General features: G+C 42.4%; 5 protein-coding genes across 5 annotated transcripts in view; 2 read left to right on the top strand and 3 right to left on the bottom strand.

Moving 5' to 3' along the window:
• Nucleotides 1-39, bottom strand: part of KVR01_001842 (uncharacterized protein) — a 1907-nt gene extending 1868 nt beyond the window's left edge. The window contains exon 1 of the mRNA XM_044793701.1: nt 1-39. This exon is cut by the window's left edge and continues 1868 nt beyond it. The gene's annotated coding sequence lies outside the window, so the exon portion shown is untranslated.
• Nucleotides 40-8985: 8946 nt separating this feature from the next.
• Nucleotides 8986-13407, bottom strand: KVR01_001954 (uncharacterized protein). Its single transcript, XM_044790540.1, has 6 exons — nt 11851-13407; nt 11561-11789; nt 11084-11501; nt 10831-11035; nt 10074-10772; nt 8986-10020 (listed from the first exon to the last, which is right to left on the bottom strand). Exons 3-6 carry the CDS (start codon nt 11141-11143, stop codon nt 9071-9073), a joined length of 1914 nt encoding a protein of 637 aa, XP_044649909.1. The 5' UTR covers nt 11144-11501; nt 11561-11789; nt 11851-13407; the 3' UTR covers nt 8986-9070.
• Nucleotides 13408-27198: 13791 nt separating this feature from the next.
• On the bottom strand, nt 27199-28649 carry KVR01_001939 (uncharacterized protein; the record flags this gene model as incomplete). The annotated part of the gene is made up of 2 exons (XM_044791215.1): nt 27199-28334; nt 28391-28649. The coding sequence occupies 2 exons, from the start codon at nt 28647-28649 to the stop codon at nt 27199-27201; spliced, it is 1395 nt and encodes a 464-aa protein (XP_044649894.1).
• Nucleotides 28650-36229: 7580 nt separating this feature from the next.
• On the top strand, nt 36230-37109 carry KVR01_001533 (uncharacterized protein; the record flags this gene model as incomplete). The annotated part of the gene is made up of 3 exons (XM_044785289.1): nt 36230-36374; nt 36461-36687; nt 36750-37109. The coding sequence occupies 3 exons, from the start codon at nt 36230-36232 to the stop codon at nt 37107-37109; spliced, it is 732 nt and encodes a 243-aa protein (XP_044649488.1).
• Nucleotides 37110-40839: 3730 nt separating this feature from the next.
• On the top strand, nt 40840-43312 carry KVR01_001230 (uncharacterized protein). Its single transcript, XM_044792807.1, has 3 exons — nt 40840-41172; nt 41241-41351; nt 41418-43312. The coding sequence occupies exons 1-3, from the start codon at nt 40947-40949 to the stop codon at nt 41594-41596; spliced, it is 516 nt and encodes a 171-aa protein (XP_044649185.1). The 5' UTR covers nt 40840-40946; the 3' UTR covers nt 41597-43312.
• The last annotated feature ends 14949 nt before the right edge of the window (nt 43313-58261 follow it).

Raw genomic sequence — 58261 nt, forward strand, 5'->3', positions numbered from 1 at the left:
CGGGGGATGCCAGGATACCCGAAATCAGCCGTTTAATTTCTGCAAGTCCAAGAGATTAGCCCAAAGGCGATTAGTCTATGCTACATGTGGCTCACTGTCTACACACAGTTCAAGCCACAGGTGGCGCATGAGGTTTAGCGCTTACTCTTTCTTTTACAAACAAGCATAGGCGGACGCTCATTTCGGCCTGTCCTGTATGCGGGATAGAAATCAACAAACTTTACGAGGCAGAAATATAAACGGGTCATGCATTCGATTTGTGTTCTGAATTTGTCGACGTCCGTGCGGGGCTGGAGATCGAATGAGTGGCGCCGGCAGCGTGTTCTTCTAGGAAAGAACGCACATTCAGTTCCCATGATCGCCATTCGTCGAGATTCGAATCGTTCATTTCATCTGGAGTCCTACATGTGCGCTGACTCGACAAATATCATTTTCTCATTCGTCACGACGCGCTCGGATGGACTGAAAAGAGCAGCGTACCAGCTTTTATGATCGGGCGCACTCAAGATCGCAAGGAGCACACGAAACACTTCTGGGCCGAGGGCTGTCTCGATCACAGAAGCGTAGACTAACTCCCGGTCAGTGGTGAATGCCTTTAAGGCCGACGGACTGGCTCGAATTGTTGACAGGATGTCGTACGGCGACGACAGGAGGATGAGCACGTTGAACCGCAACTTTTCATTTATAGATTCGAAGAAACTGATCTGTTGTGGAGCCATGGTGAGAGAAATGAGGTGAAGAGTCGCGAAGTCTCTGAAGACGTCGACGATGCTGATGTCGCGGGAACGAGGACGTTGGTTGGCGTCGCGCGAAGTACTTCGGGCGGTCGTGAATTGCAGACGTGTCAGGGTTTCGTACAAGATGAGTATAATTTGGTATTAATTCCTCGTGTTGATTGGGCAAAATTTCAAATGATTGATTGCCCGTGAATCATGTGCGTGAAGGCACGCGTGAATCAGTTTATAAGCGGGAGACGCAAATGATTTGTTTTGGCTGGACGCGAACGACAAGGGTCTATGATTGACGCTCGGTAAACGGGCTTACATCTGACCGGGAGATACGAAAATGCTAGGCAACAGCTAAGGAAGGCTTAGTGTTAAGTAATGCTCCGGTTACGGTGTAAGACCTTACTGCATTAGGGGCAATAGGCAAATGTTGTAACAGTGATTTTGTTCTAAAAGGACGAATTTGTGCGCTAAAAGAAGTGGTTTTACTGTAGATGAAAGTGCATTTTATTTTAAAACCTATATCTAAGCGAATTACTTCTTTGCTTTCTTTTTCTTTAAATAGTAATGGCTAGACTAATTATAACCAACCTTGTTTTAAGCTGTATTTGGTGCTGGTTTATATATGCTTTTAGGTTCCATTCCACATACTACATTAATATGAGAGGATTCTTTAATGGTTATTAGTTCATTGACAGGAAATGATTCTTTGCATGGACCATTAAATGTGATAGTCTTTGAAATTTGTAAATTCGCGTCTTCCTATTGCAAATTGCTATCTTTCATTTTAATGAATGGATTATATAATATTTAATTTAAGATTGATATATTATACGCTAAATATAGTTAATAGCTATTAAATTGGTTAGGGGGCTATAATTTTACTAATAATTTTAGTAAATGTAAATTACTTATAAATTTTAGCTCCTTTATTAAAAACCTTAAATTACTTATTAAGCTAGGCCTTATATAATTAATTTTTTTTAAATTTATTAATAATATTAGTAATAAGTTTATCTTTTATTTTATATATAAAAATTAGTAATAATATGTTTATTAGTACTAATATAAGGCTAATTTTTATGGCTTTTACTATAATATTATTAATAAACTACTTTTTAGCAACTTATAAATAAATATTCCTATTAGTTTTCATTTATCTCTACTATTTGGGATTTTACACCTTATAATATATATTTATAAAATCTAAAACTTTTAAAATAGTAAATTAGTTTATATTTAGCTTTATGGTACTTCCTATTATAATATTAATAAAATTTAATAGGTTTATATTCTCTAAGTTATATGGCTTAAAAGTAAAAAGATTAAAAAATTACTTTATAATAAAAGCATACTCTTTTTGCCTTATATTAGTTTAAACTTTTTAAATGGCTTTTATAAAATTATAATTATAAATTATAAAGTAAACTTTTAATAAGTTTTTAATAAGTTATTTATTTTAGTTTTAATAAATATTAAAATATTATTTATTATAAAATTAATAATTTTTAAAAATAGCTATTAAGGTTTTAAGATTGGAAATATACGTAATTATATTATAAATAAAAATTTTATATACTTTTATATAAATTTAATATAATTATAGGCCAATTTCTTTTATAGGCTAGCCTATTTATAAAATAAATTAGTAATAATTATTAAATTAAATAACTTAAAGAGCTCTTTACTTTAAGACCTATATATTTTAGCTTTTATATACTTAATAAACTTATTTTATATAATAGTAATATTTATAACTAATTTTAAAAAAATTATGCTTAAATTATTAATATAATAGTAGTAACCACTTTTTAAAAGCATATTTATGAAAATCTTATTATTATTTTAAATAATAGTATATAGCCATTATTAATAGCTATTATTAAATTTGCTATTTTAGAAAAAGGTTATTTTAATTACTATTAATTGTACTTTTAATTAAATATTAAAATAATTTTAAAATTTTAAGTAAAAAAAGTTTTTAATTATATGTGCTAAAATGCAAGTAATTAAATTTAATTAATTTTTTATAATAAATTTAGTGCTTTAACTTAATCTTATTAACTAAGCTAGGTAGCTTTAATATAATATAATTTAAAAAAACTTTATTTAACCGCTTATATAATTAATTAATTTTAAATATAATATAAAGAAGCCCTAACTAAATTTCCTAGTTAAAGAATTTTATTTCTAAAATATTATATTAATTTAAAAATATAATTTTAGTTTTTAAATTTATATTTTTTAATATATGCTAATTAAATTAAAATTTAATTTACTAATTTATTATAAAGGATATATAAAGTGCCTTACTTTTTAATAAAAGGTATAAAGTATTTAGCTTTATAATAATGCTAAGAGTATAGCTACTAATAGTATTTACCAAATAAGCTAGCTTTAAAATAATTTAGTTTATAAAATTGTTTTTAGTAAAAATAATAATAAAAATAATATTTTAAGGTTTTTTTATACAAAATTTAATAACCTTTTAAATTAGCTAGACGTTTAATACTATTTATTGCTTAATTTAAAAGTAAATAAGGCCTAAAAAATTAATAATTATAAGGTAAGAACAATTTGGCCTAAATATTTTTACATAAAGTAGATTTTTTATAAATATCTTTTTATATATTAAAATACCTATAATGAACTTAGTAATATTTATAAAAGCTAAGAATTTTTTAAAATTTTTTAATTTTTTTTTAAAGCTAGTAAATATAGCCTTTTTAAATTTGCTTTTAGAAGAATGTGGGATAATAGAAATGCAAGCACTAATATAAGACGCCCTATATAGAACAAGCTTAGTAGGAAAGTGCGTATAAAGGTTGCTTTTTATAAGAAAAAAAATACTAAATATGGCTTTTAAAATAAAGCTTTTTTTTAATAATTAATTATTACAAATTATAATTTATAAAAGGGACATAAAATAGTTAATTTTTTAGAATTAAAGATTATTAATAAAGTTTATAAGGTTTATTTGGTTTTGCAAATAGAGGCTATTTAAGGCCTTTAATTGAAATTATATAAGTATTATTATTAATATTATAATTTAAAAAAAATAGTAAGAAAAAGATATAATGCCAAATTATATATACTAAAATATATTATAGGAAAAGCAAGATTATAGTTATATAATATTTTAAGAAATAAAAGCTTAAAAATTAAGTTTTTAAGAAAGAACTTAGCTTATAAATCCCCATAATTATGCTATTTCTATTTACTCTTTTAGTATTAATGGTATATATTAATTACTTAAAATATTATAGATTTATAAGCGGTTTTATAGCAGGGAACTTAATATATATATCCTAAGGTTAACCAGCCTTGTACTATACTTTACCCTAGCACATTAGGTATTAAGGAAAAAGATGATTGATTGATCTTGGTGGGTGGAATTATAGTGATTGTCGCTAGAGAGTGCAATTGAAGCATTTAAGATTGCCCACTCGACAAACAATGGCAATCGTACTGTGAGAACAGGTCGGCTTGAACCAAAATATTGAGACCATTTGATAGAGTGCAAGGAGAAGAAAAGAAAATCTGAGTGTCAAGAATTGCGATTCAACGCTTTTGAGGTGTGCAGCAATTAGTAGATAGAGTCCAGATGACAAGTTGCTGGGGATAGGTAGGTATGTCATGCAGAACACGGTAGGCCGGCTGGACCCCAATCGAACTTAGGAGTCGTTGATCTCTCTACCAGGAGTCCAGAATCCCTTGCATCGGACTTCCACATTCGTCCGGTTAGCTCCAGCCATCTCGTCCCAGCCCGGTGAAGATCAGTGGCTGGCCCTAGCCACAGAATGGATCGGCGCCTGAACGGAGAAGATTTGTGGTTCCGGCAATCGAATTTATGTCCTCCCTTGCAATGAGCTAACGTTGTATGCATGTCGAACATGTTTCTGCTAGTGCTAACAGGAGCTGAATCCAGCCAATCATATTATAAGATTTGACTGCATAAGCGGCTTCGCAGGTGCGTGGCAAATTGGTTGTCATCCCGGCCCTTCAAGGGATGATTATGATTTCGGCTGCTGTTGCGGCCTCCGTTCCTGTCCTTTAACCTTCATTTTTTCCTTCAAGCTGTCCACGATGCCACGTTGGGCGACCTTGCTTCTGGCAAGAGGAAGGCCTAGACAAGGCACACGCGGGATTCATGTATCGAGCTGGGCACCTCGCCTAGTTGCAAGGCCCATTACCAGACCCTCGATGGTTCTGATGGCTCGCATTCATCGACAAGATTCCCTACGCCATAGTCAAGTCCAGCGACTGGCCAATGCAGAATCAAGCAACAGCTTCATACGAACCCACTCCGAAGAGCACCATTCCATGAGTATGAACCAAGAAGTACTTTCTCCCATCTCATCATTTGCTCTTTGAGCTGGTTGCGTAGACTAAATTTCATTGTAGGCAAGAATCCAGCCCAAGGCAGCGACTTCCTTCATGTTCCCACAGCTTCATGAAGCTATTGTCGCCGCTGCATTGGAGATCAGTCCCTGCCCCGAATTCGAGCATAATGAAAATCTCATTCCTCGCGAAGAATACTCAACGTCAATCATGGCCAAATTCACTTGCAACAACCACAATGGGGACCCCCATGTCTGGACTAGTAAAAAGGTGTCCCTCGTCATCCGGAGCTATGCTAGAAACCGGTATAACGCCGTTGTCTATGGCCAGCGCTGCGAGAGCTGCCAGAAGCTCGGTGTAATGAAGCTGAATCAGAAGACGTACATTGAGCGTGTCTCTTACCGTCTCAAGAAATGGGCCGATATCCCCATGGCAAAGCCACCTTTCTCCGAGGGAAAAAAAGGAGACGAGCCACACCGCAGCGAGTTGTGCGAGGGATGCAAGGTGGGGAATTGTAGCTGGGGCGTCGAGGACAATTAGGATTTGTGAATGTCGGTCTACGGAATTAGTATTGAGGGTATTAGTGTGCTCTAGAGAGCAGTGTCACATCAGAGCATGGAAGCGACGGCTCTGTCAAGCGTAAGCCAGCTCTGATGCAGAAATTCGACTATTGTGGTTCTCAAGTTCTTAGGTCTGTTGGTAGTGGCTTTTTTCAGCTCTTCAATGGAGGGTAGCGCGGCAGCGAGCCGTCCAGCTCCACTGAACCGGGTTCACTGGATAATGGTGATCCAACCGTGACAATGCTCCGAGTAGCGGCCGTCCACATCGAAGCTACTGATGTGGAATTCAAGCCAGTCGTCACTAAAGCTCTTGGCAGAAGTCATCTCAGGTTGTACGCTCAGTATCGTCTCCATGCCAACTTCGTTGTCGCGCAGCGTCATGGCGGACTTGACATCGATGTCTTTGAACCGCACCTTGAGATCATTTTGGCCACGTTGGTGGAATACCACACTGCCGCCTCGACGGCAAGCGAGAGGTACCCTCAACGGCAAGCGAGAGGTACCCTCAACCGGGAAACACCATCTCGCCTTCTATAGCGTGGCCAGTGAGCCACGGAATCTCGAACATGCGAATATAGTTGGCCATTGCATGTTGTGCGATGTAGAGTGCGGCACTGGAGTCCCGAGGAGCGGGTGCTTGTACTTCCTGTGCCGTGTTTCCACGACCAGTCCCCGAAAGTCACGAGCTATCCTGGCCCAACTTGAGAAACCTATCCGAGGACACGTCCTCCCGAGACTTACCGATGCCCTTGAAAAGTCGCCTGCCGGTGTAACAGCATTACTCAAACGTACAATACCTGTGATTAGATTATAAAAGATTATACCTCATAAGGTATAGGAAGAGGTGGCTGGGCTGATAATTAAAAGCCCCGGATATTTTTGACGCAGATACGAACAGAGCAAAAGAAGTGCTTGGAAATTAAAGAGCATATTATCGGAGGCAGCAGGCAGGCAATCATGATAACTCTATAAGACAGCTTGATACTGTACTGTACATATATTTATATACACTTGTTATGAACCACCCTAGGGACCCGTTCCGATGGCCCAGGCACTCAGGATCAGATGCCACGACGCAACCCCGTAGGCACTTGATGGCGGGGTCAGGCAGTGTTGTCTGCCTAACTTCTCAACCGGCTTAACTTCGGATCAAAGACAAACGGATGAGCCAATTTTGGCCACGGCAAGACGGTGCAGTTTCCTATTTGTACTGTGATTCAAACTGTGGCTTATCATTACGTGTTATCATGGCCTTCGCGTTCTGTTCTCCCCGGCCCCATCCAAATTGTTTCTCCAGCCCGCTGAATCATCAACACCTCATCATCCGCTTCTCAGGTCGTCCTACCTGCTTGAGTTCCTTAGCCTGTAGCATCATGACTGTCCAATGGGCCGCCACCCGCCCTCGTCCTAGTCAATCCGTTCTCAATTGGCCCCGAATGCTTCACCCAAAATGAGGCATCCTTCAATAGGCCATCATTGTTGCCCCCTTCTCCACGAACACGGTCAACAACTTGGAAGCTTTACGCAAACTAGTGCAAGCTTCCAGAAGCTGAGGCAATGTATAAGAGAGCACTAAAAGGACGGAGAAGGCCCTTGGAAAGGATTACACATCACCCTTTAATATAGTTAACAACTTGGGAGCTCCCTATGTGCCTGTTTGCCATATAGGACCTTACCATCTTCTATATCATATTTATATTTATGGCTATTTGTAATTTATTTTTTATATATATAAGCTCTAGTAGGGCGATAATTATAAGATGGGGATGCTTGAATTTAAAGATTTTAATTTAAAGAATATTTTTTATAAAGGCTTTAATTATTTTTGCTAGTTTTATTGCTAACTTTATTTTTTTAATTAAGGCAGGTAATTTCTTAAGAGTTTTTAACGGCTTATAAAAAATTTTTTAAGGATTAACATTTTAAATTTATTCTATTTTGGCTTAGTATAATTATTATCAAGATTTTAGTTGTGGGTGCCTAATGAAAAATAACCTTTATTGTAAATTATATGTATATATTATTTTTTATTGGGAAGGGAATGCTGGAAATGGCTTTTAAAACCAAGCTTTTATTAGAAAATTAATTATTATATATAATTAGCTAAGAAAGAGATATGTAATAGCTGATTTCCTGGCATTTTAGCATATTAATGGCATTTAAAAGGCTAGTTTTGCCCTTTAGATAAAGCGAATTTATAATAGTTGGCTTTATGGATTGTAATATAATTAGATACTGTTTGTTTAGGGAATTTTGACGAGCAGGATTTGGTATATTTTCTTTACTGGCTTAATTTAAAGCGTGAAGGTTATATATTTAGTAGAGTTGATACTAATTGTGGATTTTTGTTATAGTTGTGAGTATAAGTAGCTTCCTCTTAGCAAAACAATGTGTTATTCTTTTGAACTTTGGGAGGACTTTAAGTTACATCGGTCTACCTTGGCGAGATCTTAGTCATCTACAAATGGCTGCAGAAGCCAACCTTGTAAAGTTGTATAAGGTCTATACAAGTACAGAGCCCTCGGCCAATTATAATTGTCCGAAGCTACAGTGCGACCAAGTTGCTGATTTACCTAGGCTGATTTGATGAGGTACAGTACATGTACATTTTCGAACCAACATTAGTGTCTGGCCACCAGCTAGTTAGCGCTGCTAGTAAGCACAGAGAAGGCCATGGAATTGTCTGGATTGCAGGGTTGCTTATCTACAATTGCAGCAGAATATATCAACGTTGAGCCTGCGATGCATATTTGATTTGCCAGTGGAATATGCATTCCACTGGGTCTTCTGATGATGCGGAAACCTCCAAAGACTCATATGTCCTCCTCTGAAGCGAGGTGTCTGGATCCGTGCCCTGTGCCCTTAACCCGAAAGAGCCGGCTGGCCCAGTGTAGCCTCCTTGGCTCCCGGAGGCCACGATCAAAGCCTTGATGTTGTGGGGCTACCCGAAAACCCTGCCCCGAACGAAGCCGGCCGAGATCTAACCATCACGTCCCCTGTGCTAAAGCTGCTGCGCGAGCACATTGTTGACAGATGTGGCCTGTATAGAGATAAGATGGCTCTGTTCATACCGACTTGACAAATGCAATGCTCCCGCGATCACATCCTGTGTTAGAAGGCCCTGGCGTCAGCTTGCTGGCCAAGGGAGGTGGTGCAACGCAGCGCAAAGGAGCGGCATGCCGACCTCAACAGCCAGGACCTTTATAAACCGTCGGTATCTCGCTCACGCCATCTGGTGTACAATACCTAAGGATAGTCAGTCCGAGACGGCAGCTACCGCTCCGGTTGCATCCAAAGCTTTATAGAATACTACAGCAAGTGAAACACTTTAATACAAATAAGCTACCGATTGATCTATTCTGCTATAGTGTAGTTGGACAAGATGACTGCTGTGCAGACTACGGGAAAGAGCAGGAAGAGAAGATTGTAGACAACGGAGCAGTTTTAACCAACGGACTGAAGCTTCGCAACGATGTCTGCATGGCGTGAGCTGCCTGCCCCGTGAACAATTGCCACACCATACTCAGCACGAGTATAGTATCCTCTTGCAGCTTCGGCCTTACCCTGCTCTCGTAATAGGTCTCCGATGTTCTCTAGGGTAATTAGCGCAGGAGGATATGTTCTAACCGAATTATCTCCTAGGGCTTTCTGGTACCCTTGAAGCGCCCGTTGGTACATGGCCTCTGCCTCCCCTAGGCGGCCTTGGTAGTAGTAGAGATTGGCTAAACTCCCAAAAATCCATGCTTCATCTTCCACATTATCCTTGCTTTCAACCAGTCGTAGACTATGATCTGAATGTTGGAGCAGACGTCGTTGCACCCACCAGAACTCAGGCTCTGTCGTGTCAGGTACGTGCTCAGCTACACATAGTATAGCTGTTCTCGCCAGTTGTAGATTAGGTGGGTGATTGAGTACGTGTTGTATCCATGAATGCACACACCCATGCACGCTGTACCCACGCGATTGCGTTCCGCATTCTCGTGTTGCTGGATCAGCATCTACTAATCCGTGCTGGCAGAGCACTCGCATAGACTGCTCAAAAGTGATTTGGTCCTCAGTAACATCTTGCAACCATCCAGGGATAGCAGGGTGTGTTTTGCGTAACAGCTCGTACCATAGGTCGTCCTTATCAAAATACGCCCATAACGTAAGCAGCTTGGCGGCTGTAGAGTCTTGTTCTTCAATGTGCGTAAATGAGATGTTCCAGGTCGAGTACATGGCATACTCGTATTCCAGAAGCTGTGGGGTTGCCTGCTGTAACCGTAGCCACGATTCCTGGTAAAGCGTAAGGTACTTCGTCCAGGTCGTCGGGACCTCACACAAATAAGCGCCAGCGGTTGAGAGTGCAAGGGGGAGCCCATCAAGTATTTTAGCTACTTCAACTGCAGCCTTGTCTAAATACAGGAGTTAGCAGAGTGGGCTGTCTTTATGGCACTGAAGAACTTACCATCCTGTAGGTTGCTTCGACCCGAGGTCGAAGCAAGAATTCGTAGGCCATCGTCTTTTCCTAATTTGTCTAACCGGATGCTTTCCCCGAGCTTCACTGTGGATGATCTGGTGGTGACGAGAATTGCTCCCTGGTAGGAGTTAGGAAAGTAGGGTCGAATATCATACGCCTTGCCCGACATTTCTGTTACAATCCCGGCTCCAAGTCCGTGTCCTGTCGCGCTCTTGGTGGTTTCGTCTCTCTGGTGCGTTTTGTTCAACTTGGGGTCGTCATAGTTGTCATAGACAAGGAGCCAGCCATCATTTTTCGGCTGATCAAACCATCGCTTCACTGCTTCTATGATGTCATTCAGATCTTGTCCATCAACAGCCGATCGGACGTAGGTGGCCTGAGGGTGCTGTCGCGTGATCCATTTAGCCACGCGTGCAAAGCTCTGTCGCAACGTTTCCTCATCTCTCGCGTTCAGCCAAACCATCGCAGTGTATGCGGACTTGTAGGTCTTCAAATACTCAACAGCCAGCTGAGTCTTTCCCATACCGCCTAGGCCATGTACAATGGCGGTACGGCGGCCACTCCGCTTTTCTAGGATCTGGTGGAGCCTCTTAAGCTCTTCTGTTCTTCCAACAAAGGTCTGTATTTCCGTGACTTCGGAGAGGTTAAGAGGAAGAGCAAAACTATTGGAGAGACTTTTATCTCGAGCTACAAGAAATAATGGTTAGGTATTGATAAACAAGGTATTAATAGTGCTCTAGCTAACCTTGCTCAACCCTCTCCTCTTCCTCCCATCGTGACTGGATCTTTTCAGGAGCTGATTTTATCATAATTTGGATGTGTTCCGATACAGTTTCATACCCCACATCCTCCTGCGAGTCAAATTTAACCATGTCGCGATGGTTAGCGTGAATAACAATCGGCTCAGCATCCGCCTGCCCTGGCACAACGGCCGACGCTCGAGGTACGACCTAAGATAAATTAAGAAAAGGCATTTGTCACGCTTAGGGGTTACCCACCATTATAGAGCGGCCTAACGCCGTAGGGGTTGGGTATTCCTTATAGGCAAATTTCGTCATAAAGGCCGTGCTGATAGGCCCATATTGCCCAAGCTATTGCTGCAGCCACTCCAAGTCTCGCTCGAGGTAACGTAAAATATGGTCATTTGCCGTAATAAACAGCAAAGAAATGTTGAGCAGTAGCTATTCAAGCTAGATACCGTTGCCACCTTGGTGCGGCGTGCCCATAAATATAATGCCGAACGTAAACAGTCTGATTGACCGATCCTCTATCAGTGCATTTTGTTGCGCGGCATTAAAGTGAATTAAAGCCTGCCTATTTTAGCAACATCAACCCAAACCATATGGTAATACTCACGCTTTTGACTATAATCCCACCAAGGCTATGCGCGATGAATATAATCGGACGTTGTAATGACTGGCTGTAGTCAGCCGGAAGACTCGTCCAGGACCAAGCTGTATCCAATTATGCCTCACATCTGTCAAAGTACGCTTTCAATGCAGGTCCGACACAAGGCTGCGCGCGTAGTCGTATAGATATTGGCAGCTCACGCGCGAGCTGTCATAGGTGTTCGCGTCGTAGCCCCAACTCATAATGCGCGCGTGTGGGATATCGGTGGGGAGAAGATCGCGGAGCCAATTAACGCCGTTGAAAGCTGTCCATATCTTTTCTCGGTGACCATTGAGGCCATGCACAGCAACAATGCTGGTTGGTGTCAGATGGGGTCAGTGGACTAAGTCTAATGGACCTCGAGGGGTTTGCTTACTCCACGACTGGGCTCGAGCCTTGGCAGATGATATTCAGACCGTATGCTCTATCGGACGTGGATGCGGTTGACTGAGGGCGATCGAGGGTCTCCGACTCGGTCTGGGCTACGTCTGTTCCCCTCTTCGCCGACTTGGATGGGAGCGCCCGAGCCAACTGTTGGGATAGCTTCCATTTTGACGGCATGGCAACGTTGGATGCGCTTTCTTAGGGTGGCACGTGGCTCTCGCTCGGCCTGCCTCTTCGAAGGGGCGTTGAAGAAGATAAAGGACATGTTTTCGAGAAGGAAGAAAAAAACGCAGAAGATCGGGCGTGCTGGGGCAGTGTTATTATACTTGCCTTTAGCCTGGTGCGGCTGAGCCTGCGAGCGGGCACGCGTGGGATTGGCTGATAGAAATGGACTGCGGTCGTAAAGCTTTACTTTTCGCTGACGCAGACTGTCCTGTCCTTGAACTACGCCTACTATCAAATCAGTACGCAATCTCTCAGAACAAGGCCGCAATCGTCAAACTATGATCCTCTCGGGCCGTCCCTCGTTCAAAAGCTAAATACGTCTCCACTCATGGCTGCAGTAGGGTGAAACCCCGCGCCATCTAGGACAAGTAAAGGCAGTCCGTGCGGCGACTGGCGTCACGCTAGCCATCGCCGTTGACTCGTGTTTCAGGAAAGCATAACTTGAACGCGAGGTTTGGATTGTGCCACTTCCACTACCTTCCTGGCTGCCCGACAAGGCACACTCTATTGAGTGCGGCCTCAAATTCACAAACCACTACTAAAACTTTTTACAAGCTCTAGAACACAACAACTTCTGGAAGCAGTTCAACGCCGAAAGAACCCAGGTCGACGAAACGATCGAGCCACGAAGCGAGAGGCCGTCGACCGAACCACCCAACCTTTCGACGATACGCGCAATCGAACCCCTACCAGTTCCACGCCATCACAAGGGCCCGCGGAACACGGCCCACTGTCATTCCTGCAGTTGGCTGACTGGGACCAAGACAGAGCGTACGATGCACGACGGCCAGCCTGCATACACTACACGGTAGAGGGGAAGGCCACAATAAACAACAAACAAGTTGCAAAATAGACGGAATTCAACCTAGCTTGGGTTCCAAACGCATTCTGGGCGACAATTCCACCACCGAAGCTGAACACATTGCTGGCGAGAAAGTTTGCGAACAAGCCCCTCCGAGCACATAAAACCTTTGCCGTCCTCTCCATAACCGACCGTCCCAAGCGTAATATACACATACATTTTAATGGTGTCGAGATTGATTAGACCGTCCTTGAGACACATCTGCGGACCTGGAGCTACCTCTTGCGAGTCGGAGACAAGTTGCGGGTCGACTTGACTCTGAACTACATTGAGCCGAGTGGTGTTGCGGCCTTCTTGTGGCGAGGCGCGAAGCGACAGCATCCCTCAGCCCCCCCGAGTATGCTTGCATAGCAGAACGCAGAACTAAAAGCGGAAGAAGAGGCGACTGGCAGCCTGTCGACCTGGCGGTGTGTCTATTGCCTTATGTGGTATCCTGGGCCGCCCTGCCATCTCGGCTGGGTCTTTCGCTTTGGAAGACTTTTGGACTCACGCCATCTTCTGTCGTCTATGCCGTAAATAAGATAGGGATATAGCTTAGGAAACTACTGATAAACGTCTCGAAAATTCTGTAGGTCGGCTAAATGTATGTTATGAATGCCAATTCCTGTATATTATGCTAGGTTGATCAGGTGGGACTATAGTTTGATTCCTCTCAACCTAGATCAGGAGACCGAGTTAGAACAACTCTTCGGCATTCCTAAATACATCATTAATAACAATAGACTAGATATGCTTCATCCTGTTATAGACGTCCTGCAAAGTTTATTATCCACAGTAAAAAGTTAATCCTATATTTATACAGTACTTTCGCGTTTCTTATTAGACCCTAAGTAGCGAAATACGAATCCATTCTGGGCTGATAAACAAGAGACCCGTTATCAGCTGGCTATTAGGTGCTTAGCAATTTTTAACCCGAGCCCAGCAGAAACTTAACTGAGGCTTTACCAGAAGGCTCGCTTTTGATTTATCCAGCACATAACGTATTACTGATCTTCGGACCATAAATCTGTTTCCAGACACTATTGCAAGTAAAGTGACTACTCTTAAGCACCCAGCAGTACGTCCTCTTATTAACGGATATGGCTTGACCTCTGGAAAACAAGGGCATCAGCTGTGAAAAACTCAGTTATCTGCATCAGGTGTGCTTCAGGCCGTGTATTATATTTTCCGGCTTCACAGCTCTGATCCTAAAGGAATTTAATGGCGAAATTGCAAGAGCAGTCTCCATTACTCTTCTCTTTCTTTTCTCCATAATATGGCACGATAAGGGCCTGGGGGAGCAGATTAATTCATAGCTCACACATCTGACCTCTTCGGAACAATTTTACTGTTTTCTAATAATGGCCTCCTGAAGATGGCGACAATGAGGCTGCTGACGTCAATAGCACATACTCGAAAACTCGGTGTGACCCATGACGTTTTAGTACCAAGGATCCGTTGTCACTAAACCTGGCTGAGGGCGTACACAGTGCCCGGGATCAGTGAATATACACTGTGTGGGGCGCACTTAGAAAGTCGAAGAATGTTGGAAAAGCGGAAGCTACTTTTGCTCCAAACTGTATGCCAATGTAAATGAAAGCCTCTAGCTAGCAGTGGCAGAACTAGTAGGTGCCGTCCATTGCGTCCTTGCTCCCTTCCTCAGCTACCAGACTTGCAAAACTATAAAAACCCCCCTCCAGCAAGGATCTCTTTCCTTATTTGCACCACTATTATTTCTTGGCGGCCATTTTTTAGCACTTTTTTATTATAGGTTGCGTTTATGCTAATAGTGGGCGCGACCTTCCCTAAACCTTCTATACTTTTAACTAGTAGCCTAGGGTTTGGGGCTATTATAGTATGCTAGTTGCATTTATAGCTATTACTTTGGCACTCTTACTACCTAATAATCCAATAGCGGCTAGTACAATAACTCTATTAATACTACATTTTCCTACAATCCTCTTAATAATTCTTTTGCATTGGGTGCTTATTGTTATTGGCATTTATGGAGTTAGTTAAAATGATAATATATATTTGCCCGAATTATTTTTTGCTTTATAATACTTACTATTTTTTAGCATTAAGACTTTTATAAAAGTTAAATAACTTTGATCTTTTTTAAATAAAGTTTTTTAAATTTATGCTTTTAAAATAATTTATATTTTAAATATTTTATAGCAATATGGGGAGTTAGCAGCTATATTAAGTATAGCAGATAACTTAAAGCTGATATAAGAATGCAGTTAAGTATATAAAAGTGGCCTTGGCTCGGGTAGAAGATTTAATGTGGCCCTCGCGAAAATCTTATTTAGCTTAGTTTTACAATAAAAAATAAACTATACTTAATTCTAAATAACTTGTATTAATTTTATAGCTTTATAATTAATTAAGTAGAGAATATTATAATAAATAAATGGTGCTAGCTAAAAAAATCTATATAAATTATAGCGGGAAGTCTTAATGCTTTTTATAAGCTTTAAATTATTATTTTTATTTTAAATTAAAACTAAATTATATTTAAAAAGGAAAAAGGATTTTTAAGTATAAAATATTAGGCTCTAAGGTAATAGGCCTAAAATAAGCTTATTTATATATATATAAGTAATAAATGCTATAATAGACTTAATATAAAGAAATAAGTTTTTAATTAAAATACTTTTATTAGCAAGCAAGGCGTATAATACTATTGCCTTAACCGTATTAGGCCCTATTTATATTGCTTTATATTAGCATTAATGCCAGGCATTATCTAACTTAATAAGCCTATAAAGTAATTTGCCGCTAATATAACCTTCCCTTTTTAAAAAAAAAAGAAAAGAAAAAAATAACGGAATAAAAAATCGCATAATATTTGGCAATATGCTTTATAGTTCCTTAATTATATATAAATGCCGCTTTAAGGCGGTAAATAACCACTTATTTATTGCTATTATTGGTTATTAGCCCTAGGAGTGGAAATGCATATAGTCGGGATATATATTACCTTATCCCTTTTAAAAATATATAGATTACTTTTTGCTAAGTGTGCGCGCGCATATATACAAGTATATATATTAATGGTCTCTAATTTCTAAAAATAAGATAAGGCTTAAAACCTTTACCAGCTTAAAAGTATATTTATTTATCTTCTATTTTTATTATTTGCTAATTATATAATTAATTGCTAAAATATATTAGCATTATAAAATAGCTTTTACTTAATTAAAAACTTTCTTTATTATAAATATTTTATTAGCTAGCCCTATATTACTATTTATTTATTTTATAAAACAAGTTTTTATTACTATTAGTATTAATAATATAGCTAAATTATTACTATTTATTATAAAAATTATAGGCAAATACCTAATTATAAGCTACTATAATTACTTTTAGTAAATTTTAAATAAAATATAAACTATATTATTTATTTAGGCGGCTATTACTAATACTTTTATTAATATAATATAAAAATAGTTATTTACTAATTTTATAATATAAAAAATTATATAAAGTTTAAAATTAAATAAAATATAAAGGCTAATTATATAAAATTATAATATTTTATTTATAAATAAATAATAATAAATATAATTATTAAATAATTATAATAGGAAATTTTTATGCTTAGCATATAATAAATTTTAAATTTTTATTTTATTTATTATTAAATTTAATATAATACTTTTAATTAAGTTAAAATATAATATATATATTTAAATTAAATTTTTTATTTAATTATTATATTAAAATTATATTATTAATATAATATAAGCTATATAATTAATAAGTTAATTTTAATATTTTAATTAAAATAATAAAACTTATTATATAATAATATATTATTAAAAATACCTAATAATTAATAGTTTATATTTAAGGGTTTAAAAATATTATATTTATTATTATATATAATATAAATTATTAAATATTATTAATATTATATAAAATATGCTATTAATATAAGCTAAATTTATAATTTTAAAAAAATGCCTATTATTTAATATAATTATTATTTAATAATTTTTAGCTTATTAATTTTTATTTTAATTAATAAAAATAAAAATTATATTTATTAGTTTTATTAAAATTATTTTAAAATTTAATAGTATATTTAATTTATAAAATAAAATTTACTTTTATAAATAAATTTAAATTTCCTTATTATTAAATAGCTTTTTATATTATATAACTAAATTATTATATTCTTTTATATTTAAATTTTTATAAATAATTATAATATTTTATATACCTAATAATATAATTAGTAATATAATATTTTAATTTTTACTAATTATAAAAAAGTATTTTTAAAATATATATTATAATAAATTTTATAAACCTAAATTTATATAATTAATAAAAAAGTTAGCTTAAACTATAATAAATATAATAATTGGCTTTAATATAATTATTTTTTATAAATTTTATTTTAATTATAAATAATATAATATTTATAATTATTATAAAATTATAGTTTTATATTATAATTATAAAATTAAGTTTAAAATATTTAATATTTTATTATTTTAAGTTTTAAATATAATTTTATATATAATTATAATAAAATAAAAATAAAAAATAATAAAAATAATATATTTTATAATAATTATATATTTAACTAGTTTAAATATAAAACTATACCTTTTTAATTATTTATAAAAATTTTAAAGGCCTTTATTAAAATAAAATAGCTTAGCCTTTTTATTTTAAAAATTATTTTAGGCTTATTTAAATTAGCAAATTATTTTAAAAACATTTTAAAAATATAATATAAAGTTAATAATAGCTAACTAATTAGTAGTAAATATATTATAATTAGCCTTTTATTTTACCTAAATATATTTTTAATAAGGTTTTAGCAGTTTTAATTTAATATTAATTAATAAATTTATTTTATTTGGCTAATAATAATATAATATATTTTAGTAATTAATAAAATATAATATATATTATAAATTTAAAAATAAATAAAATAAAATTAATTTTTTATAATATATTAAAATATTATAATTTTTAAAGAAGTTAATATATAAAATTTTACTATTTTTATAATAATTTTATATATTTTATATTATACTAATAATAAATTATAAATTTAATTTAATAAGCCTTTTATAACTAATCTTTTAAAATTACTTATATAATAATTAATAGAAATTATTATAGCTTTTTAGCTAAAAAATATAATAAATATAAAAATAGCTGGCTAAGCAAGAAAATAAATGCTTATAAAATAAAGTATAATAGTATAATAATATAAAAGCTAAATTTTAAAATACTATTTAGTAAAACTAAAATAATAAAAATAATATTTTAAAAAAGTATAAAAGTTAATTATATATATAAATAAGCTATTAAATTTTATTAAAAGTATTAAAGCTTTTAAAAGGAAATTATAAATAAAAGGAATAATAGTAATATTAAATAGTAATATTAGCTATAAATATAATATAAAATTATTAATAGGTAGGGTAATATAAATTTATATTAAAAATAATAGTAGCTAAATATATTAGTTTGGCTTTATTTAAACTAATTAATATTATATTATTAGAAATATATAATAAGGCCCTTTTTATTTACCTTCTACTAATTATATTTATTAGATTATAAGTTAAAATTAGCTATTAATTTTAATATAGTTTTAATTTAAATATTTATATTATTACCTTACTTTTATTTATTTTTTTAATTTTAAAATTAAAATTTTTATATTTTATTTTACTTTTTAGTATAATTATATTAGTTTAATATATAAGTTAATAAAAATGGAATTATTTTAACATTTAAATTTAAGGGCTATTAGGTAAAATTCCTTAATAAATATTAAAAATTTAATAAGAATTTTATAGTTTTTAAAATTATAACTTTTAGCCTTAATTTAAATTTTTATTTTTATTAAATAAGCCCTTATATTTAAGGTATTATTAATTTAAATATTATATAAAAATACTTTAAGGTAAAAGCCTAATATTATAAATAAATTATATAAATATAAGTAAAGTATTAAATTTATTATTATAATATTATATAAAATTGTTATTATTCTTTTATTAATATAATATTACTAAATAAAAGTACTAATATTAAAAGAATAATTTTTAGGATTTATATTTTTAAAATAGCTATTAGTTTTAAGTTAATTAAATTTTTATTATTAAAATAATAGCTATAGCATTTTTTTTAGTAGCTTAAAGTATAAATATATTTATAGTACTAGTATTAAGTTTATATAATATTATAAATATTAAGTCTTTTAATAATTAAAGCTATTATTATTTTTTTTGGCATAGAGAATTTTTTGTTATATAGGGATGGGACGTTAGAAATTTAGATAGATTTAGTTTATTATAATAATTTATATTTGAGGAATAAGACTTTATTTTAATCTATAACGCTTGCTATCTTCTTATAAATTAGCAGCTTCAGCCTATTTCACCATAGCATATGCGATGGCACTATAGATTTCTATGTATGTCCAGGGCGACTCTAGGCAAATGCGTGCACAGCATATCATCTTAAGTAATTTGCTTAATAATAATGATAGCTTTTTGAATAGTAATAGTAGATAGTGATGGTAAATATGTTAACATTTATAACCACTAAAATTAAAAATGTATTCCCTAGTAAAGCTTTAGTATTCTTATTAACTTTGTTTCCTATATTATTATTAGTATTTAAAATAGGCCTTAAATTAAATTTGGGGACGAGTTGTTCTAAGTGGTTAGCCTTAGTGTCTTTATAGCTATTAAGGTTAATAGGTTTAAAATTAGTATAAATAATATAAGTTTTATTTATAAAATAAAGGATAAAGTTTTTATTTCTAAAATAAATAAAACTACCCTTTTTAAGTAAGATATAGTTATTAGTATAAATAATATTAAAAACCTTAAATATAATATTACTGTACTTTTTTAAAAGATCGCTAATTTAGTAAGTTTATATAGTAATTGTATTATATGGGATTATTTTACTATACTTAAATAGGTTAAGGTAAATTAATATTATAGTATAATTACTATTATTGAAAATAAGGGCGTCATACAGGTAATATATTAGAGCCTATTAGTAAGAATAATAGTAAAATAAGGACCTTAATTTATAGAAAGGGCCACCTTCTTTAGGCAACTTAGAAAATTAGACTTTAAAAATAACACTTATATTATTTAAGCTTAAAAAAGCATAAATAAAACCCTTTATATTTCCTCTATTAGGGAAAGTATTTTTATAGAAAGAAATATTAAGTAAAATTACCTTATATATAACTTTAAATAGGTTATTAGTAATAATTATAGTATCTCTAAGTTTTTAAATAAGAATTATTAGTAAATAAGACTAGAAAAAGGTAAAGAGGAAGAAAGTAATATATACTAATTTCTCCAGTATAGGCGCCTATAAGGGTAAAGATAACCGTGGCAGCTGAAACTCGCATTTTTATAACTTGGTGGCTTATTTCTATTAAGGCTCATTAACGTTTATGAAAATATGAATGGCGAGGTGGAAACAATGATGGATATGAGCTTGAGCCTTCCAAGTAATTAAATGACACAATGTGTAACAAAAAAAGCTTTGCGCGGCGCGGGTTAACTTTGGTGTCAGTTAATATAGTACTGAAACTTACTCCAAGAGGCGGGCAGGAAGTCTACTTATATAATTATGGGGTGTGGAATATAGGTAAGTAAAGTACGTTTACTTACTTACATACCAACCTCCCACAAACATTTTCCGCTTAACCGTAAATTCTAGCTATAAAGTTAATTTAATATTTATTTTTAAGTATTAATAATTATATATATATATATATATTATAAGATAAATATTTTATAATACTAATTAAAATAATTCTTTTATTTTATTGCTTTTACTTTAATTTATATATAATATAATATTTATACATTTTAATAAAACTTAAAATGTTAAATATAAAGAATATTTAAAAGAAAATATATTATATTTATTAATTAATTATATATTTATTCCAATTTTAAAATATAAATTTATTATAATATAAAATATTATTTAAATAAATTAAATATTAATAAGTTATAGCTTTTAAATACTAAATGCCTTATAATAAATAATATTAAAAGTTTCATATTTTATATAATTATTAAAAAATTCATAAATAAATTAAATATAAATATAAAACTTAATAGTTTAATTAGTATTTTAATTTATATAAAGTTTAATTAATTATTAAATAAGCTGTATAAATTATAAAAGTAACTGTTATATAATTATATATTAAATTATAAAAATATTTAAATATTTTATTAAATATAAATAAAAGTTATTTAAAATAAATCTTATAAACCCAGCTATAGTTGTAGAAGCCGCCCGGTTAGATGACGCCGAGCCTCCCGTTGCAGGCGTGCATAGTAAAAGTGCAGACACTGAATTCAGACTTGTTTAAATTGAACAAGTCTCGGTCTAGATCCCATCCCCAGGTCCCACCACACCCATATACCAGATCTAGTACCTAGATAGGTTTCGTTTTCAAGCTCTAGCGTACACACCAATCTCACCACCAGATCCCGCTATCAGATGCAAACTCACATATCGCACATCATCCAGACTACAACCAAGTCACCCGAATCATACTGAAGAGGTTAAACTGACGCCCTGTATTATAGACCCTAAGTTAACCTAACCCAAGGAGAACATAAAACTATAATTATTTCATAATAGAAAAACTCTATCTGATTTACGCAGCTAAAAACACACACATATTAAGGGAATGGTTCAATCTAACTACAACATTTACTATATTAGCAAGATAAATACAAATATATAAAAGCTAGTAAGGACACATAACCAAGGTTTTAGTTGCTGCCACATTTAGGCTTAAATTGTTTATCTTTTTTAAATCCCTATTTTATATAGTTAGCCAATAAAATATTTAATCTCAAAGGGGAGCGGGGGCAGGGCAATACACAATTAACTCAACTACATCTAAATAAATTAACACAAATAGCAGTAATTCTTTAACTAAAACACTCCATCTTTTACTTAATCGCTTCCAACCTTTTCTTATTTAAATCCTTAATCCATTTATATTAAAATGCGCTTCTTAGGCGCTTATATATATATCCATAGCAACATAATGGTCCTAGTAGTGGCGCTTATAATACATTCACCTAGTAACTCTATCCGTCTTTATAATAGCTTTTAGTAAATTAAAAAGCTATAATAACTAAATATATGCAAGCCTTTATAATATATTAGTGCCTTACCCACAAATAACACTATCTACAACTTTAAATACAGTTATAATATAAGAGTTAGTACTCTAAATATCATCTAATAATATAGCACTATTAAGTAATTTTACCTAATTTAAAAATATTCTTTCACAATTCACGGCAAATTTATCAATTAAACTATCCCCAATAAGCCTTCTACTAAGAAAAGTCACTCTCTTAGCTTTTATTTCTACATATAACCAATACCATCTATCTCAAAATACAATTCTTAATAATAAAACAGCTATTATCGCTATAAACCCAACACTTTCACCACCCTTCAAATACCTTAAAAGCCTTTTCTCATATATTTATTTGGCCTGCAATAGTAAACTTAAGCTATTAATTCTAGTTTATAAAATTTATAAGCTGGTATTACCTACATATACACTTTCCACTTAATTTATATCTATTTAAGTAAAAGCTCCCATATTAGTTACTCCTTATATACCATAGCTAAAATCTACTTTAACAAGCATATTAATATCCATAAAATTAATATTAATATTTATTAAATTTATATCAATATTTATAAAATTAATATTAATGTTAATAGGGTTGAGAGATGATATATGTTCATTTCCCGTCTCAAAGCTTATATTTGTTGCAAAATGCGCACCAAGTTTTAAAGGCTCGAGGACTTTATCCAAACTATTGACTCTGTCCCCTTAATATTTAATGTCTAGAAAGTTTAAGTATCCCATAAGAATTGCTCCCCTAGTCATTACTCCAATGGATATGCGATGCTATGATAATGTATCGTATAAGTTAGCAAGTTCTTGAGTGCCGCTTACAAGTAATGCAGCGGCATGATAGAAGGGGGGTTTGGACCTTTTTTTAAATGATTTTGAGGAAGGGGCCGGGCTGTAAAAATTAAAAATCTGGCCTGGATTCCGTGTCCGGGATGCTTCGGGATGGTGTGCAATAGTAGTCTCGCCCTCGCTCTCGGATCTCAGTGTCCAACCTAGGCGTCAGGAGCTTCAGAGGGCCTAGTTGGAGACCCTGGCAGAGGAGCGCAGAGGGGCAGTACCTTGAAACCAATACACGGGCATCCTCATCCCAGGATCTCGGATCCGGGAACCTGGTGCCACGAAACTAGGTCCTAGCATTCCCATCCCAGAATCCCGGCTTTACGAGCCGTCATGCCAGTAGCCTAGATCCCGGCATCCCACCTCCGAGTCATAACCAGCAGGTCAATGACTGCTGGTGCAAATTTGATTCCGTGAATGCGGGGAACCCGAAACCCATATGCCAGAAACCCGGATCCGACAATACCCATCCCATAATCCCGGATCGAAGGATGTCCATCCCACGATCCCGAATGTAGGAGCCTCCTTGCCAGAAACCCATATCCAGGCAACACTGGGATCTTAAATGCTGGATTATTTACTTATCATCTGTGCTGTATTTATACGGTTCTTACGCCGCCGGGACTGCGTCGAGAATCTGCTGTCTCGCGCATGTTTTATGCATATGGACAAGGTTTATGCTATGCAGTCATCCGAAGCTGTTCTCCAGGCTAAAGAAGCCCAAGGAAACCAACAGCTCAATATACGCCGTCTAGCAAGATCCCCCGCAGGCATTAGCACGCTCGCCCAAGCTCTAATCAGGAGCGATTGCAGGCAATACTTTGCGGTTAATTGCGAGGGAATATGCAGAACTTGGATTTTTTTAATGCAAAAGACGTCTTTGCCGTACCACGCTACATACACAGACAGTCGCGTGGGAGACGCGGTGAGAGCTTTGGGCGACATCATCATAAAGCCGGACAACTTTTACTAGTCAAGACTTGCTTATTTTCAACTGACGCGAGTGATAGCTGCGCTCAATGAGATAATTGAAAATGGACGTCGTGATGGGGTGGTAAATGGGAAAAGTGGTCAAGGGAATGCTACTATCATTATTAATATGTTCCTCAGCGATGCGTCCGCTGCTAAACGCGTTGCTAACCGTTGGGCTGCCCTACTCAGCACATCACCGCTACTTTTGTTTTCATTTACAGAACTGGCTGAGAAAATTATATATATCTGCCCTTAGATCACTTCTTGCTTTGTGATGCTTACTATCTCTAAGTAACAGGACTTGTATAACAAGTGTTCAACTCTGATCTCTCTCTCATGAGATCTTTTGGATTTGTTCTCTAGAGCTAATCCATATCTCAAATACTTTGCAGCAATATGGGGAGTTAGCAGCCCGATTAAGCATACTAGATAACTTCAAATTGATGCAGGATATAATAAAGCATATAAGAATGGCTCTGGCTTAGGAGGCTGGAGGATCAAATGCTGAGGGATGTTTGGGAACCTTGTAACGCCGAAGAGAAGTATTTGGGTTGTTACCCTTCTGAGCCCTAGTTTGATTTAAAATCTAGTATCTTTCTCGTCATCACCTGCTACTCTCCATCTCATTGATTTTAAAAACCGCTGTCATGCAATGGGACACGGTCTCTTAAAATCATTCGAAATTAGACTTTGATTTGAAAGTGAGGATTATCTAGCTTCGAATCTACATCAATAGATATGAGAGTTGCTTTGACAATAAAGGGGCACGAGTAACACCCTTATAGTTTCTCCCCCCAGGCCAAATGCATATAGCTCTAGGTAAAAGTATTATTTGCCACGATGGTACTAGTACTTAAATCCAGTATAAGTGCAAATAAGGTAATTATTCCTGCTAGGCGAACCTTTATACCTGGCGTGTTATACTTAAGTTGCCTAAGCGCCTTACGCTAAGCTAGGTACTTTATACCACCTTTGACGGTTTCTACTAGCAGGGACGGGAAATAAAGTGATAGCTTTAAATTTTTTATTTTATTATTTAACTTAGAGGTTAAGTAACTCTATAAGGCTTTAACGATACTTTTAATGTTCTGCCTAGTTAATATAAATAAGGCTGCCAAAATATTTGTAATATTAATATTAGAGCCAAATTATTTATTTTAAATTCCACCATCTTTTATAATTTGTTATATAAAATAGAGGCAATTAATGCTATACCTTAAAATTAACTGGCAGGTTTAATTGGTAATTATCCCCCAAATAATGACTTTAATACCTTTTAATATTTTAATGTTTCCCTATAACGGCTTCTTATTAGATGCTAGTTGGCCCTTAATTAAAAAATTTTAAATGAAAAATTTAATTTCCAATTTCTTATGGAGCTTATTATAAGCATATTATATAGCTTTTATAATTATGTTTTGCTTAGCGGCGCTATTATAATAATATGTGTAGAGTAGGTGAACTTGGGATTTAATGATTATAGGGTTTAGGGACTAAAATTAAATAAACCGGCTAGTTGACTTAGCCTACTTAAAAAACCTAGCTTGGAATGTGGGGATCGCACAAGTAAAAGCAATAATGTTTTTAGGATAATTAAAAATGAAAATGGGACCTTAAAATATCCCATTTTTAAGAATTTTAAAGTTTAACCTACTAAAAACATTAAAGGCTTTATAGCCCCTTAAGTAGTTGGTAATAAGGGTGGGCTTATAGGTTGTAAAAGGTGCGGCTAGAGTATTTATAAAAAGGGTATTGATATTATTTAGCCCCGTAATGTATAAAGGGCTAGCTATGCTAATAGAAATTTTAGTAATACTAATAATATTCTTAATATTATATTTTTGAAGATATTTGAAGTTTTTAATAATAGAAATAAGATTCCCTTTATTATAATAAGAGTAAACTGTCCTCTTTTAGGTAGACTTTTCAGCTATATTGAATGTTGAAGTATTAAGTAGTGATGTGTTTTTATAAGTAGTGATAGAAATGTAGGAAAATAATTAAGGGGCTCCTGAATTCTAAAGACTACTTTAAGTAGAAATTGAACTGTGTGACAAGTCTTTTAACTCGCCACTGCCTATTTTGAATTCTTCGGGGAATATAGTGTAGTAACATCGATTCCGACTTATATAAACTTATACTTTTTAAAAACTTCTATTAAATCTTAAAAATAATTAAAAAGCTAAAATATTAAAAAGATATAATATTTTTTTATTTTTGTAATAAAATAATATATATTTTTATTATATATATATATATAATTAGTAATTTAATATATTTAAAATAATAATAAAATTATATTTATATCGAGGTTTATTATTATTTATTTTTTTGTATTTTATAATTGTATAACTTTTTAAATACTTTTAATATTTAATATATAATTAATAAAATATTAAAAACTTAAATAAATTTTAAATAAAGTTTTAAAAATATATAAATATATAAATAATTAAAATACTTCATTAATTAATTTTTAAATATATAATTATATTAAGAAGTAAATTCTACATATTTAATATAATATATATTATAAGTAAATAAAGGTGTTTATATTTTATACCCTTGAGTTATTATAAGTAGATGGCACTAATTAATACTTATTTGAGAGGTTGGTGGTAGCAGTGCCTGCCTTAGGCAGGCACTGGTTGCAGTCACGGCAGAGCCCCACTATAAAAACCCTCCTCTCTCTAAAGGGCTCCTTCAGAGCCCCTCCCTTGCTTTTAAAGTAGCGCCCCTCTCCACTTAAATTAACGTATTTGAGTACAGCTGCTATATCTCTGTTCCCTCTCGTGACACTATACGTGAGTTGCCTCTTTATTTGACCTTATAGTTTACATGCGGAGCTTAACGGGACAAGGAACAATCTTTGTACAAATTGAGGAGTCCGAGGAGATCGTGGGTGTTGAATTGTCTAAGAATTCTACCTTTTGGTTCGGAGCTAAAATCGCCTATTTGGGCCCAGAGGCCCCGGGCGGCCCTTCCCACACCACAACCTCTCAATTACAACCTCCTGTACGCTGCCACAAAAACATTTAAGCTACATACGCATTTTCTTCTGAAATAGTAACCCTGACACCTTTACTGTCCTTATTCGTCCTTGGTATAAGCGTGTCATGATCATATCTAACATCCTCCTGGCTAGTCTTAAATAAAGTCATCCGAGGAAACACCCTATGCGTTAGAAGAGAGATTGCAAGGTAGATCTCGCAATACGCTAGACTGTTTGGTTATTAGCACTTCGACTATGTAAAATGTGTTTGTCTTACTTACTGGATACCTAGGCATTGCCGACTGCCTCGTGAAAAAGACAGTATGTATTTTTCCAGGTCGCATCTTTTGTTCCCACGGCTATCAATCCAGCGGTCTGGTAGGAACGAGCCAGAATCTGGAAATATATCCTCGTTGTGATGCATCACAGCGGAAGACATCCCGATCGCCCATCCTTTCGGAATAGCCTTTCCTTTGAAAACCAGCTCCTCCTGTGTCGCAATCCTGGGAGTCCGCCCAGATACACCGTACGACAAGCGCAGGCCTTCCATAACCACTCCACTTAAATATGGCAACTTTTCCAAAACCTGCCAGGTCTTCTGCTCAGGATTGGTTTGATTGAGCTCTCGAGTGAGTCGATGCAGGATTTCGGGTTGTGACAACAGATAAAACGTGATGACAGATAATGCCCAAGCCGTCGTTTCGGTCCCGGCATTCAAAAGAGCCATGCTTTCTGCAGATAAACGTGACGGCGATCTTTCGCTCTCTGGAAGGCCATTTGAGTCCTGGATATGTGTATAAAGAGTCTGTTGTGATCCCGACGCGATGCTCCTAGGAGCTTTGGAAACCAGTGTAGGGATGCGGACATGTATTGTGTGCAAGACCATCTTGATATCTGATCCTAGCCACCCATGGAGTGCGAGAAAATTTCCAAAACGTACCAACCTACGGAGAATCGGGAAAAAACGAAGCAGAAAAATCGTATCTAGAAACGAGTATGTAGGGCGACGCCAATTAGGCTCCCAGCCACTTTGCGCCAGGAAACCCAGAGGTTCGCCGAAACAACACGTTGAAATGACGTCGGAAGTAAAGCATGAGTAAGCTGTAGTAATGTCAAAGGCCGCTCCGTTTTGGCAACTTAGTAGCTTTTTGCAGAAGTGTTCAAGCTGGTTTAGAACGACTGCCTCGAGTTGCAGCGTAGATTGACGAGAAAAGTATTTAGCAATAGGCGCACGCCGGATGCGGTGAAGGTCGTGATCCTCTGTAGCAAACGCAGTCTTGTCGATAGGCGAGATCATAGATCGATAAGTGTGTGGGTCTTTATTCCGCTTGCGGCCCCCACTTGCGTAAATCTCGGGGATAAACGACGGATCATTGCAATGTAACTCTGACGGGCTAATCCGTACAATGGGACCTTTCAATATCATTTAGCCTCTGACTTAAAAGGAGTATAATAATGTGAAAGTGTACCATATTTGTTATGCATCTCTCCAATTTTCCGTGTATAGCGCCCCACTTTGATGAAGTCAAACCAAGCCTCGTAGTATAGAGTGGCAGCTGCTAGCTTGGGACCAGGGAATTTGCTGAGAGGATGAAGGCGAGAAATGTTATACAGAATTGTAATGAGCCCATATAGAACCCATAAAGATCCGATAAAATATAATAACTTTACTATTGAGGCTGGAGGTAGAACAGAACCGAGCGAGATAAGCACATTTGGAGGTAACATTTTAATGTTCTGTTTCACTTGGTCCGAATAGCGTATAAGACAAATATCAAGGTTGTTTGAGAAAACTTGAGAAGTATTATACTAGAAGTAGGCAGGAAGTCTCCTTATATAGTTATGGGAAGTGAAACGAAGGTAACTCCCTATATTCTACTTCTTGTAAGGTTTTAAATCACTCGTACAGCAACCAGAATCTGGAGTTCGGGAGCCAGTTAATTGATTGTGGAGAGATCGTGTGTTGAGGACCAAGCCGCAGCAGGCTAGAGGTGCTAGTAGTGCACCTTGGCTGCTTACTAAGTACGTAACACTTCTACCAAGCCTTAGAGCACCCTACCTCCCCTAACCTTTAGACATCAGCTTTAGCATTGAAGTATTCCATTTAGCAACGTAGCTCTACAAATACCTATAATACCTCAAGTGTTGGACTTATAGTACTATAGCATAAGAAGCAAGGCAGACTGAGAGGAGCCAGCTTAGTCAGGAAATCGCGCCACCGAACTGAGACTCGTCCAATTTGGACGAGTCTCAATTTAGGTTCTATGCCCATGGTATTACATAGGCTGCGTTATCTAGCTGTTCCAGCAACACACCTCGCGCTCTTCCTAGAGTGCATGTGAGGCGTGGGCAGTCGAGTCATACGACTACGTTATTTCCACCAGTAATGTAAGGTGGGGTCGATAATCCCCGCAGCATGTGTAGTGTGGTACGGTATATTAGGCAACGAGTATAGCGTATAATCAGTACGCCAGAGATTCCGCTCGGCATGCGGCTATTCTGTATTGCTATCCTTATCTTAATTCTGACAATCTTTGCTGCTACAGTTTTTTCAGACAATTTTATAAGACCAAGGCGTCGAATAGCCTGCGTAAAATTACCATTTTGCTATTAAGTTTTATAAATTTAAGCTTAATTCCTAAAAGCCTTTTATAAAAGATTTTATATTTTATATTTTATATTTTTATTCTTTTATGATTAATTTATTAATTTTTTAACAGATTTTATAAACTTTATTTACTTATTTAATTAATATATAAATATTATAAATTTTCTTTTTGAATTAATTTAAAATTCAACTACTAAAATAATTAAATTATATATTAAATACTTTATAAAACCTTTAATTATAAAAATAAAAAATTAAATATATCTTTATAGTATAATAAGTATTTAATTAATATTATATTACATAATAATCTAAATTATTACGTAATATAATTAATCAGCAAGCACCAACTTTATAAAAATGAGCTTTAGTATAGCTGTAAAAAAAGGCTATAAGCTTTTTTTAACGTAAATACAAACTCCTTTTAAACACTCTCTTGCAGCCGCTATAAAGCCAGCTTATTATATATTAACATAATACTAAAAAAATAAAAATATATTATATTATTATATTTTTAAAAATTAATTTATTGAAATATTTTAAAACCTTAATTATATTTAATATTAATTATAAAATTATTATGTTCTTTAATTTCATTTCTTAATAAAAACAAATAATAAATGCCCTAGTAGGATAAAAAACAATTAGTTTAAATTTTTAACAGTTTGCAATATATACTTAAAACAGTAATTATTTAATTACTATTTTTAATATTAATTATATTAAAATTAATTTTTAAAAAGTTATTTTACTTTAAATTTTATTTAAAACTATATATAAATTTACTATAGCATTTTTAATAAAATCCGCTAATTTTAATAAGCTACTAAGTGAGTAGCTACTTTTTGTTTAATTCTTTAAGGTAGGCTAGTGCATGCCTACACATCACTTCTGTTGTAACCGCAAGAGGATTATAGCCTTTTCGCGCTTTACGCAAGAGAAGGATGATCCTGAAAGGGGCGGGCTTCACCCACGAGCCCTTACCAACCGCTACAAGGATATCAGCCCGTATTTCAGGTGGTTGAGGTGATGAAATAAAATCAACAGCTATCTTCTTCCATGCGATTGGTTGCTTCCGGGTGAATGCGTTGGGGTCTAGAACCTTAACAGCCATACCAATGAGCGACTGAACCATTGTGTCGGGTCGTTGTGGCATCCAATCCCATCTGCGTCTCGCCCGTTTGACCATATTATTACCGCCAACACTACCCGGCCTTTGGGCGTTTATAACTATATGAAGGGACCGACTCCGGTTCTTTTTTTTCATTTACTTTCAAAGGGCACTGTGATCAGATTAAAAGCGACACAAGGATTACCGCCGGCACTTGAAAAGGGCGAGCAACTAAGGCTCTATAATGCCTCGTACGAACTTTCGCCCTCTCAATACTAAACTGCCTTAGAATAAAAGGAGTACGGAGTACGACGGACTGGAGTAAAATCCCCGGCAATCTAACTAATTCCGTACCATCGGCGGCATTGTAACTATAGCTCACGTGTTATTCGCACAATGCGGTTGGTTGCTGGATGCTACCTTAATGTGATCGACACCCTTCCATAGACGCAACAGACCGAATTCCGTTATTCCCCGTCAGACCAACGGTCTCTCATTGACGAATTAAAGCACAGGAACAGAGGATGCCAAATGCCTGCCGAGGAGCTGATAATCTCCTGCTACCCTCCCTCAAGCAAACACCACGACTGGTCCCTGCTCCCCACCCAAACGTATCTTCGGAAGGTGCTTGGGCTGTTTGCATCTCGCGTTTGACGAAGGAAGCTTGCTGCGCCGCATGCCGGCGTGGAGGAACCGACAAATGCAGGAGTACAAGACTCGTGCTAAATACGCAAATGAACTCACAGGCTGCTGTTCGCGGTTTCCTTTACATCCCAAGATCCCTATTCCGCGGCGAAGGCAGCCAGCTTTTGTTACTCCATCTGTTCTCCAATCCTACATACTTAGAATCGAGATGGCTTCAGAAGACTCACAGCAATGCACTGTTGGCTGTCGAATAGTCGACAGCCCCAAAAGGATTGGCGCGTGGCTTTTTCGGTGTGGAGCCAGAGTCTATCTTCGACATGAACATAGAATGACTGCTCCAATTCCTCCCTATGTCAGCGATCCAATCGAAGCTACTGTAGTAGGGACGGACACGAGCCCAGACCCGCCCTGCCCTCATCTGGAAACCTTCACCCAGCGCATCCCACAGTGGTCACTGGGCTGGTGCCAGCGGAATGGATGGGAACCACAGAACACATGGATCCTAATGAGTGCTGACAAGAATCGAGAAAGCTTTGGGTCTCAGAGTCTGCGTTGGGCTAGAAGGGTCGTACCGGCGGGTGACCAAAGTACCGTTGCAGAGGATCACGATATACAGGAAGCCCTGCCACACTACGAAGCATATCCGCAATCACAGCAAACCGTTCCTGATCTCCTTCTTCAAGCATTTGCTCCGGACACCACCCTTTTCACGGACATTACAGACGAACAACACACCTATGCCGATGCTATACCCTTTTCGACACCGTTAGGGATACCCGCGCTTGCAGCAGAGGGGATAACGTATAGCTCCCAGCTAAGCTATGGTTTCGATGCCTCATCTGCTTGGGAGCAGCAAAGCCAAGCCCCATACGATAATGCAAACGCAGAGGATGTTTCGAGTACTGCGAGATGGCCCTCCATTCTCCAAGAGATGGCCGCGGCCCCCTTAGGAGTCGGACACCAGCACTCACTTGAACAACTCACAAGTGAAGCGGAAATTCCTATTGAACTTGAGGCATCACCTCATTCTGCAGGTTGGAGTTCCTCAGGTGAGTTTTGAGACAGGAGTCTACAGATATTCTAAGAAGGTATGAATTTATCCGGGGCGAAGTTAGTGACATAGCTGACGTTGATAGTCTAGTTCCGTTACTGAACCGTCGTGAGTATTCTTAATATATGTATATAAAGACTGTGCTTTTATTGATGCTGGTTTTCTCCTTAGGTATATTTGAGATAATTAGATGTTAGTTCAAATATGAAATAAGATCGACAATGTTAGTCTCTGCTGATACAGAGCCCGTTTTTAATCTATCTTTAACTTCTGTACCTACGTAAACAGTTCAAGTACTCATTAAAATCCGTAGAAATAGGGTCTGATGTGCAATTATATACATGGGCTTCGTTCCTGGCTCTGCCGCTTTCCACTCAGAAAAGCAGCTGGCCTGAGATCCGCCTTTGCTCACGCTGCTCACTGTCTCCCTCCCCTTGCTGCCGTCGCTGCGTCGCTGCTCAGAGGGACCGCATCTGCCCTATTGCTTTCACCGGACTATAGAAGTCCGTAATACGTGTCTGTATCCTTCCCTTTAGAAGAAACAACAGCGTGGTTGTCAGTCCCGGAGTCGCCAAACTGCTCTTGCGCATCAATCGTGCGCCGCGGTGGTGCAGGCCTTGAGAGCACCAACGGTGATTTGAGCCTCCGTAATCTACCCGCGCACAGGGACATTTCCCGCGGGAGTGATCCCTCAAAATGCTCAAACCAGCGATGCCTGTGCCATTGGGAGGAGGTATTGGTTTGTTGCATTTCCTCCCCCAGGAAGACTCGCAGCTGCCCGGTGATAGCCTCCACGATGGCTTCAGCTTGTGGAACGGCATCCCATCTACAGATAGGTATCGAACTTCATAATGAAAAGTGCACCTGCTAAACCTAGCAGATCGTGAGGTCGACATGGTGTAGCAAGGGGTGACGTGTGAGTTGAAGGTGGTTGTGTAAGAAGACGAAAAAAAATGGTCGGGGGGGAATCAGCAGAGGGAAGCGTCACCCCTTTTATAGACATTCGCCGGGCATCCATACTAAAAGCCTGAGCCAATAGCTTGTCATTCCTGTGGTGAAGACGCTGTGCAGTCCTTTTCTGAGCTAATTTGGACTGTAAGAGTCTGAGTCCGACCTGGCCTCTGGAGTACTCTGGCATCAGCCCCTTCATTTCAGCCTTGCCCGACGGCATCCCCGTGGTTGTTGGCTCCGAAGAATTGAGTGTAATATAGCTGATGGCGAGGAGGGCCCTGGTATAGTTACACATAACCCCCCCCCCCTTCTCGACCTATATTTGGAGTAGTCAGTGGATGGCTGGCTCACAACAAAGTCCACGGCCAACAACGCTTTCCAAGGCGCTGCCAATGAAACATTGGGGGATGCCACCCTCTACAAGGGCCCGCCTCATAAGGAGGATCGCTTTAGGCACCCAGCGATGAGAGGTTCTACGTATATAAAGCTCGGGTGGACCCCATCCAGAAGGCGGATGCTCCATGTCAGTCTTGTCCTCAAAACCTTCACAACTGACACCATCACAACATCACGCCTTCCAAAAATATGGACTTGAATTAGCCCACGCTTACGAGCTAAGGAGGTCGATGGTGATGTAACGTGGGTGGCTCACATTTGGGCACCCCCCTGATCTGGGCACCCCCCCTCGCCAGCAATAGGGCTATTGTCAACGTCAATTGCTCGCCACCACGATAACCGATCACTCTCTTGCTGGTATTGACGAATCTTCAGAATCGTCTCTATCAGGTGATACCTCTCCGGCTTCAATTTTCGCCTTACGTATCGCCTCGATATCGGCGAAAGCCGAGTTTGGGTCAATTGTGACCTTCTTTCTCTTGAGCTTCCTGCTGGCTTCAATTTGACTCATTAGCTGCTCGTTTTTTCGTGTGTACATTGTTGATTCCTTCCTTTTCTGTTAATATTCTTTGAGAATTATTTTGAGGAGTTGTCGTTGCGTGGGACTCGAGTGTTTCTGATGCTCGTAATCAGCTATAAGCCGGCGCATCTCTTGCGATCTCTTCGGAGTCGTGAAATTGAGTCCCATAGGCCGAAAAATATACTCAGGCGTTCCAATCGATCCAATAAAGCTATTCTGACTATTATACTTGGCTGATTCCGGCTGGCTGGGGTGGTTTTCGAGGACATTGTGGCTACCCAGGGCTCTCACCCGGGAGACGGGCCAAAGACCCGTCGCTCTCCAGTCAGAGCGAACATTCGCCTCTGTAATTGCCCAAGATAGTGCAAGTACTTCTTGAAGGAGGCTTTCAGCGGCGCAAAGACCCCAACATCGAGGGGCTGGAGGACGTGGGAGGTATGCGCCGGCAAAAAGAGTATATATATTCGATTCGAGAAGCATTCCCACATGAAATCGATTGTTTTGTGGCTGTGGTGCCCATCGATAATTAATAATCGCCACTCTTTGGCGTCTCTGGGCTTCGTCTGAGGAATGAAGACTCTTTTCAACCATTCAATAGCAATTCGCTCCTCCACCCACCCCTTTTTTGTTGCAGTGAATTGCTAGCTGTCGAAGTCCTACTATAGGAAACCACTGCTGTTGAAAGTTCTTGCCCTTGAATATAATCAATGGGTCCAATCGCCTCCCCAGAGCGTTGACACACTCAATGTAGGAGGTCCACGCTCTCGAATTATAGTCCAATTGGCTGATTGGACTATTATTTGAATAGCCGAGGACCAGAACGTTCTCTGAACGCCCTTCCATCACTCCTCCTTCGTCAGCGTTCCAGCGATTTCCAGGGAGAATAGACTTGACTATAGGCAATTGAAGGAGGTCAAACCAAGCCCCAATATTTGCCTTCGTTGTTACCCTCAGCCTACGGGCCTCGACGAGTTGATTCTTTCTGCTTCGAAGTTCAGAGTGCCGGGAGAAGAACTCTCTGAGCCATTTCCTCCCCAGGGGAGGGCGATTCGCATCAGGGAAGGCGAGGCGGGCTGCGAGGGCCCGGGTTTCATACCGGGTCAATCCAAGGCCCAGACTGGGTTGATTGATGATAAATAGTACCAATTGACCCTCTTGATAGTCAGAAAGGTACCTTTGAGGGTCGGCTGCCTCTTGATGGCTTTGGAGACCGTGGAGGCGGCGTTGAAGGGTTGACCGTGGGATATGCCAGAGCCTGGAGGCTCGCTGGATTGGCATCCCATCTGCTATTGCAGTAAGGGCGTCGTGAACTTCAGGCTCTCAGTATTGCTTTATAATGGTCTAATTGATGTGCATAAGAAGTTTGGTGATCAGAATAAAATCCCTCATCAAGTTATTCAAGTTTTTCTATGGGGGGTTGCCTGACGCGTACACCGCGTCACGCGGGTGGGGGGTGCCCAGATCAGGGGGGTGCCCATGTGGGCCACCCACGTTACTGCTATCGGACGAGCGAGACAGCAATACAGAAGAATGCCGATCTATGGGTATTTTGGATTCATGCGGAGACGCAGCACGCATTGAGGAGGATTTCAAAAAAGTCGCCGAAGCCGTGAAATTATTAGGACGAAAGGACTGCAAGACCAACATCGCACAGCTGATAGAACAGTGGCTCTGTAACATGGAAAACGGCCCATAGTAAAAAAATCTCCACTGAAATTTTTTTTAAAAAAGACCTGTGCACTCTGCTTAATAATTAATACAATTTAATAAGACTTTTTCTTTTTATCGGTGTCTCTGCTTCCGCTTCCACACGCCCGGCTCCATCAGGCTCGTCGCGCCCCAGTCAGTGCCGCCGGGGCAGCTGCATCCAGCCACGCCCGAGGCCCAGGCCGCCTTGGGCTCGCTGCCGCATATTGCCCGCCACGCTGCCGTAATTTGCGTGCTTATCCCCGCCGCTGACGCCGAAGCCCTGCCGCTCGACGCTTGCTGCGAGACCATCTCAACCCAGACGCTCTTTGCGAATCCCATGCGCCCAGAGCCCGGCCTGGTCGGCTTGCGCACGCTGTATAGCGGTACGGGCGGCCGCATCGTTGATATCGCCGGAGAGCTGGCCTTGACTCGCCCGCTTGACGCCGGCCCAATAACAACAACCTCGCCGCCGCCGCCGCCGCGTCTTCGGACCGTCCGCCTCCTGAATATGGGCAGGCTGTTGCATCCCCGGCACCTGCCCCTCTGGCCTTGCCCACACCAAAGGAAGCCCACGTGACAAGACCAACAAGAGGGAAGAACAAAAGAGTCCGGTCTCAGTCGTCGTCGCAGTCGCGTTCGCGTTCGTCTACGAGCCCCGGCCCGGGATCGGGCTCGAGTACCCCTAAATACCGCACATGGGCTCATTTCAACCTGGCCGTTGGTGAGAGAGAGAAGATAATGGCAGAACTGCTTAGACGCGCAGACAACAAAGAAAGAGCCCTAGACCAACTTATAGTAGAGGCAAACAGGGCCACTTCCAACCTCAGGATGCTGGTTAATGTTGCCAATAATGAAAGCGGCGCGGCGGCGGTAGAAGCATTACGCCAGCAGGCCCAAGCAGAAATGGCGGCTCGACCCCAGCGGCGGGGTCGGCGACGGCGACGACACCGCCTCCACCTCCATCGGCCCACGGATCATCCTCCACAGCGTCTGTCGCCTCCAACATCTCTGACCGTGTCCAGACCTACGTCAGCGCCAGGCTCCGACAGCTGCGCCGCCAGGTCTTGGACCAGGGCTATGTCACGGCCGACCAGGTGGACGATATCCTGGACGAGGGTGCCTACGTTAGGGAGGAGGCTATGATGGAGGCAATCGAGGAGGCGGTCGACAGGACCGTGGATGAGTTCCGTGACAGGATCCTCGGGGCTTTCTCCTAGAGGAGCGTCTGTGATGGGTACATCTAGATGAAGTACCTACCTAGGTAGGTATCTTGCTCCTGGTGTACCTAGGTATTTACTAGTACGTCCTAAGGACGCCTAGGCAGGGGAAGGTCCGGCCCACCTTCCGCCCACCCAATACAAGGAATTAAGCGTGCAGCCTACTATAAATTCTCGTACCTCCCCTCTACACTACCCTGCCTCACAGCCCCTCAACGCTAGAGCTCCTCCGCGTGCCCCTCCGAAAGGGCCTACAAGGAACAAGATCAATTCTGAGAAGAGTACAGTAAAAGGCGAAATGAGTGTCGCCGAAATCTTTAGTTAACATTTTTAGTAGTGGTGGTGTGGGTCCCGGGCTTAGATGGCTTGGCAGATCGCGGTTGTAGTGGCGGGGTACTCAAAGGATAAGTCGCTAATAGAGCTTGGACTGGCTGGTAGTCTGCCTGGGACCAGTCCCTCCCGTCGTTCGTCCCATACCTATTCCGTCTTGTCTCCCTGTATTGCGCCGCACGGAATGGATACCCACGAATATCGCTGAATATCGCAGCGTGGTCGGATTCTGTGCGATATACCTTGATCAATCTCAGCCCAGGCAGACTTGCCTATAATGTTGATGCGTGAGCCGCCTATCACGACCGGAGGCCTGTGGGCTGTTTCAGCGACACCCATTTCGCCTTTGACTGTATGTCGAGTGGCACACATCCATAAATTGACCGTGGAATATTATGTACGCAGCGGTCTGCTGGTCGAGTTCGAGGTTCTGGAGGAACCGGTATTGCGGCGGCGTGACACACGCGCGCTAACTATCTTGAGTGCTCGAGACACCTGGTGTGCCCCCGAGTCGGGGCCGGTTTGGCCGTGTGCTTGGGTCGGCGAACTGAAAAACGAGTTCGCAGTTGGACCACATATGCCGTATGCAGAAGAAGGACAATCCCCATGCATTTGTTTCCGGCATTGGGGCCTTCAAACAATACACCTAGGTCGCCGTCTGATGTTGGGGTGTCAAATTGCGAAGATGAGGCGAGGTGTCTGCCGGAGGTTAGCCGTCCCGTACCTGACCCTGACCCCGCCGTATCAAGGGGGGCTCGCTGGGATATTGTTGTCGGGGTAACAGTCGTCCGGGCAAGTACACAATGCCTAGACCAAGCTCCAGAACACATACAAATAAATAAGGTTAGTATCCCACAACTTGCATATTTACCAGCATCTAGCCTAAGGCGTTTATACATCCCTTTTGAAGTGTTTCCGCAGCTACTATAATATAAAACGACCGAGACATCGTATTATATCGCCACGCTTGAACAGTCGCCCGATTACAAAAAGCTGTTTCTCGAAGAACAACGTAGGCGCGAAGCCGCCGAGGAGAAAACGCGCAAGACGACTCTTCCGGAATTCCTTGCCGCGTGCCACACCCATCTACACTCCGCTCTCACCGTGCAGACTGACAAAACCTTGTCGACGCAGGGCGACCCTGTGAATGCGACCAACAACCTTCGACCCGACAAGCTCGTTCAGTGGGAGGACTTCCCGGCACAGCAGGCAGCGACCTGGGAGATGCTTATGGCGTCTGGCTTCGCCTCAGAGCGACACTTCACATCGCTGCATACGTTGGAAGAATCTGGGGCAGGGGTCCCGCGCAAGATGAGCTCTGAACTAGATCTCCATATCTTCCAGCGCTCCACCGTAGACGACCCTGTCACGTCTATTATCGAACAGTTATACTATCAACGAACACTCCGACGGACATTTCGGCTCAAAGGATCAGTACAGTTTGAGAACCATGCCAACACCCTTAACCCGGAAGCAGAACTAGAGGACGGCATCCGATCCATGACCGTCTCCGGGGCTCCGCGACGGCGGTCACCACGCCTACAGGCCCGGGACCGCCCAGAAACAGTGGCCGCACCACGCCCCCGCGCAGCACGATCGTCCCGGCCTCGAGCCGATCAGTTTTGTGTCTACAACAGTAGCATTCACAACAAAGAGGCGCGCACCGCGGCCTATATCACCGAATACAAGCCTCCGCATAAGCTGCCGCTAGGGTGCATCTACGAGGGTTTGGAGGATATGGAGCTGGACGAAGTGATCAGGTGCGAAAGAGATACTACGCGCGACCGCTGTCGACGGCTAGTAGCTGGCGTCATCACACAAGCATTCTCTTATATGGTCAAGCTTGGGGTGGAATACGCTTGCGTGTGCACCGGCGAAGCATTCATCTTCCTACGGGTTCCCGATGACCCCAGGACAGTCTATTACTTCTTGTCTGTCCCCAAAGGGGACGTCGGCCGAGAGTGGGCGCCCGACTCGGATGGACCGAATCGCCTGCATCTAACAGCGGTTGGGCAGGTGCTGGCTTTCACCCTGCAGGCGTTGAAAACACCCCCCCGCAGTCATCAGTGGCGTGTCGAAGCTGCCTCTCGGCTCAACAGCTGCGAGGTTGTGTATGAAGACCTACGAGATGCTATCCCCGAAGAGGACACGCCGTCATCAGAGTACCGCCCGCCTCGGTACGACGCGTTTCTTCGCATGTCACCCGTCCAACTCCGCCGAAGGGATGCCTCCATCAGCTCCCCAAGCTGCGCACAGCCAGAGGACCAGCACGCCGCCAGCGACGAAGAACCCGACACTGATACTCCGAGCCGACGGCGACCCTCACCCCAGGGCTTGTCCCGCATACAGGCCACCGGCAGCAGCTCCTCGCCTAGCCAGAGTTCGCGCGGAGCACAGAGTGGACAGTATTGCACGCAAAACTGCCTCCTGGGGCTAGTGAACGGTGGTCCGCTTGACATGTCTTGTCCGAATGTTCGAGATCATGGGCAAAGCCATCATCAGATCGACCGGCCTACCTTCCTTGTTTACATACGCCAGCAGCTCTCGAACGACTTGGATACCGACTGCAAGCCTGTCAGTCTGCCTGGCGCTTGCGGCGTCTTGTTCCAAGTCCGGCTGAAATCGCACGGATACACGGTAGCAGCCAAGTGCACTCCTGTTGACTTTGTCCATCGTCTCCAACATGAGGCTGCCGTTTATAACGTCCTCCATCCGATCCAAGGCATTCATGTGCCAGTTTATCTGGGCAGCATAGACCTGGCAACCCCGTATTACTACGAGGGGATTTGTGAGCTTGTACACATGATGTTTCTTAGTTTTGGCGGCAGACGGATCTCCCAATGCCTGACGACCAAAACCAAACCGCGTATTACCAAAGAGGTTGACCAATCAGCTCAAATGATCCACAACCTTGGAGTCTTGCACAAGGACCTCGAACCTCGCAACATACTGTGGAATGAGGAGACTGGTCAGGTAATGGTGATTGATTTCGAGCGGGCCGTGGTTGTCAAACAACGAGCTGTACTAGGTAGTATATCGGCAAATCGGAAGAGGAAGGGAGGGCCCGATGTGAGTATGGTTAAGCAAGGTGGGGATAGGTCTTCTGTGTTTGCCGAGGAGAGAAAGCGGGCGGCTATGAGACTACATAGCCTTGGGCTTATTCCTTGACAAATAGAGTTGAATGAATGGTGTCGCTTTTAAGCCGATTGCAGAGGATCGCCCAACGAGGACGTGTCACACTCGTCCATCGCACCAATTTTTGCTATCTCTTCAGCAGCTCCCGAAGTTCTCAGAGGTGCCATGCTTGATGGACCCAAGCCAGTTGGCCGTCGTGGGCGGACTGCCGTCATTGCTGTAGCAACGAGAGCAAGACTTTCAACTTTAATTCGTCAACACGGCCTCCACATCATCCTGCATTGTTTACATATCTTATAAACGCAGTGCACGCGGCAATCATTAGATCTTCCAATCCTTCTCTTCATCACACGGCCACTTTTTGCTGTCAAAATGGCAGCCCCGCAGCTGCCCGACTTCCATGCCATAAGGCAACACTTTAACGCCCTGGGGGACCAGCTCCAGCGCTTCGCAATTGTCCCTGATATGCAGGAGGGCCAGCTTCTTCACAATATCATACAACAAAATAATGACATCCTTCAACAACTTGTCACATTAAATCACCGCGTCGACGGGCTGAGCAACAAGTTGGACCAGCTTGAAAACAGGTTTTGGCAGAGTATGTGGTACTCCTTCTCCTGCCAACAAGTGCCTAATTAAGGCATCACAACTCACTCTCGCGGATAGCCAACAACAGGCTACCAACACCGGAATACCTCGAGGGCCTACACAACATGCAGACAAACGGGCTGATTCCTAATCTCCCTAATACAGTGCAAGGCATCCAGAGTCTTAACCGTATGCATCTGATTTATAAACGTGATTTATAAACGCGTCACAAGCTGAGGCTGACATGATGGCTAGTGAACAATGCCAACCGCATTCTCGAGGAGCTTGGACACGAGCCGAGTGGAAACTTAGTGGCCCGGAAGCGCCGGATCCTGCTGGAATTCGGGGTCACGCAACAACTAACAGACTCCTTGCATCAGCCATACAATGAACACACTAGCAGTGCTGAGTGCAGCGGCGTCGCTGACGGGTGAAATTGGAAGGGGTTATTTGTGGGTTGATTGGGCTCCGGTGGCTTCACTTAGGCCTACGTTTGCATTGATGCGTGCAAATCAACCAAGACGCGTGCAATAGCGACAAATATTTTTGTAGATAGGGTAAATGGAATCAAGGCCTTTGCAGAGTGATAGCCCATGATCCTACTTGCAAATCATCTACAAGACGATCATGAGCATCCTGCAATTCGTTCGTCAATTCGTTCTTCAAGTGATCCTCCAGATCGCCCTTGACGCCAGTAACCATGTCTTCCATAGAGCAACTCCACTCATATCTGAGTTCATCAGCTGTCTCTTCTATACGCGCTTCTACCTCGTCCATGATATCCGGTTTCATGCGTTTTATGCAATCCTCCATCACCTCCATCTTCCGTTCGACACGACGAAGATCTGCCCTCGTCCTTTCAACAATAGATATCATTCGGGCGAGCAAATCCACCGCAGTTGATATGTTCCCCACAGGTGGCGAATTCACCGCAGTTGACATGTCCCCCACAGGTGGCCGATCCAAGCGAGGTTTTTTGGAAGGTGGCAGACCCTCTGAGAGGTCACGGCAGCGTTTTGAATAGGGTGGAGGATTCTTGACTTCCTCATTGGGTCTTGAGGGCGGGCTTGTTTGATCCAAATTTAAGACACACCCGCCCTTGCCCTCGTAGAGTGTCGTGATGTCGGCAGTCGAATTGTCAGGCTTTAATCGACCCTTAGATACTAACGTGCAAAGCGATATCAATTGTGAGGCGGGAAACGCATCATCGGCAATATGAATCGTCAGGGTAGTCTGAGTTGTGAGATATTGCGCATAGGCCGAAGCCCGGTCCATCACCTTGTGTAGAAATGTTGTGGAATCTCGAGGACCGACAAGCGACGCGGGCTTCTCTAGCACAAATCGCAGGGAGGTCGTTTGGGTTGTGCCACGCGCGCACCTGAGATGGCGGGCTATTTGGGGGTCTGTACATTGTTCCGTGGAGACAGAGGCGATCTGCTCAGGGGAGATGAGGAGATAGGCATATTCGGCCGAGTCTTGCGCGATTGCGGGAATGAGGAGCAGGCGGAACCTGAAAAAAGCGGTGCTCAGTTCGTCGTCGAACACGAGACGAAGCTTGTCAGTCTTGGAAGGCTGCTTGCGCACTGCCTCTGGCGCGTCAATTAAGACTCGTCGCGTTGCTGAGACACGGCGGACTGGTTCGGACATTTCCAACACTCGTTCGTCCCTAGACATGGGTTAGCGACAGGATTCAAGCAGTGTGGCGGCGGAGAAGAAAGCCCCCTGGATGAACAGGACTCCCACCCACCCGGGCTTTTCAAGTTGATCGAGAGTAGCCCTGACTCCGTGCTGGGGACAATTCAAAGGGTATAAGATAATGGACAATTCGGTGCAGTCAATCGTGCCCGCTCAGCAATAGCGCGAGAACGGAAACCATTGTGTTCAGTCTAGCAAGCAAGGTGATTCCAAAGACAGGGCCTGAGATGATCCGCCTGGTAGGCTGATTCCTGAGACAGCGCCTGTGGAGACCCCCAACGCCCTGCCCAAAACCCAGGGGCTAGAAAGCCAGGCCTGTAGCTTGGTAATGGGCACAACTGAACAAATGATTTCCGCGTACAATGCGTGGGTGTGCAATGCAATGTTTCGAGTATTGCGTGTGCGACAGGATTGACTGAAGAGGGGTGTTCGAGTTAAGGAAGGGAAGAGGAAATGGCGGAGAGTTGAGGAGCGGGAAGAGCGGCCCGGATACATGTACTTACCTAGGTTAAGAGGTAACCTGAGCTGATGCTGACTAAGAAACGCGGAAAAGGGAAGGCTGGATAGCGCCTTGGCCATTGCTTCCGTTGATCGGAACACCTGATTTTATAGGTCGTTTTGTAAGGCCATTCCCTGCAGCGCCACAGGAGTACTGTGCTTATCGGCCGCAGGCCTAAGGCCCAGGGCTAGGCAAGGGTTACTTTCGCTGTGGCCGGTTTTGTGACCCGGTGACCTGTTGTACCATCCTCATCACAAACTGGGTGCAAGCGCACAGGGGCTGCAGGCCAACTTCTCTGCGGGCAAAATTCTCAGCCAGCTTTTGGTTGCATGCCCAGGTGACCAACAACAGGGCCCACTCCACCATCTAATTGCATGCATGCACACTATAAGGGGCAACCAACTTTCATGCCGGCAAATTTCAGCCAGCTTTCAATTGGTAGTTCCATTCCTGGCTGGCACATTGCCAGCCCCAGCATAAGCGGGCCAACTTTCATGCAGCCTTGCCAGCCAATTTTTGAGTGGCCGCCGTGTTAGTCGCGACGCCACCTCTCAAGGATTAGAATGAAGATGAGATACCGCCACTTCCACCAACTCCGGTTCAACGTCTCCGTCTTCGTGCCCACAGGTGAGAAGCTCCCCCCCGCTCCGTCACCCTTTCCCCACCCTAAGCAGCAGGAAATTTTGTGGAACAATGGTGAGCAGCGGAGGAGTACGACGCAGCTATGGTGGTGATCATTAAGAGCATGACAGACTATTTAACAACGGGCACGTTCTCCGCGGTGGAGTTTTTCAGAAATGATAAAAATTGACGTGAATGATATCCATTGTGTTTACGTACAAATAGGAGGTAGTTATCTTGCACTAAATTATCCTTCCACTTTAGATTGGGAATTCCTCCCTGACATAACATATTCCAAATCCTGCACTCATCGTGCTGTAAGGTATCCGACCTATGTCACCGTAGCCATTTTTGTCAGCGTAGAATGGACCAGTGACTACGTCAAAGCCTTTTAGGATGCTCGCATCCTCCCGATGCTCCGTATTAGTGCGCAAGTCCCGATATTTTCTCAGCTGCTTTACCGCTGTGTCAATGTCGCTACCTAGGTGAAAGGTAACTTGGCATGCAGCCCTCTCGTCTTCAGGAGCGTCTATCCACTGTACTGCTAAGCCTTGAGAAACACCGGTCGAAAGCGTTAAGAAAATAATAGTGAAATGCTGGAAATCAGGGAAGAATTCCAGGATGTAATTTCCCGAGTTGCGAGACTCTCGGAAGGTGAAAACAATGGCGACTGGCGTGCGAAGCTCGAGGGGAATCTCGGTTGACTCAGTTCCACTGTACCATGCCTGATAGCCAAAGTACCGGGCCTGACTTTCGTCGACTGCAACATGCTTAACTTTATCAAGACCACGTAGGCCTTCAAGCGCCTGTGGATGTGTGTCAAAATCCCATGCGTTGTCGAAACCGAGGATGTCTTGATCGGAGTTCCACCAAGTTCCAGCATCATAATCGTTGCCAAAAATGATGGAACCGTGTTGGAGTGCGATATTGCGAGATTCTCTGCAGATTTGCAGCACAACTGGAACCTTCAAGTAGAATATGGTGCCATCTTTGTCGAAATTCCAGTCGTAGACTCTAAAGAACCACTTGCCTTTACGGCCTCTGATTTCTTTAGAGCGGTCACGGCCAGACCACGCCTGCGCCCGTAATAATCGTTTTCCAGGAAGAAGGTGCTTCCAGACCATGGCACGCAGCTCAGGCGGCAGAGAAAATAACGGCCCTGTTTGACCATGCATGTTTGCGTTCTGGGCAGCAGAATAACACAGACTAGCAATTTCTTTGGGTAAGGGCGGGAAAAGAGGGAAATTTCAGAGATCAGTGAACGGCATCAGGCGCTAGGCAGGGGAGCGAAGAACCTGTGAACACTGTCTTGTGTGAATTTTGAGTTGAGAAGAATGGAAACAGAGAAGGAGACGTCGAGGAGAGAGCGTGCCAACTGGCGCCTGATAAGTGTTCCCGGCTGAGGAGCGGGAAGAGTGGCCCGGACACATGGAGACAAGAAGTGCCCGAGAATATTGGTGTCAGCTGTGACGGAACGAGAACGGAGGCATCCTTATCGCAAACTGGTCGCACGCACGCACGCACAGGGGCTGCACATGCAGGCCAACCTTTCTGCTGGCAAAATTCTCAGCCAGGTTTTGTCGCGTGACAGAAAGAGGATGGAACCGCTCCACGCCATCCTTGTCTTTTACGCGCAAAAATCCTCAGCCAGCTTTTGTCGTGTGACAGAATTCAAACCTGGCTGTGCTACGAGAGCTCCACTCCGCCATGCCCAGAGGTATCAAATCAGCCCACTTATGCCTCAAGGATCTGAGGCCATTCAAAAGTTGGCTGACGTGGAACCAAGAATGAACCACCAATTGGAACTTGCTCAATTTTTGCTGCATAAAGTTGGCCCGCTTAACCTGACTCGGGGATGTGAGGTCATTTAAAAGTGGCTGGGCATGTGTGGCAGCCAGAAATTGGAACCACCAACTGGAAGTGGGCTGTGTGCTGCACCCCTTGTAGTGCATGCATGCCACATGTGTGTTTCATTATAGGGCTTTTCTGGCAAGCAGAAGAGTGGAGACTGCTCCGCTTCCTCAGCCAACTAAGCATCGATGTCCCCGGTTCCCCGTCTCTCCGCCCCGTAAGAGGTCTCATGGCACATCCCGAGCGAAGTACAAGTGGGCCGTCGGCCAACTTTTAATCTGCAACGCTCCATGCCATGGTGGAGTGGAGCTTGATAGCCAGCTTTTAGACTGAGGCCTTTTCTGGCGCTTAGAAAAGTGGGTACTGGCACAGCTTCGTCCTCAGCCAACATTTGAACCAGGGTTTTAAATAGGTGGCACCAGGGACTGAGACCGGCAAAATCAACACCACTGCTCGACCTACTCTATTATTTCCGCGCTGCATTATCTATCTCCAATTCACTATGGCTTCATTCACGCGATTCCTCAGACCTCCTCCGCCTCCAACTGGTAATATGGCGGCATCTCCTTACATTCACCCGCCACCTTACCTTCACAACACAACTATTTGGCGTCCATCCTCTCCACCTGCATATCCTGATTCTGAAAGCATCGGGGAAGACTCGCGTTCCAATATGACGGCATCTCCTTACCCTCACGAGCAGCCAACTCCTTGGCGTCCAACCGATACTGGAACGTCTTGGCTTCTGACCTCTTCACGTGATACTGAACGTGACTCCTCGCACTCCGATTTGCCGTCACCTCGACCTCTTCTTGAAGACGGCTCAACTTCTGCACCAAGCTCTCCTTGCAGTACCATCCCCGCACCGGATTATTCGCCGTTGCATTTCCCAGCGATTCCTCGCTATGCTAACATTGAGCAAAGTACGTTGGGCACTAAATATAATATTCATGCCATTAAAACTAATTCTTCACAGTTGCTTCGTTGTGGACAGTGGATGTTGGTTTTGATTGGACATCTTGTATTTTCTTCAGCCTCCATTCCAAAAGCATACTGTGTCCAATTCGGTCCGCTTGGGAATTGGAACCCAGCATGGTAAATGACTTCTTGGCTGGGAGTGAGATACCCAGACAAGTATATCAGGGTCACCCTCCTCAGGAAAGAGTTTTTATGATGCATGTGTTCCCATGGAATGTCAACATACACAGGATTCTGGGTGTAGAGACGTTTGATTTCCAACATTTTCTACAAGTCGAGGTAGGGATGAAAATCCGTGAATGGCACTTGTGCGATGGCCAGCACACATTGTTCAAGAATATTGTCAGACATGGTCTCAGCAAGTCACACCCGGGCATCAGCAAATGGGTCTAGTATATAACGCACATTTCTTAGCTCTTTCTTCCGTAGGGTTATACCATCTATAAAATGACAGGACAAGCTTGTCCAGTGCTTGAATGGTCCTCCGGCACTCTTTTCTCTTGCCCCTTTTGAGAGCCGCTCTCTTAAGTCATGTGCATGCCACTTGCATGCCATCTTGCCTCAAGAGGCCCGCTCGACCGTTCTGTAAACTGTGACTGCTGCAAGCCTCTAGGTCCATCCACCCATCCCATGAATGTATCTAGGTATCGATTCCGGTAATGAATGATAACCAGGGATGAAAAATAACAAGTACATCTCTGCGAGGTCCATTGCGCCGATTTACCAACCTCTGGCCTGGAGAAACCTTAATCGCTCGGACCAGCCTCCTGTGAAGACATCGAAACGCCAATTTTCATCGTTAGACCCAGAAAAGGGTGTAGCCGGGATAGACGGCGGGTCGGACGGCGGGTCGACGTCGGCTACAGAAAAGGGTGTAGCTGGGACAGACGTAACATCACCCTGGGACTGAGCCGGAGCGGTCGCAAATGACGTCGAGGATGGTGGATATTCGGATTCTGCGAGCGGGGGCGGGCCGCGAATAGTTAGAGTATATTCGCTGTCGTTCGTCCTGCGCTTCTTGTTCTCAGGGAAGGCCGTCGGGCTTGCGATTCGCTTTCGGCGGTGGTTCGGGTCAGACTCAACATCCTGCAAGGAGTACCTAGGGTAATTGACCATCAAATAATTGATGACCTTCTACGCTGTCCACCAATCCTCTGCCGCATACGCAAGCGTCCCGCAAAGTACTTTGATGAACTTGCTAAACTTCGAGTCAACGTCGCTCAAGTGAGAAAGAATCACGTTACACATATATCGCACTTGTTCCTCAGGCGAGTCGTATAACTTGAATGTGGTACAGGGACCTGTGATGACATAATAAAAGATCATTCCAATGGAGTATACGTCGGCCTTCCTTCCTCTTACAACTTCTGAAGCGCTGAACCCGGGAGTGCCAGAACACAATGCCTCACCGCCCAAAAGGTCCAGGTTGATTACTTTAACCACCTATCGATTCTTGTCAGAATACAGGCGAATGTTTGTCGGGCTGAAATTCTCGTGCGCGACACCCTGACCATGGAGAAATACAGCAACGCTGAATACCTGCCAGGCAATGTCGACAGGATCAAGTGTTGGAAGTGGATCTTTTGGCCATGGGCCGTCGGCATTTCGAAGGATATAGTCCGCTAGACTGTGGGGGATGTACTCAACTATCCCCCAAGGCAGCGCAGAACCGTCCTGCATATAGGCAATGTCGATGCCAGCTGCAAGGTGTGGCTGTTGATAATTTCTTTTAGCTCGAGTCAATGCAATTAGGCACAATGACTTACATGGGAATATTTGTGCGCCTCAAATTTCTTATGAACCAATCCGTTCAGTAACCTCAATCCCTTGGCGAAGAATAGGGATCGATCGCTAACTTTCGTGACTATAAACACGGTACCAAAACCACCAGATCCGTTCGCCACTGACAGGTCCGGCACCTTGGTATATACATTGCCGTCCAATGCCACGCGGCAAGCTTCATCAGCTCGAGTAGGTAATCCGCTGTCAAGCCCAGGCAGATGTTTTAAAGGTTTAATCGCCAGACGATCCATATCTTGGATGTGTTGAATGTACGACTTTTTCTATCGGCGGGGGAGGATAGGCAGCCAAAGGCGGAATTGGAACTTTGCATGATGGATTATAGCGTAGGTCGAGATAGTATCGAATTCTCCCTTTCCAGGACGATAGTACAACTGCCATCTTTGCAGTGTTTTACGAACAGGGGTTCATCAGATTCGTTCGTGATCCGCAGAAGGGGCGTCTTGTAGCGGCCGTTGATAATGGGAAAGTCGATGCTAAGGCATTTCCCGCTAATTCCGCATTGATCGTCCCTGGCAACTTTAAAGTCTACTGCATCGAGATCAGTGTTACTCCCGAGTATCCAGCGGCCGGCACGTTTACGCATTGCTGCGAAGGAAATGGCGAAGAGAGGTTGCCGGAGTTCCCATTTTCCGGGGGGTTTATCCCTCCATACAGTGCCCAAGTCAGGAGGAGAATGGTAAACAAATTTGTTGTTGATACCTTCACCCAGCTGAAGGAGTTCTTTGGTGTCATCGCCACAAAAGCAGCCCATCATGAACGCAATGTCACCTGAAGAAGGGGATAGGAAAACCATTGTGGTGAATGAATACACAGTAAGTTTGAACCCGAAAAGGGTAGTAGGTAAGGTGTTTGAATTTTGCTGAGGACAGCCGTCCGAGGAAGTGCAAAACCAACGGTGATGGCTTCAGATATTGGCGAGGGAGAACCTGGGTAGCCACACAGAAACGGGCATCCAAACTCTGGCAACCTCGAAGGGGGCCACTGGGTAGCCACACAGAAACAAGCATCCAAACTCCGGCGAGGGGCTTCGCCAGGGGGGACAAAGTAGCCAATGAAGCATGATCAAGGGGCATACATGTCACGTCACGGAGATATGCAGCATGGGGCGGGATGGCGTGTTCTTGTAAAATGGGTAGCGCCTGCGATGCATTATGCAACACCCCCGCGACTCCCTACAGGTCTATCTCAACCCGGCAAGCTCCTCCCTCCTTGTTTCCTCTCGGCCATTTGCTGCAAGCGGGCACTGCGGCGTCGTTCTGAGGGCTTTGGCCTTGGCTTTAGGTGGGGGGGGGGGCGTCCCTTCGCGACTTGACCACCTTTCAACAAATTCCTGGGGGACTGATGCTTGCGAGCTCTCAACACTCTGTTCGATTGTGCTGATAATACTGGCTCCGGTGACAGATGACGAGGCTGCCGCTTAGCTGATTGCTGTTGCTATATCTCAAGAGGATCAGTAAACAATAGACTGGATGCTGGGTAGGATAATGCAATACATCATACTCATGTTGATACCTGTGTGGCTTCAGTGCTTCAACCTCACACTTCCAGTATTGTTGGTCGGTGATGTGCTGTCGTGCCTCCCAGATTTGTTTGCCGAACCCCAACTTCTGAGCAACGCAATATAAACCGCTGATATTCTCTCGCCGCTGGATTGCTGTCGTGGCATTCTCGGCCCTTTTGATCATATTTGCTCGAAGTTGTGTTGAAATTTCTGTCACATATTGGTACATTCTCCCAATATGTTCCTCCATGTCTATGCCGAGCTCATCGCTTATAAGCTCCATTGCATCCTCATATGGCCGCAATACAGCTTGAATTATTTCCTGTATTAGGGATTCCACAAGTGTGTGAGTTTCCACTGACCAGTAGTGGATGTCTTGTATCGTCTGGCGAAGGGTGTCAACGTCCTGCTCTTGGAACCATGCTGAGATTTGTTCGCATTTAAACTTGAATGAGTGTGCCGGATATTCTCCATCAAATTCGACTTCAGGTGTCTGATCCTTGCGATCCCTGACCTGGTCAAGCTGGGTGAGCGTGACAAGTCTGTTCAGGTTAGCGGCAATAAGCTCCTGGCCGAGATCCTCAGACATAGTAGGTGGACTTGTGCTCGGATGGATGTGCTGAGAGTCAGTTCTCTGCTGTGTCGCAGGTGAGAATGGATCCGGAGGCGATAGTAGCCTACAAAATGAAAACGGTAGCTAGTAGGTAGTGGCTGCTAGGGCCCGGAACGCAACAGAACGAATTATTAATTGCCGGGAAAACTCCCTGGTCCATGTGTCTCGGTCTGACTTCCAATTATGATATGTGGCGTGAATTTTGGCGCCATCGGAGATTTCCAGCAGTCAGAAACTTTCAGAGCCACCTAATGCCGATCACGTCCCTTTCGACACGTCCAGCTGATCAAATTTGACTCAGAAACCTGGCACCTGCTTAAGGTTGGCTCACAAACCTGGCTCAGAAACCTGGCTCAGAAACCTGGCTCGGAAACCCGGCTCGGAAACTTAGCACAGCATCGAAGTGGAGCCATATTCGCCGGCCCAATTAATCCCTCCAATAATTTTAGCGGACACGCCAGCTGTGCACCAATTTCTGAATCGGCCAGCATATTTGGCCGAACCCCTTGATCCTACATTGTGTCAAGCGAGCTAGCTGGTCCCGGAATTTACCCGGCCCCAGGCTGAGCGTCGATGATGATGTATCGATCGTTTTGCCGTGGGCAGAAACTGGCACGCGAACTCCAAGCTGTCCGTTAATGCGCCATGGGTTAGCTTTTGGCATTTTGATCCATCCTGAATTCGATTTGGGCCTTGCTGACCTGGTCGGTCTGTAAGACGCAGATGAAAACAGCACGGCGACAGATGGTCCAGTACTCCTAGACGCGTTGTACATGCTCACGATGGATTACTGGCTGCGGGTATACCATTTGCTTGTGTCAATGTATGGTAGATAGGCAAATTAACTATTGAACTGTCTGATATTTGTGATAGTCAGAGTTCAACCGTTATGCTATATACATTTGGGGAGGGAAGATGAAATTACCAGGTCCCTAGGCGTATAGTCTATCTCGAAGCGCCATACCTTCCTTCGGCCATAACAATATAAAGATATCTGCACTCTCATCTGCCACGGAGGAAATTGCCATTGAAATACAGCTTGTATACCCATTTCTTTGTTGAATATCCATCTGATAGATTGGAGTGGCGAAAACTGCATCTGCAAGCTCTGAACCGAAAAAGGTACCGATCTTATCAAGGCGGCACTCCCGGAGGAGGAGGCGAGGGTAAGGAGTAATCTTCTGGCCATTTGGCTGGTATAGATACCGAACACCGTGCTCCGTCTCTAGCTGTGCTCCAAATAACTCCTGGGCGATATGCTCAACTTTGCTACTTGTGACCTCTATCCTGACCAGATAATTTGTAAAGTCTTGATAAGGAAGTGCCATTGAAATTGCCGCTCCTAGTGCGGAAGAGTTGTCAGGTAAAGTCTGTCTGACAATAGCCCTAGCGAGATATGGAGGGAAGATAGAGGCACATTCGGCGACGGAGGCATATTTGAGGACATGTCGGTCTTCGGAGAAAAATTCGGTCGGATTCAGGACGCCAGCGCTCGTCGACGCGGAGGTGGGAAAGCGTTGTGTCGTTGCGAATGGTACTCGGGGAGTTTGTTGTGGAGTGAGCTGGCTCGTTGAAGAGTCTGGGCCTGCACTTCGTGCCTCGCTCTGCTGTGAGCTCTCCCTTGCTAGTTGATTGTCTCCGGTGCCCAGGGAGCCCTCTGCGTAGACGACTTCTCCATTGCCTCGGCTTGCAGGTTGAGATGCCCGTTCGAACCGCTGCCGTTGCTTAGGCCCTATTCGTTTGTCAAGTTCTTGCGCTAGTGATTTCCGTGATTCGATGCTTTGCTCTTCTACGCGTTCCAGAAGACGTCGGCGTTTTGCTTTGTCCTTGACGTGGGAAGTAGATTCTGTCCGCTTTTTTACCAGGACGTAGGCAGTCCAGGCAGGTACCCCGCCGTAGTCGTAAAAGATTCTCTCCGTCGTGGTCTCGTCAGATTCCTGTAAATTCTTCAATGCTTTTGGCAATGAACGTGGGAGATTCCGCCGATCTTTAATCTCCTCAAGAAATTCGTCAATATTCTCATCTTGTTCGGGGTTCTGCTGGTCGGTCATATTGGGTTGCGCAAGCAGAAGCTGCCTGGCTGCATGTCTCGTTCAGGACAGCACTAGCTCTTGGGCGGCCAGCTGCCGCCGGCATAAAGATGACGTAATACTCGCTTATTAAGCATAGCTACCAGCGCACCAAAAACCTAAGCGTTCAGGCCCGCCCTATTCTGCACTGCCACCAGAGCCACAGGGATTACTAAGAAACCTCGGGCCCTGGTAGTAACGTTATCAAATCCTGAGAGGATAAATCGTTCATGAATACCTATCTAGATGGTTGAATCCACGCACCTAAATCACAATTACTTCCATATATTCTGACAGCAAACCCAATCGGTACTTTACACCACGGCACTGCCTCCAACGCTGTTAGATTAGCAACTATGCCTGGAAAATCTCTAGCTGGACTGCCCGCTGCCCCCAGCCCTGCCAGGTTTACGGGTATGTCCTGAGCGCAGTGATAGGACGCCCGACTGTGCAAACGGCCCAGTCATCACCAAACGCGCCTTGCCGTGTGCAAGGACCGGCCAGCCTTCTCCGCCTTGAGAGGAGTGAGCCTCCCCTCTGCTGCGAGAGCCCCGCCCTATGTCCATGATGATTGTGCAGCTCCATTTTTCCCTTTTCACCGGCTCCCAAGCCGCGTCGGGGATGGCTTCCGCGGCATCTAGCCTGTCATCCGCTCTCAACGCTAGCATTGAGCGAAAACTTTGTGTTGCCTGAATTCTCAATGAACGCCCGGGGGGTTGTTTCATGGCTCACTTTTCAGCTGGGACCTTTGGCGGCCTCGGCTTCGTGGTACGCTCGGAACGACAGTGCTCTCTTGGGGTTGTTGCTGGCCCTTGTAGTCAAGCTCAAAAAAGACCTGGCCACTCAGCCGGCTACGCCGTGAGATCCGCTGGAGACGGCGGTCCTGGCTAATTCTGCCCATCGGGATGTGGCGAGATGCAGGCTTGTTAATATTGCTCAGGGGGCGGGCGCGGCGTGGACTGGCGGAGTGTGGCAGATGAATGTACGCTAGGGCCTAATACATCTTGGAAGGATGGTCATGCTGGCCTCCATCTTGGCGAGAGTCGCTGCCGGTGACAGTCTCTGCAGGCTCCCGCCTATTTCCCAAGTCGGTGAGCTAAGACCTAGACATATGGCCGCATCGTTCAGGGGAATCGTTGCCGTCGAGTCCATTGGCTGGAGTTTGCAGTTTAAGATGGGCGAAATAAGCGCCTGGGGCCACAGTTATCGCAGGTGGAATCCCACCTGAGCTGGGGGCTCGAGGCACTGGCAGCTAATGCTCCTAAGCTCGCCTCAACTGACGCGAGATTAGCCTTCGAGGTGATGTGGACCGGGTCCTTGCTGGGTCACAGGCACCCTCGTCGACGCGTATCTTTTGCGAAGGATGCATCCCATCCTCGTCGCCTTCAAGGTTATAAGCTGTTCTTTTTCGCTTTCGGGATGTGGTTGCTGCCGCAGCAAGGCTTGTGAGTCTGCTTTCCGCAGGGACGAGCCGCTGCTGAGATATCGGGGTGACATGTGCCAGATCCATTTTGCATGGAATCTTCAGTCTGGAGGTGAGCGCCCGACATCTACGAACACGGGTATCCCAAGACTCCTCTGTTGTCCCTCCTTCGGCCTTGCGTCCTAGCAGGCGATCCCTCTCCCGGCCTCGAAGCGGTGCTGCAAACGACGAGGTATCGGTGATATGATATTGTGGGCGGGAGTTGGGTAGAAGGTCGTTACGGCGCTTGGCGACGCGGTTTTGGGCGGCTTTATGGATTAATCGGTTTTGTTTGACTTCTAAGTTCCCAATGTTAGCCTGTTTTAAACAGGAGATTATATCGTATACTTACCTTTCGACTGTTTTACACGTTCCACTACTATACACGCAACCTCTTTACGCGTATTAGTATGAAGTTGATTTATTCTCCAACCAAGTTGGTAATCTCCGGCTTGCGCTTTTGCCCAGAAATCCAAAGCTTCAGGGCCATACTTGAGGAAAAGACAGTCCAGCTGAGGGTAAACGCCTCTGATGGGTTTCTGATTCTCTCCGCTCTTTCTGTATGCTGTAATGACCAATCGGGCGAAGTACTTTGCTTTTCCTGCAGTGCTGTGTGGTCGGTCCATAGTCATGGTTGGCGAGGTGATTGCAAGATAAGGATGGAAACGGTATGGAGCCGATTCAATCGACGGACATTTAACTCGTTCTACCATGAAGCCGTGTATGGAGGAAACGCAAGCACCCGCTACTGTAAGCGAGGCCGTGTCAGATGGGCCGGAGTGAGCGGGAGGGTGGAGAACTACATGGGCTTGTGGAGTGGAGAGTATGAAGTTATCACTCCACTCCCTCCGAGCTGGGTCAGTGGAGGCAGCGAGCGAAGACATCCATGCAATCACCATGCTACCCTGTTTAATCGCAGATCCCGGCGGTTATGGATCCCTGACAAGAACCCATGTCGACAATGACTAGAGATCGGCAGAATGAACCACATTAGGGCTGAGCGCAGACAGGGTGAACTGAGAGGAGTACGCTAGGGACTGGGAAGGAAGAAGCTCCGGAGAGAAGGAGGATGGAGGTTTCCCTGGAGGGAGGCAAAAACGAGCCTTGGTTTTGGCACTTGTGATATGTACCCAAGCCCTGTGAAAGACCGGTCGCCGTTGAGTCTCGTAGGATCTCTGAAGTCAATGAGCGATAGCACATCTTTCACATCATTGCTGCCAGCAGCGTGCGGCAGTTTCAGGTCTAAAGTGTTGGTGTGCTGCTCAAGCAGTGCAATAGTAGCTTGTTTCTAAACGGCATAGCTGGATTCAGTTTCTCTCCTCCCTCGCCCATGATGCTGGAATGTATGTATATTAGGCCCCCACCCGCTCTTGAGTCATATCTTCTCCTGAACGAATGTCGGGCATAGCTCTTTAGCTATGAGCGATATCGTATGTGCAGTGCTTTGGACCCTGAGGCAGCTTGGGTCTTCGCCATTGCCTTTGATGTCCAACGATATGAGGGTGGTAAGCTCTTTCTTGAGCCCCTCGAAATAAAGGGCATCCGCCTGGACAAGTTCAAAGACTCGGCCAAGCAACCTTTTGGCAGTTGCAAGGTGTGCCCCAGTCAGCGTTATCGTTTCAAATGATGCGAAGATGCCACTCTCAAGTGTCGTGGAAAACCTATCGCCCTCCACCATCAGAAAAAGCCCGAACAGTCTCCCGGCCACGTAAGGTACATTTTCAGGATAGACATCGATCTCTAAATAGCACTGCGAATCTGTATCCCCAAACACTACCCGAATGGTTGGGTCCAGACCTTTCTTGGCGATTAGTCTTGTGGTCTCAACAGGAAAGACGGAGAGCAGGTTGCGTTGGTCCACATGTATCTCGGTTGTCCTTCCGGCCAGAGAGGCGTCCGGCACGTCCTGGGAGTGGCCTGGAGAGGTTGGTTGTTGCATGCCCGGATGTGCATTGTCCAATGAAGTGGCGAGCCTCATGCCTGGGCTGGCATGGGCTGCCAGTGGCGCCAAGCTGGAATTGTTGGGATCATTGGCAGTCGGAGGAAATTCGGCATTACTCTGTCGTGTGTGGTTGTCCGTTGGTTGTAAATCATCAGGGTCTTGCATATGGACTGAAGGCGCGCCACCAGGGGAGGTACTCCGTTGTCCGTCATTGTGGACAGGCAGTGGCTCGCCGGAGTCCTGCGGTTGGACAACATGTGCCCTGCGTGGAATGGGATAATCCGACTTTGTAAGCAGAGCTAAGAGCCGTTAGCAGTGGACTCATCGACCATCGATCTGGCTCGGTGACTCACAGCGGCGCGCCTTGCAACGATAGGGAAAGCCAGTGTAGAAGATATGTGTGAAGAGTTCCTCGACGTCTGGATGGGGTTTGATGCTGCAAATGCGACGTGCTACGAATTCAGCCGTTGCGTGTGGCAGGTTGTCAACCCCCGCCTGGGTCTGAGGCTCGGCTCGAAAGTATGCAAACCATGCCTGAAACCCTTGGTCTAGGAAGACATTACGATGAATACTGGTGCAAACTTTTTGAAGCTTTGCGTCGAAATGCGCGGGGGCTTTCTTTTTGCTAGGGGGGGGCTCCACGAGCGGTTTCGTTAAAGCAGCAATGAGCTCGTCTATGGCCATCCTCGTATCGCGACGTTCCCGACGTTCATGCGAACTGAATTTATAAGTGGCTCTTTCCAGGTGTGGCTAATTTGGGAGTATAGCTAATAGTAAGAGCTACGATTATGTGACCTTTATTGCTAGATATAGCTAAATTCTACCTTAAGCATTAAATTACTAAGTACTAAATAGGACTTTATAAATATAGGAACTACTTTTTAGCCTTATATTATTATTTTTTTAATAGTTATAGGGATTAATATTAATAAAAAGGCCTAGGCTTTAATAGCATTTAAAAATCAAACTAGTTTATAATATAGTTAAATACCCTATTAATTTTAAAACATTTATAAAATATATACTAAAAATATAAAATTACTATAATTCCTATAATTTATATAAAAATAAAAATATAAAAAGAAAATAAAAATAAATATAAAATAATAAGCTTTATTTATAATAAGGTTTGCTAGCTTTTTCTAAATTATTTATATATAATATATATATAAGCTATTATTATAATGCAAGCTAATAAGGGTGGTTTTTAGTAATAATTCTTTTTTAAATAGCAACAATTTGTTTAAATAGCGTAATAATATTAAATAGCTACTTATTAGCCTAGTAAATGCTAGTAAATAAATATTATAATATAAATTACAAGGCTTTAGCTAATAGCTTTGTGGCCTCTTATTAATATTACATATAATATATTCCCTTATATTATTTGCTTTATACGTTATTTCTAAACTCGTAATTATTTATATAACTTTTAATATTAGCATTAGCGCCATTTACAAAAAGCTGCTTAATAATAGCTTTATAGCCTTTTTTTAATGCCATTTACAGTATATTTTTATAAAATCTACCTTGTATATTAGCATTAGCGCCTTTTACAAGTAGTTGCTTAATAATAGCTTTATAACTATTTGCTAATATTACCTGTAGCGTATTCTTGTAGTACCCGCCTTGCGGATTAATATTGGCGCTATTTGCGAGGAGCCGCTTAACAATAGCTTTGTGGCCTCCCGCTAATACTGCTTGTAGCGCAGTCCCGTAATCTCTGCCTTGCGCGTTAATATTAGCGCCTTTTGCAAGAAGCCGCTTAACAATAGCTTTGTAGCCTTTTGCTAATGCCACCTGCAGCGCATTCTTATAATATTCACCTTGCATGTTAATGTTGGCGCCTTTTATAAGGAGCTGCTCAATAATAGCTTTATGGCCTCCCGCTAATGCCGCCTATAGCGCATTCCCGTAATTTCCGCCTTGCATGTTAATATTAGCGCCTTTTACGAAAAGCCGCTTGATAATAGCTTCGTAGCCTCTTGCTAATGCTGCTTATAGCGCATTCTTATAGTATCCGCCTTGCGTGTTGACCAGCTTAGAAATTTCTAACAAATTTTGG

The sequence above is a fragment of the Diaporthe batatas genome (assembly GCF_019321695.1).
Source record: "Diaporthe batatas strain CRI 302-4 chromosome Unknown Contig00002, whole genome shotgun sequence".
Classification (NCBI taxonomy): Eukaryota; Fungi; Ascomycota; class Sordariomycetes; order Diaporthales; family Diaporthaceae; genus Diaporthe; species Diaporthe batatas.

Excerpts from the sequence above, each read along its gene's own strand:
- KVR01_001954 (XM_044790540.1), bottom strand. The coding sequence starts at position 11,143 with ATGACGAAATTTGCCTATAAGGAATACCCAACCCCTACGGCGTTAGGC. Across the intron at positions 11,036-11,083 it reads CGTTAGGCCGCTCTATAATG|GTCGTACCTCGAGCGTCGGC; the intron begins GTGGGTAACCCC and ends AATTTATCTTAG. Across the intron at positions 10,021-10,073 it reads TCGAAGCAACCTACAGGATG|ACAAGGCTGCAGTTGAAGTA; the intron begins GTAAGTTCTTCA and ends TCCTGTATTTAG.
- KVR01_001230 (XM_044792807.1), top strand. The coding sequence starts at position 40,947 with ATGGCAGCCCCGCAGCTGCCCGACTTCCATGCCATAAGGCAACACTTT. Across the intron at positions 41,173-41,240 it reads TGAAAACAGGTTTTGGCAGA|CCAACAACAGGCTACCAACA; the intron begins GTATGTGGTACT and ends TCTCGCGGATAG. Across the intron at positions 41,352-41,417 it reads AGGCATCCAGAGTCTTAACC|TGAACAATGCCAACCGCATT; the intron begins GTATGCATCTGA and ends CATGATGGCTAG.